The sequence below is a fragment of the Elaeis guineensis genome, chromosome 7 (assembly GCF_000442705.2).
Source record: "Elaeis guineensis isolate ETL-2024a chromosome 7, EG11, whole genome shotgun sequence".
In the NCBI taxonomy this organism is placed as follows: Eukaryota; Viridiplantae; Streptophyta; class Magnoliopsida; order Arecales; family Arecaceae; genus Elaeis; species Elaeis guineensis.
Genome location: NC_025999.2, coordinates 11,624,173 through 11,696,261, shown reverse-complemented (window position 1 = coordinate 11,696,261; position 72,089 = coordinate 11,624,173). Strand labels below are relative to the sequence as shown.

At 35.2% G+C, this 72,089-nt stretch overlaps 3 protein-coding genes and 1 pseudogene across 4 annotated transcripts; 2 read left to right on the top strand and 2 right to left on the bottom strand.

Annotated features, from left to right (window-relative positions):
- The first annotated feature begins 22,944 nt into the window (after positions 1-22,944).
- Positions 22,945-52,029, top strand: LOC105049131 (protein transport protein SEC31 homolog B). The gene is given in 23 exon segments (XM_010928693.4): positions 22,945-23,121; positions 23,124-23,394; positions 23,606-23,660; positions 23,749-23,871; positions 26,291-26,387; positions 26,493-26,529; positions 26,643-26,748; positions 27,088-27,145; positions 28,800-28,897; positions 29,012-29,131; positions 29,975-30,020; positions 34,352-34,473; positions 34,547-34,674; positions 34,756-35,278; positions 35,463-35,555; positions 38,777-38,962; positions 39,045-39,255; positions 44,690-44,805; positions 44,906-45,109; positions 48,692-48,817; positions 48,909-49,194; positions 50,660-50,898; positions 51,720-52,029. Coding segments are annotated over 23 exon segments (3,381 nt in total). The 5' UTR covers positions 22,945-23,078; the 3' UTR covers positions 51,813-52,029.
- A 2,506-nt stretch (positions 52,030-54,535) lies between these two features.
- Positions 54,536-55,610, top strand: LOC105049128 (glyoxylase I 4). 2 transcript variants are annotated; one of them, XM_010928691.4, is made up of 3 exons: positions 54,542-54,844; positions 54,929-55,040; positions 55,134-55,610. In XM_010928691.4, the coding sequence occupies exons 1-3, from the start codon at positions 54,612-54,614 to the stop codon at positions 55,416-55,418; spliced, it is 630 nt and encodes a 209-aa protein (XP_010926993.1). In that variant the 5' UTR covers positions 54,542-54,611; the 3' UTR covers positions 55,419-55,610. The 2 variants fall into 2 exon arrangements, with proteins under 2 accessions (XP_010926992.1, XP_010926993.1); XM_010928690.4 differs by having other exon boundaries at positions 54,536-55,040.
- A 144-nt stretch (positions 55,611-55,754) lies between these two features.
- LOC105049130 (uncharacterized) lies at positions 55,755-62,227 on the bottom strand. The gene is made up of 4 exons (XM_010928692.2): positions 62,197-62,227; positions 60,591-60,714; positions 57,688-57,760; positions 55,755-56,073 (listed from the first exon to the last, which is right to left on the bottom strand). The coding sequence occupies exons 1-4, from the start codon at positions 62,225-62,227 to the stop codon at positions 55,822-55,824; spliced, it is 480 nt and encodes a 159-aa protein (XP_010926994.1). The 3' UTR covers positions 55,755-55,821.
- On the bottom strand, positions 56,311-56,402 carry LOC114914396 (U6 spliceosomal RNA; annotated as a pseudogene).
- Positions 62,228-72,089: the final 9,862 nt, after the last annotated feature.

Sequence of the window (72,089 nt, the reverse complement as noted above, 5' to 3'; positions counted from 1 at the left end):
AGCCATTGGATCTTAATCTAATAGCTAAATGATGAGCAGTTGATTCAACCATTTGAATAAAATTTAGAGTATACAAAAATTCCCGAAGATTAGGTCGAAATTATAGTTACCCCAATAGTTTATAAAACCTACACCAATACCCTTCACATTTATTTCAAACCTATAATTTAATCCATGCCATTAGACTGTCCGTTAGGCTTAACTTGGACTCAAATGCCATGTCATTAAAATTTTTAGAAATGACCGTGATAGCCTCAACAATGTATGATAAAAAAAAAAAAAAAAAAGTGGGAACCCCTCCTCCTTCTCTAACATTTGACCTCCTCTCTTCTATCGTCCTAAAATTCGGTGTCCTCTCTGATATGCCTCAACCTTTCAACTCTCATATACTATTGATATTCTCCTAAGCCACCTTCTATGTTTTCCTCTCCCACTTGAAACCACAATGGCACCCGAACCCTAAGCCTCCTTTTGACAAGCAAATTATTAGATATTTATCAAAATTCTCTTATTTAAAATTAATGTTATTGCATGTAGTATCTTTTAATAAAGTTTATTAGATTTTTAATTGAATATAATGGATGTCCAATGAGCCTACTACTTTTGGTCATATGAATGTAGATTTGAATGTAAATTATTTGAATGTAAATTATTTGAATGTACATTGAAGATATGCTATTATGTGAGTTGAAATAATTATTTAATAGTTGTTTTTATCTTTGTAACTATTTGAATATAACTGAATGTAAAAGCAGGTATAGTTAGACAAGATATCCTAGTTTAGAAACTCAAAATGTATCAATAGTCAAGTTAGTAGATTATATTGCCTTGATATGAATTTAATATCACTTCATCTACTTATTGTTTTCTCTTATTAACTTATGTTGTTTGTTTTTTTTCTTAGCAGGCGACCTAAGGTCTCAACTCAGTGTATCTTCTTAGAGTAGCTCATCCTAGTTAGATTATTCCAACAAGTGGTGCCATTGTGGTTATATAGTATCAACAAAAGTTTTGCATTCTCAAAAAAATCCTAACAAGCTATATTATAGTTGTGAAGAACATCGCTTTATGGATGGGCATCTACCTACAAATGATCAATGCAAGAGTTAGGAGATGATTCACTCCAAGATATTAGAAGAGAAATTAGTGATTTAAGGTTAGAGTCAAAAAGATTATACTATAAGATGAAAGAATTATCTAAGAGTAGAGATATGACAAATCAATTTTTAGCTGGAATAATAGCACTACTTATTTTTATAATTATATTTATATTTTAGTAAAATTAATTAGATTAAACTTTTAAAAATCTTGCTAGTGTAATGAAAGTTAAATTTAAATTAGTGTGGTCTTATTTTACATGTACCCAACTTACATTAAAGATAATTTTTTAAATAGAGATATGTTCAAATCATAACAAGTAAAAAATGTACCCAACTTGCATTCGATTTCTGTGATTTTTTTAGACAACAAAAATCTGAGTAGTAGGAAATTTTGTTCCCCTCTTTTTTTGGAAAGCAGCATGTAAAATGAACTAGGTGGTTTCCTACTCATACCCACACATATGGTTAGCTAAATGAAAAGTGTTGAGCTAATATTGCTATGGCTTAGAGAGGTCTAAAAGCTTATTAAAAGAATATCTTCTAGAGATGCACATTCAAAATGATGTCAACATCATGCAAAGCAGTAGAGCATTTCAGGATTAAAATAATTTTTACAAAGCAGTAGAGCAATAGAACATTCAGTGAGATCATTCATAATTAAAGCAGTTGGTCTACATGGATTAATGCAACATGCTCTAGTTAGCAACTGATCTACTTTGAGAAAATATACACTACATGTAATATGCTCTGAATAACGTAGACATAGCTATTATACATGTTACATGCTCTTAACAAATATATATTAGGCTGCTGCATTGTATTCTGGGGACCAAATCAAAGCCTTACAAGATAGAACCTTAGATTAAAAGTATATACTCTGAACATGTATACCTTATAAAGTATATGCTTTGAACATGAATTAGGCTACTACACAAACAGAAGATAGCTCCAGTAAATAATCAACATGTTCAGAAGAATAAGAGGCTGCTGCATAAACAAAAAATGCTAAAGAGACTGAGAAGAATAAGACTTAAACTATACCCTTTCTAACCTAAAATAATACTATGCATATAAACTTAAACCACATGATAGAAATAATAGGTTGTACCCTTTCTAACATGAAACAGTAGTAAAAGATCTTGAATGTAAAGTGTTTGATTATTAAAATTACATGTTACCATGCTTTGATTAATTAATGCATCAAAAAGAGTAAAATATTCTTCTTCCCTTAATCACCAAACAAAATACCACAGATAAAGTTCTGACTGCCCTCATGGCATCAAAGGCACCAATTTTTTTTTGACATCTTAAAAAGACAAAACAAATACTAATCCAAATTGATCATTACTAATCAAAAGCACCAAACACTGATCATCACTAACATCTCCTAATGGTGCTTTGTTGGCTTTCGATTAAATCTATATTTCTCTCTGTTAAAATAGATCCGTCACTCTCTCTTCCACCTCCTCATAGCCTCCCCCTTATGCCAGATCCATTCTTTGAAGAAGATGCACCCTTTGAAGTAGTTCTCCTCTTTAAGCAAGTCTAATTTTAGGTGTTCCATCATTAATTTGAGACTGCTGGAATACATCAGCTTCGCTTGAGGGATGCTCATGTGTTTTTTTCTGCAAAAATTAAAATAAAATATTGTAAGTATTCTGATGTAATAAAGTTAAGAAAAAAATATGGTAATTCAAATCTTTTTTGCTATAAGATCACACTGCCAAGTCCTCTGATTATGGCCAAATACCTAGTAATTATCACATCTTATAGTGGCGGACCTCTTCCTCCTAATAGTTTTATCTTCTTCCTTTTTTCTATTTTTTTCTGGCCTCTCAAGTAATCTGTTGAGAGGTGGATGCCATAAATTCTCATCATTGTTCCTTGAGTCAAGATTAGTATTAGGTAATGGATGAAGCACAAAACTATATACTTTTAAGTATTTGGGTATTGTATAGTATCAATCACATAATTTCTCTAAATTTTCTCTGGTATAACCAACACATAGCACAACATATTTACATAATAGTCCAGTGATCTCCCACTCACCATAGGTATAACTTCTTCTACTCAAATCAACAACAAATTTCCTAGCCCCTTCCATCACTTGAAATTCTTGGTTGTTTGCTGGAACCAACTTACACACCCTTGAGGCTTGTATAGTTTTATCCAACCTAAACTTAGCAAATGGAGTTAATTTACTCTCCCAAGCATATCCCTTTGTATATCTCTTCTACAGTCCACTTATCACCTTTAGCCTCATATTCTCAAGCAAATCAAGAATGGGCTTGCTCCTAAACTTTTCCACCCATTGATTAAAAAACTCACACATATTATTTGTGATGCAGTCACTTCAAGCTTCTGAACAAAAAGTATATCTTGCCTACATTAATAAAGGTATTTCCATCATATGTTGATAAGCCTCGGCATCATGCTCCTTTATTCTCTTCATTACATGACTGTCAATGTGAACAATGTGGCTTATCATTCTCTTTATTGCATCATATGATTAGCTTCTATTTCTTCATTCTATTTTCATCATTACCTTGATCACATGACTGTCTTCATTCTCTCCATGAGATTTTTATTTCAAAGCAAGGAATGCTACTTGCAGAGAGAAACTCTTGAAATATATGGAATATCTTAAACAACCAATAGGACACCACCTATATTTAAGTAAGAGAATGGAAAAAAAGTAACACTTGAAACGTTCAAGGAAAGGGACCACTACAAGTACTTATACTTCATTTAGAATACTATATGAGAAAGGAGACTATCTATGACTATTTTTAAGAAAACCCACTGCATTTCTACCACTAAGCAACAAAATTGAAGATAAAATATAAAATCTACTGTCAAGATGTTAAGATTCCATGCATGTAGTTGGGGAAAGATGCATACATCGTGAAAAAAAAAATATATTAAAAAAATAAAAGAAAACATACCGTACCTCCAAGAACAAGCAATAGGCTTACTTTTGCTTGCAAAAGCTTCCTTGATCAAGGCATGTTCTTCGATTTGGTGAGAATAATCAAATGAGATGGGCCGATTTTCTAATCTCCCAAACCCTAATCTTAGGGGACAGAGGAACATGGGATGGGTAAAAGGGAAAAAAGATGGTGAAAAGGGGTTGGCTTTGACAAGCTTCTTTTCATCAAAAATTAACAAATGAAAATATTGTCATTTCATAGTTCTAAAAATGGTTTGAGTAACACCATTATAAGAGGAGGTGTAAGTGTAGGTTTTACAACCTAATGGGTACAAGTGTAATAAATGAAAATCTCAGAAAGATTTTTTTAATTTACTCCAAAATTTGGTGACTGAAAACCTCTTTAATATATAAATCTTGCAATAGATTATTTATTTAAATTATATAATATTTTTAATATATATGAAATTGAAATCAACTTATATTAAGCTAGAATGGAATGAGCTATACTTATCTAAAATCGAAGTTTAAAAATTCAGCTTGAGCTCAGCTTATCCATTAAATGAGCGAGTCAAGCTCTAGCTAAATATCTAGTTGAACATGAGATAACTTGCAAATAGTCAATCATTTAAGAACCCTAATATCTAGTCAATATAATTTTAATAGATAATAAAAATCTAAGTCCCTCTTATTAGGATAAAACAACAAGCATTCTAAGCTTTGGATGAACCTTAAAAATCCCATAAACATGAATATCAAAGCCCTATAAGCCCTACCCTATCGATGGATTCTAATTTAGATTGTAATTATTCTTGAATAGACTATTATTCATTCCTTAGGACTTGAGATACATCTTATTTCATTATGGAGCCCCTTGTCTCAAAAAGAAGAAGAGGAAAATGACAAGAACCAGAAGAAGAAGAAGAAGAAAAGAAATGAGTTGAATAAAAAAGTCTTATATGATTAGTGGTTTAGATCCATATGTTGCCTGCAAGCTCAAGATTGGAGGAAGAGGCAAAGGCTTTGTTAGTGAGAACAAGACCTTACCAGTCTAGCCAAAACCTAAAATGCATGAGAGGTGTAACAAAAATTTTATAAAAAAAATTTAAGGAATATATTTTTTGTAATATTAAAATATTAGATCATTATAAATTTATTTTTTATTTTATTTTGAGATATAATAGCATTAAAAATTTATTGAAGTCATGGAGATCCTTTTGACAAATAGAGTCTAGCTAAATAGGGGGCTTAATGCTATCCTAGTGAACTTTACTTATTAGTAACAACCCTTGTAGTCATGCCTGCTAAGAAGGGCTTGTTAACTCTATTTAGAATTAAAAAATCACCTCAAATTTGTTCAAAAGTAATGTCATAAGGTAAGATTAATTTCTAATGGTGCATCAAAAATCAGCATTAATAACTTGCTTCTCTTCAAATAAATATGTTCAAGTAAAGGACTTGGTTTGATAACCTAAAATGGCACTCACATGGTTTAATCCACTTAATCTATGAGGGTATCATTCACCAGCATGCACTACCATTGAAATAGCATAATATACTTAGTTAAAGGTGCAAAGTGACTTTGAAAATTATATTAAGGAAGATCTCCCCGCTCCTCTTGTCCTACTCTTGTCTTTGAATTTCAGTATTTTCATCATTTTTTATGATTTTTTTTGATTGGTGAAAGGTTATTGCAACCAATCAACCACCAGTAATGGTTTTTCAGGAATAAATTCATAAAAATATATTAGCTTCATCATTATATGCATCAAATTACAAATAACACTATATTATCATATGGGAAATCATAGCATCAATGTCTCCTCTCATAAGATCAAATTTGATTAGATCATGTAAACATTATTCTATTAAATATATATATATATATATAAACTAAAATAATACACGGTTATTAGAGATGGCATTCCGTGTTGACACATAAAATTATAGGATAATCTCTTATAATACCACATGTCAAGTTTTATTTTTTTTTATTTTTTAAATAAAAAATAAAAACATAAATACTATGATCAAAAAAAATTTATCTATCTATATAATCTATATAATAATAGTAAATCAATATACGGCTATTAGGAGTGGCACATTTCGTATTGATACATAAGATTATAAGATAATCTTCTAGAATAAAGTAATACATGGGTATTAAGGATGGCATTCTGTATTGATAAATAAGATTTTAAGATAATTTTTCACAATACTACGTCTCAAGTTTTATTTTTTATCTTTTTTAAAATAAAAAATAGAAGTATAAATAGTACAATCAAAAAAATTTATCTATCTATATAATCTATATAATAATAGTAAAGCAATACATGGATATTAAGAGTGATATTCTATATTGACACGTAAGATTATAGAATAATCTCTCATAATACCATATGTCAAATTTTATTTTTTTATTTTTTATATTTTTTAAATAAAAAATAAAAGCATAAATAATATGATAAAAAAAATCTATCTATCTATATAATTTATATAACAATAGCAAAGTAATATATGGATATTAGGGGTGGTATTCTATATTGATACGTAAGATTATAGGATAATCTCCCGTAATGTCATGTATCAAGTTTTATTTTTTTATATTATTTAAATAAAAAATAAAAAATAAAAGTATAAATAGTATAATAAAAAAAATCTATCTATATAATAAAAGTAAATCAATACACGGGTATTAGGGGTGACATTCTATATTGACACATAAGATTATAGGATAAGCTTCCATAATGCCAAGTGTCAAATTTTATTTTATTTTATTTTTTATATTTTTTAAATAAAAAATAAAAATATTAAATAGTATGATAAAAAAATAATATCAAATACAACAACTTTCACCAATTTGAGAAGCCATATTTGGAAAGAAGAACTTCCAAAGACCCTTTTGATCTTATCATGAGATTAATTAATCAGAGCAATATTTTAATATAAAATATTATCATTATTATCAATTAAATCTCTGCACAGGGTTCAGTGCTAGCATGTGTGTAGATTATGAGCCATATGATGACTTATCCTAATCTTGAGATATTTTGACATTTAACAGTATCATAGCCATCCATCAGAAAATACGTGTGAATGATGAAGCCCATTTACTACAGACTTGAAATGTGCCCAACTTTTGTGATGCAACAGAAGCTAAAATAAGGCTGGAAGTGGGCCAAGCCGGATCGGGCTATACCCCAACTCGAGCCTAGCACAAAATTTTTTATCGAACTTCGGTTCAGGCTTAGGCCCAAAAATTTTTGAAAGATCCAGGCCCGAGCCCAATCTGAGCCCAGGCCCAAGCCCAACCTGAATAGATTGGGCTAGCCCATCGCCAACATCACTCCTGATTCTCTCTTAAAAAATTAAAAAAAAAATCTAAAGCTGTTGCCCAGCTATGCAACCCAAGAGGGGGGGGGTGAATTGGGTTTTCAAAATTTTAACATTAATTTAGAACTATGAGGACTAAATAACAATGAGCAGGATATATGTAGTGAGTGATTTAAGCAAAGTGTATAAGTTAGATGCAAGAATGCAAGAAGATAAGAAAATTTAGAAAGAGAGCAAGTAAGCACAACACAAACAAACAAGATTTATAGTGGTTCGATGCCAACCTTGCACCTACATCCACTCTCCAAGCTCCTACTTGAAAAATCAAATTCACTAAATCATATTCAACAAGAATACAACGTCAGTACCTTCGACTCTAGCTATCTCACGCTAGAACACTTATTTTTCGGGTACAAGCCAACCCAATACAATCCGATTCAAGGTACGGTCCAATCTTTTCAAGTTTTGAAACCCTTCCAAAATTAAAGATCAAGACAATACAGAGTATGTGAGTTAATCACATAAAAATACAAATTTAGCTCCTTTGATGAGCAAATAAAACTTTAAATGCACTTTACACAATAAGAAGGAAGCTTTTTTGATTTCTCTCAAGATGGTTGAAGACTTGAATGAGCTCTAGAGGGGTTGGTCAACTTGAATTGAAGACTTCTTTTTTTTGAAGAGATCTTTTTGCTTAGGGCTGAAATGATTGCTTGAGTCTCTTTAATTTTGCTTCTTTTTTCCTCCTTTAAGTGCCTTTATAGCTTCAATAGATGGTAGAGAAACATCTGGACTGAAATAGAGTTATTAGAGATCATTAAAAGAGCATTAAATGCTACCAAAAAGAGCTGAAAACTAGCCGTTACGGAAGTTTTTGTCACAGGGGGTCGACTCATGGGGTCGACCTCTGCACAGCGGTCGACTCATGGGGTCGACCTCTGTGGCACAGAACAGAAAATCACTGTTCTGTATCTTTAGCCTGCACAGTAACAGAGGTCAACTCATGGGGTCGACCCCTTTGGGTGTGCCAGCCAAAAATAGCATGCCGTTCAGTCTCTTTTGACAGGAGTCGACTTATAGGATCGATCCAATTCTTTAAATATGAATTTCTCTCAACATATCTATCCAAAAAATATAAAATTACCTCTAATAGATCATAAATCTTCTGTTCTTGCTCTTGAGACTTTCGAATCAGAACTTGATAAAATTATGATTTTGCCCCTAAAATATAATAAATCTTTTTTCATGCCAAAATCATTAGTAACCTCCTCAAATGTGTTGTAATCATCAAAATCAATTCATGGAGTAACAATATCCTCCTTTTTGATGATGATAAAATACTTGAGCAAAAGCAAAACATAACATATATAAAGCATTAATCAAGAATTTTAAATTTATGAAGATGCATCACTTAAATATTATAACCAATTATTTGAATAAAATGCATCATGAGTAGATTGAAGGTTAGTGTTAAGATAGCTTATAAGATTATTTTTTTGATAAATTTGCTTTGATAATTTTGCTTATTGCTCGATTTTAGATAATTTTGCTTATTGCTTGATTTTAGATAATTTTGCTTATTGCTCGATTTTGTTCATCTACTCTCCTTTTTGACAACATCAATTAAGATTATTACTTCTGCTTTTTAAGAAAAAAATGAAAGAAACTCTCCTTTCTTATAGCAATCATAAAGGATATTTCAATTTGCTCATATAGAAGATATTGCCATTCATAATATTTCATAATACATATATAAGGTATTTTTTATATCATATTAAGATATTTCAATTAATGTCATTCATAAAAATTAATCCAAAAATATTCATAAAAGTTAAAAGCATATATATGTATATATCCAAAATGTGACATAAGTGTCACAATACATATGAGTCAAGTCAAAGTACATAGGCCATACAAAAATCATAGATAAAAATATAACTATCCACGAGTCAATCAGCCAACAATTATAAAGTCCATAAGCTAGAACCTAGACAAAAAAAGACTAACTATGCTAGATCTAATAGATATTATGGCTTGAGGGATCAGAATCTGAAGAGTCAGAGATATGATGAGGAGTCTCAGGATCAAGGCCACGGGCACATCCTCGACCACATCTACCTCGTTCACGGGTAGAAGATCTTGGAGCCTGGGAAGCTATGAACTGTGCAAGGAGAGAAAGTCTGATGGTGTCCAATTGTTCCAAAGCTCTCATCATGGACTGCATCAAGGCACCAATCTGAGTAGAGACAGTCTCACTGGAGTCACTGAACTATCTCTTCAAGAAGTCAAATCATCCTCCAAAACTCTTCAAAGTCTAGCTGCCTCTGTAGACAGGTTGGAGACCTCTGTAATGTCCTCATGCGGTTGGGGATGGGCTAAGGCTAATCCTGCCTTTGCAAATCTAGAACTCTGCCCGTCAGTTTCAGAACACATCCCTCAGACTCCTCAAGTCGTACAGACTGAGCTGTGACCATTTGAAAGACAGTAGAGATATGAGGGATCAAAGTCTGATCTGAGTCAGTATGTGTCATGCCCTCAATCCGAGATTATGAATCGAGGATCATGGCAACCGCCGCATACTCATAAAAAATTCTTCCCATAAGCATGCAAGGCATCTTATCATGTTATCTTAAAACAACAGCGGAATAATTAGTCAATAATTCAAATCTAAAATATAACGATCTAAATTTTTTCTTTAATATCTCAATAAATTCAATAATGATTCATAGACCTTACATCAAATTCAATAAGACTTTCAATTTAAAATAAAAAATATGAAGATTCTGCTTCTGATCACTTTTCCATTCATATCTTGTATCATCTTAATTCCTCAATATCTATAAAAACAGTAAAATAAGAGGTAATGAACTTGACAGCCCAGTAAGTAATGATCACTTTTCAACAGATTTCATCAGGCATTTAAGTAAATAATCATTTATAGAAAATAAGCATATAGAGTTCATCAATTCGAAATCAATTTCAATTATGCAACATAATTCATGCCAAATTCATTTTTTTTTTCAAAAATTCAAGTTTCTTTTCGGATTTCAATTTCTTTCGTTCTTAAATTCTTTTCGTCAACCATGAGCTATGACCATATTTTTTCTGTGGTAGGGTCATAACACCGTGTATCTTCTTGCGGTGAACTGCGAATCATCTGGCAGCAAAGTCCTTCGGAACCGCTAGTCTCTCTGACGATTTGTCGCTGGTCTCTCTGGTGACGTAAACCCTCAGGACAAATCAATTACCAACGTATATGCCTCCATTGGCGTGGTTCTTTACATAGTCAGATTGTCAATTCATATTGTTCTTATATCAGAATTCTTCATAAATCATGTTTCATATTTTAATTTCGATAATAAAATATATAATCATGTAGTATCGAAATCAATCAATATAATGCATCATGGAATCAATATGTTCAATCATGCTTCATCATAACATTTCAAATAAGATATTTTCATAACAAAATACCATTCATCCAATTCATGCATCGTTTCACAAATCATGTTAAAAAAATATATTATAATTTATCGATAAATCTAGAAAAAGTGAAAGATTACTTACCTCGAACGCATTCCAATAAATCTACATAATTCTATAAATTTTCTTTCAAAAATTCTGTTCATAGATCATATCACGATATCCCATGATCAAACATCCACAATTCTATACAGAATCAATTTCAATAATTAGAAAGAATACAAATACCATATTTCAACGGTTTAGATTAGGTCCGATCATCTAATTTCATCTAATCAAAATCTAATTAGGACCTAAACGATTCAAAGTTTGACTATCAGATCAAATCGGATTCGAAGTGATAGGACCGAGGTTTCTTCATCGATTTCATAAAAATAAGTAGAGAGAGAATTAGAGGAGAAAGAATTCATGAGGTACAATTTGAATTGATCAGGTAACACAATCCAATATTATGATTGGTTCAATATCTCGATTGGTGAAATCAACATGATCAAATCAAGTCATGACTAGATCGGGATCATGGATGATCAAATCTAAGGATTCTTGGTCTGATCAAGGTGAGTGCCAATACACGGCCCAACAATCATGGATCAAGATTCTTCATCAGATCAGAAATATTAAAAAAAAATTCTTCATTGATAAATCGATCAAGAAAGAAAAATCGATAGAGAGAGAAATAGCTTTAGAGAGAGAAAATTCTAGAGAGAGAAAATTTTAGAGAGAAAAAATTTATCTTGGACTCCTCAGATGATATGATTCAACAAATCTGATCGATCAGATCAAATCATGCTGAAATTATCATATGGATAATTTAATAAAATTATAAAAATTAAAATCTAAAAATATCTAATTTGATCAAAGTGGGTGCCGGTGTACCGTCCGACGATCGCAGATCAAAAAAAAAAATCCATCACTAAGATCATTTAAATTCATCATCATTCTTCTCAAAATTCTAAAAAATATTAGGAGAGAAAAATAATTTAGAGAGAGAAAATAGAGAGAAAAAGTTCAATTCTAGAGAGAGAAAATACTAGTTCAGGCTGAAGGAAGAGAGGAAAGAGAGAGAAATACTCTTTCTCATATTTTATTATTTATATCATTATTTATTAATTAATTAATTTTATTTTTTCTTTCATCTTTTCTTTCTTTCTTCTTTTCTTTCTTCTTTTTTTTTTTCTTTTTCTTCATGGAAGGGAGAGGAGAGAAAATCCTATTTATTATTATTATATTATTATTATATTATTTTTTTCTTCTTTTTTTCTTTTTTCTTTTTCTTTTCTTTTTCTTTTTTCTTTTTTTTTTCTTTTCTTTTTTCTTTTTCTTTTCTTTTTCTTTTCTTTTTCTTTTCTTTTTCTTTTCTTTTCCTTCTTCTTCTTCTCTTTCTTTTCTTCTTCTCGGGCTTCCTTTGGGCCGAAACAGGGGATCTCACAATCCCCTGTTGGCTGGCCGATCGGCGGTGCGACCGGTATGGGGCGATCGTCGGCAGGAGGAGGGGCGACCCAGCGATAAGAGGAGGGCTAAGCTGGTGGCCGGCGGTGACCATCGGTACTCAAACATTCAAAAGGGACCGAATCCCTTTCTCAAAAAAATCCGGCGACTCCAGTCGCCAGTGATCGTGCACACGGGCACGAGGAGAAAGGAGGAGAAGAGAGGAAGAGGAGGAGGCTCACCTTCGATGCCGGCGAGGCTTTTTCGGTGAGCAAGATGGACGGCATAACTATGGGGCTCCGCGGTGGTTTTTCGGCGATTGCCACCGATTGGATCTCGAATCTTCGATGAGAGGGAGAGAGGAAGATTCTCCTCCTTAAATAGAGCCGAAGGGGGGGCTCTTTCCGACTCTGATTGGAAGCCGGTGAGAGGAGGAAGAAGACTCCCTTTGGGAGTCTTCTCCCCTGTTTTTTTTTTTTTTTGGGCTTTGGTGGGCTGGGATTCGTTACTCGGGCCGGACCATCACAGTATGAGATGTCGACCTCTGAGCAAAGATTGAGGTGCCAAACTGCTGAGATAAAATGAAGGCAACATGCTGGGACAACAGCTCAATCTGATCATCTGTAAGTCTGAACTCAGAAGGATGTACCTTGCTTTCTGACTGTGGAACTGAAGCATGCCTCACTGACTCTGAGAGACCAGCCTCGTGATCGATATAAACTGAATATCAGGAGATGCTCTGTGATCACGAGGAGGTGAAGACGGTCCCTCCTCCTCTGCTCTCTCCTCAACATCCTTCGACCAACTGCCATCAGTCTTTGAGAAACTCATACTGTGTAGTGTGTGGCAGTTGATAGTGTCAGAGTGTGATAATTTAGTGACTGCCTCTCCCTCAAAACAAACTCCAAACTTCCTAAAGATCAGGATGAGTGCCATACCATAAGGCAAGTGAGCCTTAAACCTGTTCAGGATCTCCCTCATGGCCTCAAACATCAAAGCAAGAAGGTTCAAGGGGGTTTGGGTGATCATATGGTACATGATACAAATATCCCTACCAGATAAGAGGTTATGTCTGCCACTCCTAGGGACAAAAAGTTTGGTAACCATGTGATGCATGATACGATCGCGATGCTGTCGTTAGAACACCGTGATTATCAATCAAATTCTGACTTCAATAAAAATTAAAAATATATAGAAAGTAGTGAGTCGAGTCGAATCCATAGAGAAAGTAGGATTTTAATTTAAAATTTTTAATTTTATAAAAAAAATAAAATTTTGGAGAAAGCAATTTAAGTCAGAAAATAAAAATTAAAAGTACAAAAAATAAATCGGATACTAAGATCTACTAACTAGATCCTAGCATCTACTTGCAATAAAAATAAATAATAAAAATTTAAAAAAAGTATAAAAATAAATTGGTACTAAGATCTACTAATTAGATCCTAGCATCTACGTGCAAAAAAAAATAAAAGACAGGAATTTAAAGTGTAGAAAATAAATTTTGTATTAATTAAAATTGAAATTTAAGTACAAAGAATTTTAAAAAAATAATAAAATAAAATAAAAATAAAACTATAATAAAGATCTAAAATTGATCAGCCAAGCCTCGTCGGAAAGATGGTTGATGACCTCTCCATCTTCCGTCGTACTCCGTAGAGCGAACCAGCTTTTCTCCTTCTTTTTCTTGGATCCCTAAAGCTATTTTATTTTTTTTCTAATTTTTTTTATATTTTTTACTCAATTTTTCTACTCTAAAAGCTTATTCCCAGACTCCTTATTTATAGATGAATTTTTCATAATTTTTTGATAGGAAAAGGAGTCCTAAAACCTTTAGAAATCATATAAAAATCTTTAGAAATATTCCTAACCGTCGGATCAGCTTCGGACTGTCCAGATCTGCTCAAAAATCAGAGTTATAATCCTTATCAGGGTCGGATCAAATGTCAGCCGTTGGATCTGGGTTCTGATTAAGTTCTGATCGTCGGTTCGTGCAAAAGAGTCCTATTCAAAGTCGGAAACGATAACAGCCGTTGGATCGCATGATGGATTACTTCTGGACCGTCGGATCATGCAAAAGAATCCTATTCAAAGTCGGCAACGAGTCTGAACCGTCGGATCTGAGTCAGATTGAATCTCAGTCATTGGATCGTGCCCAGACCTTTCTCTCGCTGTGAGCCGCACCTGTGGACCACGTAACTATTCCTGTGGACCACGCCCTGGCTCTGTGGACCGACTGACCGGTCCATCGTGCACCGAAGATAATATTTTTTATTTTTTTAAGATATTTTAGCTCCGTTTTCACTTCGATTTTCACCTAAAAAATTGAAAAAAAATATGCATTAAATTCTTTAAAAATTTCTCTTCATTTTGGTGCTTAAATTACTCAATTAAATTAACATCTATTTTTTTATAAATATATCTAATTTCATATTTTTTTCAAAATCACTTATTTTTTAAGAAAATTCAATAAATTCATGAAATTAGAGTTTTTAAGAAGATGTTAGCACCATAAATTATCAAAAATATCTTCAATAAATGCAAAAATATACCACTTATCAATGCAAAATCCTCATTTCAACTGAAAAAATTTTTGTTTCTAATTTATTCAAGTTTCTAGTAAATGCTCTCCCTAAAATAGCACTTAATCCTTCTTCTTTGATTGGAAGTTTCATATTGGTATAGCCTTCACAAGACAAGTGTAAGATTTGTCCCAAGTACAATGGATCAAGAACTATGTTAACCCCTTTCACTAAGGATTTTACTGTTTCATTGTAATAATTCAAATTTAAGTAAAATTCTCTGACCAAATCAACATAAGTATTTTCCTTTAATAAACAGTAAAACTTCCATCCTTGATTTTTAATCTTTGATCCAATAGAGAACCCTTCTTTTTCAAAAAACTTGAAATCTATATTCTTCCCGGATTTCACTTTTCGATTGGAGAGAGGTACCTTGCTGGACTAAGTAGAGACTGTGAAGAAGCTGGAGCAGGACCTAAAACTAGAGTTGGAGCAGAAGAGGACTGGGCAGCCATTCTTTTTTTGCACACATCTTTCTCTAACCCTCGAACAGATTTTCTTCTCTACGGTAGCTTTGACTTGGGAGCCATTTTGGACAGAAGAGACTTGCAAATAGCGTAGGAGAGTTGATGAGTGGTAGAGTGGAAGGAATTTTTAGAGAAAAAATAAAGATTTTGGGGAGACAGACCGTCGGTTTGGATAAAAGAATTTGAAGCTAGGGTAAGCTTGAACCACCCAAACGAAGAAGAAAGAGAAGAGAGATTTAAATCCTAAAGGGGCGATTTAAAGGAGAAAACCTGGTGAGAAGAGGGATTTTGAGATGAGAGTGGAGAGGGAGGTGATTTTGTTTGGTGGAATGGGAAAGACGAACGGCAAGGGGTCGGCTCTTTGCAATCGGTGAAATTCCAATAAAATAGAGCCCGATTGATTTTTTAAAAAAATTACAAGTTTACCCTAGGGGTCGACTCATGGTAAGAAAAGAAAAAAAATGATGGAGAAATTTTGAAAAAGCTTGAAACTTGAAAGAAGGGTGTCTATTTGAGAGATTGATTATTTGAAGGATAGCTTTGAGCTTTTAAGAAAGGAGAGATGTAAAATTAGCTCAAAAATTAAATTAATTCAATGAATTTTTGATAAATTATACTTAGAATTAGAAAGATACTCAAGCTGAAGGATCAAGGATTCCTAATTCTCTCCTAATTTTACAAAATCTGACTTCACTTAAGGCCTTGGTAAAGATATCAGCCAATTGTTTTTCCGTACAAACATAATCAAGAATTATATCTTTATTTTGGACATGTTCTCTTATGAAATGATGTCTAATTTTAATATGTTTCGATCTAGAATGCTGAATTAGATTTTTAGTTAGATTAGTAGCATTAGTGTTATCACATCTTATGGGAGTTTCATTGAGTTTGATGCCAAAGTCCTCAAGTTGTTGCTTAATCCACAGGATTTGAGCACAGCAATTTTCGATTGCAATGTATTCGACCTCGATCGTAGACAGTACTATCGAATTTTGCTTCTTGCTAAACCAAGAGATTAAGTTAACTCCATAAAATTGGCAAGTTCCACTAGTACTTTTTCTATCTAATTTATATCCAGCAAAATCGGCATCTAAATATCCTATTAAGTCAATTGATGAGTCTTTAGAATACCATAATCCTAGAGTTTATGTATCTTTTAAATATTTAAGAATTTTTTTAACTATATTTAAGTGTGATTCTTTTAGATTTGATTGAAAGTGAGCATATAAATAAACACTAAACATAATATCTGGTCTACTAGCAGTTAAATACAATAAAGAATCAATCATCCCTCTATAAAGTTTTAAGTCTACACTTTTACCTCCTTCATCCTTGTCAAGCTTACATGATGGGCTCATGGGTGTACCTATTGCTTTGGAGCTCTCCATTCCAAATCTTTTGAGTAGTTCTCTAGTGTACTTGCTTTGGTGATGGAGATCTCTTTTTTTGTTTGTTTGATTTGAAGTCCAAGAAAAAATGTAAGTTCTCCCATCATGCTCATCTCGAACTTTTCCTGCATGAGCTTAGCAAAATTTTGACAAAGAGTTTCATTAGTAGACCCAAAAATAATGTCATCAACGTATATTTGTATAACTAAGATATCATTATGATTTTTTTTAATGAAAAGGGTTGTATCTATATTTCCTCTTAAAAAATTATTGTTAAGCAAGAATTTACTTAACCTTTTATACCAAGCCCTAGGTGCTTGCTTTAGACCATATAGAGCTTTATTTAATTTAAAAATATGATTAGAAAAAGCATGATTTTCAAAATCGGAAGGTTGTTCTACAAAAACTTTTTCAGTAATATAACCATTTAGAAAAGTATTTTTGACATCCATTTGGAATAATTTAAAATTCATAAAGCATGCATATGCGAGTAAAAGCCTAATTGCTTCTAATCTAGCAACAGGTGCAAAGATCTCATCAAAATTAATTTTCTCTTCTTGATTATAATCCTTTGCAACCAATCTTGTTTTATTCCTAATTACATTTCTATATTCATCTAGTTTATTTCTATATACCCATTTTGTGTCAATTACTGGATAATTTTTAGGTCTTGATACTAAAGTCCATACATTATTTCTTTCAAATTAATTAAGTTCTTCTTGCATTGTATTTATCCAATTATAATCTTTTCAGCTTTATCTATGGTTTTAGGTTCAAGATGAGAAATAAATGCAAGATGATTATATGCATCTCTAAGTGAAGAACGAGTTCTTACTCCATGTGTAAGATCACCAATGATTAGTTTCTTGGGGTGATTGTGATCATACCTTCATTCTTTAGGTAGATCATTTATATCTTGAGGTTGTTCTTGTTGTTCTTCACCTTCATCATCTTGTTTATTTTCATGTTCTTCTTCATTTTGAATTGTTGAGTCTTTTAGGGTGAGCTCCTTCATCCCTTCTATAAGAAGATCTGTATCATCAATATCTTCATTCTTCCTTGAGGGAAGATCATTAGTCTCATCAAAAATAATATGTATTGACTCCTCTACTACTAAAATTTTTTTGTTGAAAACTCTGAAAGCTTTGCTAAAAGAGGAATAACCAAAAAAAATAGCTTCATAGAATTTTGCATCAAATTTTCCTAATCTTTCTTTACCATTGTTCAAAACAAAACGTCGACAACCAAAAACGTGTAAATATACAATATTTGATTTTCTTTCTTCCCAAAGTTCATAAGGTGTTTTCTTTAGAATTGGTCTAATTAAAGTATGATTTAATATGTAACATACCGTGTTAATTACTTCTGCCCAAAAGTATCTTGGGAGGTTATTTTCATATAGCATGGTATGTGCCATTTTTTCAAGGGTTCTATTTTTTTTTCTACTATCCCATTTTGTTGGGGTGTCCTAGGTGCTAAAAAGTTATGGTCAATACCTTTTTCATCACAAAACTTTTCAAAATCTTGATTTTCAAATTCGGTTCTATGATCACTTCGAATATGTTGAATTGAAAAACCTTTTTCATTAGTAACTTTTCGATAAAATTTTGAGAACACATGAAAAGTTTCATCCTTATGTGCCAAAAAGAAACCCATGTAAAATGAGAAAAATCATTAATAATTATAAAGCCATATCATTTTTCACCCAAACTAGTAGTTCTAGTGGGTCCAAATAAATCCATGTACAATAATTCTAATGGCCTACAAGTTGAAACAATGTTTTTAGATTTGAATGATACTTTTGCTTGTTTACGTAGTTGACATGCATCACAAATTCTATCCTTTTCAAAATTCAATTTAGGTAAACCGGTAACCAATTTCTTTTTAATAAGTTTTGAAAGTGAATGCATACTAATATGTGCAAGCCTACGGTGTCAAAGCCAACTAGTCTCATTAATTTTGACATTTAAGGCTACTAGGCATTACAAGTTTATCTTGAAAAGATCATTCAAATCTACCATACAAACATTACTATGTCTATACCCAACAAATTTAATGCATTCTTCATTGGGACTAGTTACTATGCATAATAAAGATTCAAAAATAATTTTGTACCCTTTGTCACAAAATTGACTAATGCTCAAAAGATTATGTTTCAAACCATCTACTAATAAAATATTTTCAATATACTTGGAGGGAGTGATACCAATGTTACCTATACTGATGATCTTTTCTTTGCTATTGCCTCTAAAGGTGACCATCCATCCATCTTTTATATTAAGTGTGATGAATTGGGATTTATCATCGGTCATGTGTCTTGAGCACCCACTATCAAGATATCATTTTCGATTTGTTCCTTGGGATGCAAGACATACCTGTATTCAAAAATCAAATTTTTACTTTAGGTATCTAAGCTTTCTTGGATCCTTTTTGGTTAGTCACAGTGGTTCCTTTTGGAACCCATATTTTCTTTACATTAGAATTTTCAGATTTGTTAGAGAAACAAGTATACGATTTGTGTCCTTCTTTACCACATTTAAAGCAAGTAATATTTGAAAACTTATTGCTTGATGAGTTTGCATAGATGTTTTTCCAAAATTTTTATTTCTTTAAAGGGTTGTAGCCAAGACCGGCTTTATCATAAACGGCTTTTTGATTATCAAGTATCATTTGAAGTTTAGTTGAACTAAGAGTGAACTTTTCTACCATAGGTTTTAACTTAGCAATTTCATTTTTCAAGTTTAAATTTTTTTGTATCAAGACCAATTTTTTATTTAAAAAAAAATTATTTTTTTAGTAAAGATTGATTCTTTGATTTTAATTCTTTATTTTTTACCCCTAACTTCAATTAGATTATAAAATACTTCTTGAAGTTCTTCGAAAGTAAAGTCATCAGGAGTTTCAGTGTTTATCTCATTTTCATGTGCCATTAGGCACAAGTTGACTTGCTCATGTGAATCTTCTTCTTCGGAGCTTGACTCATCACTATCACTTCATGTAGTCACTATAGCCTTTTTCTTGTACTTCTTGGGACCCTTCTTAAGTTGTAGACATTCGGACCTGAAGTATCCCGACTTCTTACATTCATAACAAATAAGGGGTTGCTCCTTATCCTTCTTCTTGCTATGCTCTCCTTTGGTAGGTGGCCTCTTCCTCATTCTTTATTTTTTTTTCTTCAAAAATCTTTTAAACTTTCTAGTGATGAGGGCTATTTCTTTATCTTGCTCTTCATTTTCTTTTTCTTCGGATTTCTCATCGAGTTGAGTAGTGGACTTGAGGGCGATTGTCCTCTTCTTCTTGACATCTTCTTTTTGATGTTGTTTCATACTTAGCTCATGTGTCATTAGCGATCCTAGAAGCTCCTCCAAGGATAAAATATTCAGATCTTTGGCTTTTTGAATTGTGGTCACTTTGGCCTCCCACGTCCTTGGTAAAGATCTAACAATCTTTCTCACAAGATTGCTGTTAGAGTAAGACTTACCAAGATTTTTTAGACCATTAATAATATCTGTAAAATGAGTAAACATTTCAGTTATTGATTCATCATGCTCCATTTTAAAGAGTTCATATTTGTGCACAAGCATGTTAATTTTTGATTCCTTAACTTGATTAGTGTCTTCATGTGTTACTTCTAATCTATCCCATATTTTTTTAGCTGACATGCATGTTGAAATGCGATTAAACTCATTAGCATCTAAAGCACAATATAAAGCATTCATTGCTTTAGCATTGAGTTGAGTCATTTTCTTGTCAACCTCATCCCATTCTCTTTCAGATTTGGTTGATTCTACACCATCAATTATCTTAGTGGATGTGTGTGGTCCATTAACTATGATACTCCACATATCATAGTCAAGTGCCTGAATAAAAATTTTCATCCGAGCTTTTCAATAGGTGTAGTTTGATCCATTGAAAAGTGGAGGTCGGTTTGTGGACTGCCCCTCGGCTAATGAAGCACAAACTTGAGTTGTCATAGATCTTTAGCTCTTTGATGGTTAAATCAAAGTAAGGCTAGAGCATCGAGCTCTGATACCACTTGTTGCCCAGCTATGCAACTCAAGAGGAGGGGTAAATTGGGTTTTTAAAATTTTAACGTTAATTTAGAACTATGAGGATTAAATAACAATGAGCAGGATATATGTAGTGAGTGATTTAACCAAGGTGTAGAAGTTAGATGCAAGAATACAAGAAGATAAGAAAATTTAAAAAGAGAGCAAGTAAGCACAATACAAACAAACAAGATTTATATTGGTTCGGTGCCAACCTTGTACCTACATCCACTCTCCAAGCTCCTACTTGAAAAATCAAATCCATTAAACTGTATTCAACAAGAATATAATGTCGGTACCTCCGACTCTAGCTATCTCAAGCTAGAACACTTATTTTTCGGATACAAGCCAACTCAATACAATCCGATTCAAGGTTCGAACTAACCTTTTTAAGTTTTGGAACCCTTCCAAAACTAATGATCAAGACAATACAGAGTATGTGAGCTAATCATATGAAAATACAAATTTAGCTCCTTTGATGAGTAAATAAAACTTTAAATACACTTTACACAATAAGAAGGAAGCTTTTCTAATTTTTCTCAAGGTGGTTGAAGACTCGAATGAGCTCTAGAGGGGTTGGTCAACTTGAATTGAAGGATTCTTTTTCTTGAAGAGGTCTTTTTGCTTAGGATTGAAATAAATGCTTGAGTCTCTTCAATTTTGCTTCTTTTTTTCTCCTTTAAGTACCTTTATAGCTTCAATAGATGGTAGAGAGACATCTGAGCTAAAATAGAGCCGTTGGAGATCATTAAAAGAGCATTAAATACTGCCAAAAAGAGCTGAAAACTAGCCGTTACGGAAGTTTCCGTCACAGGGGGTCGACTCATGGGGTCGACCTCTGTGGCACAGAATAGAAAATCATTGTTTTGTATCTTTGACTTGCACAGCAATAGAGGTCGACTCATGGGGTCAATCTCTTTGGATGTGCCAGTCAAAAATAGCATGCCGTTCCGCCCCTTTTGACAGGAGTCGACTCATAGGGTCGATCCAATTATTTAAACTCGAATTTTTCTCAACATATCCATCCAAAAAGTATGAAATTGCCTCCAATAGATCACAAATCTTTTGTTCTTGCTCTTGAGGCTTTCGAATCAGAACTTGATAAAATTATGATTTTACTCCTGAAATACAATAAATCTTTTTTCAAGCCAAAATCATTAGTAACCCCCTCAAATGTGTTGTAATCATCAAAATCAATTTATGGAGTAACAAAAGCCCTATAAGCCCTAACCCATTTCGGTGGCTAGCCACGACGATGACAATGCCTGCTAGGTCTCTGATGACGACCTCCTGGCTCTTGGAGCTCGAGCTTGGCCTGATCGGTGCCATCGATTTCGGTGAAGATGATGCTAGTCTCAAGGGCGTGGGCGTGGGTGGTGAGGAGTTAGGCGACAGTAGTTGCGGTCGAGACTGGTGTGGGCGGTGAGGCCGATCGCGGGCCTCGCCGACACCATTGAAAAGCTTGTCGAATTCTTTAAGAGAGGTCGAGGCAGTCGAGGGAGACTGGTCAGTGGGGCTTAGGAGCGGGGAGACGGAGGCTTGGGAACGACAGTCGAGGCCCGAGAGAGCGACGGTCGAAGGGAATGGGGGCTTGGAAGCAGTGATCGGAGAGAAACAAGGGCTTGGGAGCGACAGTCGAGGCCCAAGAGAGCGGCAGTCTGGGGGAGAACGGGCACGATGGAGATGGACCTATGGAAAAGAAAGCACCTGTGGGAGATTGGAGGGGAGAGCCCGACACCGCTGAAGACTGAGAGGAGAGCGATGGTGGAGACCGACGGCTGACGGGAGAGCAGAAAGGATCGGGAGTGAGGACGGCTATAGTCGAAAGACGGGGCTAGGGCTCTTCGAGACGAGACCTTCATGGAAAAAATTGGGATTCGGAAGGAAGACTGAAGGATAGAATATCGGATGGAAGTCTTAAAATTTGGGCTTATGATTGGGTTAAAATTTGGGCTCGGATCCGGATCGGATCAAAAGTAGGTCCGAGTCTGATCGAAAAATAAAATGAATCTTATTTTTTTGATCCAATCTGATCTGAATGATTTCAGATTGAATTCGAAACTCAATTTAAAATCGATCCGACTCGATGAGCTTCGGACCAGCTCGAGTCCACTTCTGGCCCTAAGTTAGAATGGCAATCCTTCCCCATTTCCCACAAAATCCCCCAGCCCAGAGCAAATTCCCAGCAAACGCAAAAAGCTTTAGTAGCGGAAAATTAATAAAGTGACGCTCTCCTCGCCATCTCCAATTCCTCTCTTCTTTATCTCAGACCCTAGATCTGAGGCGAACTAGGGTTTCCCCGGCGAGATCTCCGGCCCTACCATGGCCTGCATCAAAAGCGCGCCGCGATCGGCCCTCGCCGCCTTCGCCCCGACGCGCCATACCTGGCGGCGGGGACCATGGCCGGTGCCGTCGATCTGTCCTTCAGCTCCTCCGCCAACCTTGAGATCTTCAAGTTGGATTTCCAATCCGACGCTCACGAGCTCCCCATCGTCGGCGCCTGCCCCAGCGCCGAGCGTTTCAATCGCCTCTCCTGGGGACGGCCGGGATCCGCCTCCGAGGACTATCCCCTGGGCCTCATTGCTGGTGGCCTCGGGGATGGCAGCATCAGCGTGTGGAATCCCCTGAAGCTGATGGGGTATTTCGGAAGAGAATTCACTAGTTCAATTCGCTGCTCTTCATATTTAATTGAGAATGGATTTGATTTCACAACTCTACAACATGACGATACTAAGGATCTCACTTCTAATGATAAATTTTGAATCTTTTTGAAATTTCTTAGATGTTTGTCAATCTTGGCAGCGCTTTTTGATTTGTTATCTTATGAGAAAGATACAATTGAATTGCAGCTCGGAGAATCCAGATGGTGCTTTTGTTGCACGGCTTGAGAAGCACACAGGGCCGGTAAAATCATATTTTTATTTCCGCAGATGGGTAATTTTAAGTTTTTTCGGATTATATTCGTATTGTTCATGGGTCTTTTTAACTGCAGGTTCGTGGTTTGGAGTTCAACACACATTCACCAAACCTGCTTGCTTCTGGGGCTGATGAAGGGGAGCTCTGCATCTGGGATCTGGCAAACCCACCAGAACCTAATCTCTTCCCACCTCTCAAGGTATGTCAGAGAGTAGTTTATGTAATCTAGTACTTGAAGCAGTCATTGAGAAAGCAGTTTACACACACACAGACACATGTAACTGTATGAGAAACAATTCAAACAGACTACTTGTACAATTTGGAGTTCTAAGATGTCCAAAACCAGACAATTAGTGTTGTTGTCCAAAAGGTGGCGCTTGGGTTTGGTGTTAAGCAAGAATTGAGTTAAATCAGAGAGAAATGTTCCTCACAATTTTTGTTTAGCATGCATGTAAAAAATGAACTAGTGTTATCCCTGATGACAAGTCTTCATCTTCTGAAATAAAGAAATAAAAAACGTAGGCAGGCAGGAAAATCACCTACTACATATTGTTACTTCTTCTTTTCCTCCTCTTTTTCCTACGATTTAATATTATAAGGTCGGATATTAAGATATGAACTACACAGACCTTAAAAAGAAAATAAAAGAAAAGAAATAAAAAATATTTGCATAACTGAAAAGCAAGATATTTTGAATAATGTCCCACCATTCTTATCCTTCTCCAATTGAAATAGGAAAGTGATAAGACAGAGAAAAGGGAGATAGATACTATTAGGGACTCGTTTGGTTCAGGGGAAGTGGAGGAGGAAAGTGTGGTCAGCAGGAAGTCGAAAAAATCCCTTTTGTTTGGTTAGAATTTTCAAAGGAAAGAGATTGGAAAAAGGTGTTCCCATGGGAATACAATTCTCATATTTCATGAGAAAGGAAAACCCATGTAGGACATAGATTTTTGGAATTCCCCAATGGGATGGGAATTGGAGGTTCTTTTTTCCCCCAAAAATATCCTTTTAAACCATCAAAAGATCTATGGTTGAAATGATCATTTTCTCCATCATAACACCTCAAACCCTCCTCTACCACAATTTATGGCCAAAAGTACCCTTAACCACTTTTCTAGGCATCATATTTCTAGGAATCAGCTTCCCAAGACTAATATTTTGGGGGGAAAAAAATTGTTCTCATGAATCAAATGAGTCCTAGGAAATGGATGGGAAAAAGTTACCAAACTTCAGCTTGAAATTTATCATATCTGCAAATGCACCAGACTTGATCAAGTTTGCATGCGCCCGGATGCATATCAGATAATCCATTAAATGGTGTAGTCCTCTTTTCAAATATGATTTTCTTTGTGGGCCAGTCTTCTAGTTGTTGATATTTGAATGCAGGCTGCACTAGGCATCAGCATCTTACTCTTTGCACTTCTAGCACAATTCTGCTTTATAATATCTGCACCAGATTGATGCATTGAAGCTATATTCTATGGAGTTGTTTGCATAATAGTAATTTGATTTAGAGGAAGGGTGGCCCTAGGAAATTTGCAAAACTATTTCAGGGTTTCTCTAATAAATGATCTATCATGTCCTTGCTGAGGTAGTGGATTGTTCCTGCTCTGAATGGTACCTTCAATTGTTTGTGAATCACTAGAAACATCCTTATTGCCAGTCAAGTATATGGGCGCATGCTTGCGAATGTGCATGTTCATATACATGCTTTTTTTCCAGCTCTTGGATTCATGTAGATTGTTTAAAGACTTGGTTAAGCTTTTGTATACATTGATGGCAACGGGGTAACACCATTGTCTTGTGTCTCTGCATGTCCATTATTTTTATGTGCATTTCTAATTTCGGAGTAGCTTTTGGACACATGTAACATGCTTAATTTGGTCAACACTATTTCTGTTGAGGGGTTCAAGTTATGCACCTCAGCAAAATACTGGGAAGTGTGAAATTCATGTCAAGGGTCAGGTTCATAAAATTGAATGAATTAAGGGAATCCTGAACCCAGAGACTTTCTCCAGATATAGAGATGCCATTGGGAAGCTATGACACATCAATATCGATAAAAAAAAGGTACATCAAAATAAAATAAATTATGGGCATGTGTCATCCATTGGTATTAAATGCTGATTTCTTGAAGATTGCCTTTATGCAGGAAAAAAAAAAAGTTCATCTAAATGTTTGGCTAGAAATGTAATCTCAATTCCAAGCATGTGACTAGGAGCCTTACCACACGGTCACAATGCATTAAAGGCACATCCTTGTTACCTCACCATATGTCTTCACAAACTACGGTAGTTATTCATTACTGCTCTGCTGTACCACCCTATATCGTACCATATTGGTCTCTACCAATATGCTATCTTGTACCATACCGACATGTGGTATGTTGTCTTGTACCATACTAAACCGCATACGGACACTGTAATGGGATGATATCTGTACTGGGTTCTGATACCAAGATGGCAAACCTTGCTCTTTTCTTAAGGTGGCACTTTATTAATGTGTAAACTCTTTTTAATAGTTAAAACTACAAGTTCATTTTTGGCTTAACAACTGTAGCTCTGCATGTTGTGTTAAAATGTTAGACTTAGTCTGTCATGTTTTTTTTTGTTTTACAGAGTGTTGGTTCTGCTTCTCAAACTGAAGTTTCTTTTGTGTCATGGAATCCCAAATTTCAACATATATTGGCATCCACTTCATATAATGGGATGACGGGTATGGGAAGTATCTATTTTCTTTGTTGTTTTCATTGCTTTTATCCTTTTGGGTACATAAGCATCTCATAAGGTTTTATTCCCTCTCATGTACACATATTTTCAGTTGTTTGGGATTTAAGACAGCAGAAACCAGTGACAAGGCAAGTTCTCTGTGCCTAAGTTAGATATATTCTGGTCTTATTCAATATTTTCAAGGAAGGTCCTAGTGCTTCATGCCACTATTAAGTAACCACTGTTTTTATGCTTTTAACAGCTTTTCAGATTCGAATAGAAGGAGATGTTCTGTTTTGCAGTGGAATCCTGATATTTCTACCCAACTAATTATTGCATCAGATGATGACAGTTCACCATCTCTTAGAGTAATGTTTTTCATTACTGGTCACCGCAATGGTTTCGACATTTTAATTGAGTTTAAGCTTGAAATTTTGGTTCATTGCATGACTTTTGAAATGTTTTAGCCTAAATCTGCTGAAATCAGCTGGTTTATTAGGTGTCTATTACTGGTTTATCCTAGAATTTTTCAAATTCACTTCTGGTTTTGGACAACTGCTGCTTTTTGTAGAAAAATGGCTGAAACAAGTTTGAGACAAAATCAAACGTGCTCTTTTGTCCTTTTCTTTTCAGTAGACATCCTAGATGCTGAACATTTCAACCGATCATACGTGCATTTAATTTGATTTTTCATTTTTTTTCAACAGGTTTGGGATGTGAGGAAAACAATATCTCCATTAAGAGAGTTTGTAGGCCATACAAAAGGTTTAGTTGCTTATCTTTATAACTTGCAACATTTTGTTTGTCTGTCTGTATTTTTTGTTTTTGTCAATTTAGTATGTATGTCAGTTTGATGTTTTCTTGCATTCCTGTTTGCATATTTTCTCATTAGATATTTGAATCTTACATTTTATGCAACATCTCGAGTCTTGAAATTCAAGTGTACTGTGTGTTTCCTTTTCTAGGTACCTTACCAATACTTCAGTCTTAGAAAAACAATTATTACATCTGAATATTTTACAGATTTTTGAACTTAGATCTGGAGTATGACTAACAATTTTTAGGTGACCTTTGAACTAAAATAGCCAACTAATTTCAATTTATTTATTTGATTTATTTTTAGATTTTTGAAGTGTCAATACACAAAAAATCAATTTTGTTCTGGTGGGAATGTGCAAAGTTAGGTGTCCCATATAAGTGATGTATGCTATAACTTAGCCTGTATGTTGAGAAATGTGTTGGCTAGGATATGACTTTCTCAAGTAGCAAAATGTTGCGTTATCGCCCAATTGTAGCAACGAGAAGAAGGACATCTGCACTAAATGAAGCAGCAACAAGTGAAAATGTAACCCTACAAAAGAAGATTCCTTTAGCTACTTCGAACGATAGAGTGATGAATAAAATGAGTAGGATTTGAAAGTAGGTGATAAATATCTACACTTGGTATGGGGGTGTTTCAATGTCGATAGGCCAAACTGATCCATACCTACACTGCACCAACATGTTACCTATATGTGTATGGAAATTGGTATTGCGAACTTAGCATTTACATCATACGGTGGAGCTCCATATTAGATATATAGATCAAATGTTGCATAATGAAGTATGGGTAATATGATTTTGGTGATTGATGGAAGATTATTGAAAGATCAGAATGTTAATTCATGAAACTATTGAATGGGGACTTGATCAAATTAACTTGTATAGAATGGTCACATCTAAAATTTGCCATGGAACACTAATATCAAGTGATCATTGAAAGGGATGCTAAATCTTAATGGCTTTGAGCAAGATAAATTTATGTTGACATTTAGAAAATATTAGAAGAAATTCTTTAAGTTTGGTCAGATAGCTTGCTTAGTAATAAGTCCTGATTTTATCATCAAGCCTTGTAGCTGCTATTTATATTTGTCTTTATGGATCCTCCTTTGCTGAGGAAAACACCCTAATATTTATGAATATAGAATTCATATCTGTTTCATATTTTGACATGCTTTTTACAACTGGCTGCCAACCTAATGTAAACCCTCCACCTTTGTTTACTTGGGCCTGGGAACAAAGGAGGTGTACCAAAATGCATTAAATATAGTTGAAGTAAACTTACAAGCCATATTATGCAAGCACTGTAGGTTTGTAGTGCTTGTTAGTATCTTAGAATGTTCATGTTATGTCCATGCATATAAGTTATCAGCAAGGCTGAATGGTGTTAGACTTTGTACCGTTGGTGCCAACTTGTGTTGTTACTTGTTGGCTGTTATTGCTTTTCCTTTATTTTTTAGATCTTTCCTGCCAATTATCTTGGTTTGTTTCATTTAGTTTTTTCTTTTAATATTACCTAGAACATGCATAAAACCAGACATCTGTAGAAGGCAATTAAACTTGTTTCCTTTTTTCATTTTGACTTTCTTGTGCGGACCAGGTGTGATCGCCATGTCATGGTGTCCTTATGACAGCTCATTTTTGCTTACTTGTGCCAAAGATAATAGAACTATTTGCTGGGATACAGTTACTGGAGAGGTATCCAAGCAATTTAATGCATCAAGTGCTTCTCTAGAAAGACACTATTGTGAACACTGAAGTGACTGTTTGAGTCACCTTTTACTCATTTTTTTTTCTCTTTATGTTATGCAGATAGTGTGTGAATTACCAGCTAGCACGAATTGGAATTTTGATATTCACTGGTACCCTAAAATACCAGGGGTCATATCAGCTTCTTCATTTGATGTAAAAATTGGAATATACAACATTGAGGTAAAACCACATTACACCTCGTAGTAATTCATAATCTGCTCGAAGTTACAATGCTCAAGCACTTGGAGTCTAAATTGTAGTCCTAAACTAGGATGATTTTATTTTTCTAACATCTGGTTGTGTCATTGTCATCGATAACTTTATGTACAAGAGTAGAAAATTACATGAATGGTAGAGTGAGATATGACCAACAAATTGGGAGTCCCACATGTAGATGTTTTTGTTGTTAGCATTATAGCTGACGCTGTTTCTTATAAATTTGTTCTCTGGACAATTTATCAGGATTTTGAAAGAGATTGTTCTGCTTTCTAGGAAGATGTAGTCTGAGTAATGCAAGATATATTCCTTTTTTGGTGGAATGCCAGAGATGCTCGTTGTGTTACCATTCCAAGTTTCTAACTGTAAATTAAAATTGGAGATAGTAATGTGTCATGTTTTCAGTAAGTGTGCCAGTTGGGTGTCTTGGATACTTAAATAACTTCATCACATTCAGTTATTCTTTTGGTTCAGCCTCTTCAGAATTTATAGTGACCTTTGGTTAGCCCAGGTATCATCTTAAGTTTGCTCTCTATGAAACCCATTATGCTTTTAAGTTGTCTTCATATGAGAATAGACTGATACTGATTCCTTGTTTTCCAAAGCTGCTTGGTGAAGCAGTGTATTCAGATTTCACTTTAAAGCTTAGGTTTATTTTTCATGCAGAGTCAAATTTCATATATGCAAAAGGAATGAGATGTCATGTGTCTGACCACTAGGAGATACCAATGTGTATGGTATCAAGATTTTTGGTTCTCCTTCAATTTAGGTTATTATAAGAATCCTAAATTTTTGCTCTTGATGCAGGCTTGCAGTAGGTATGGTGCTGGTGAGGGTGAATTTGGTGCTCCAGGTAGATAATTTCGCCCATTTGTATTGTAGTTCATTTCTAATGCATATTCCAACACCTGGACAGTTTTGTATAGATAATATATTTCAGATGATTGCTTTTGTGACTGCATCTTACCCATATCTAACTGGAACATCACCATCCACCACCCCCAATACAGGACCAACAATGTAGAGTTTCCTAGGACATGCTATCTGGAAACAGATTTGATTTGGTTTTCTGAAACAGCAAAATGAATGGGCAATGTGAACGTGTCAGAAGGGAAACTCATGCCAGTGAAATTAGTGGGATACCATTATAGATTAGCTTGTCAGCTGTTCTGTGTATTTCTCAGCAGTTTCCTGGTTTGTTTTTTTAAAAGGTCACCTGTTTTCTACATTTCGGCCTTGGAACTTTTTCTTGGTCTAACTTTTTACTCTGTTTACGTATTTTTCCCCACCTCTATTTGCCATAGGAACAACTTTGTCTTCTGTATTTTCACGTGCATTTCACTTCAAGAAGAACCAAATCAATGGTTGTGTTCTAGACTTCTAGCATCCTTGGCATGCATGGACTTATTATATCTAGTATTTATTAATTATGAAAGTATTGCAATAAAAAAGCAATATTTCAGTTTTGTTTTTCTTCCCCTATTTATAAGCTTGATAAATGAACTATTCTCAACTCAGCATCATTAACTTTCCTTGATTCTGTAGTTTAATTTGGTCGACTTAGTATTTACTAACCATTATGTTTGGCTAGTTCTCAGAGTCAAACAGAATTTTAGAACACTGATTTCAGTAGTTTTGGTAGGCCTTCTAAACTTTGCTTTCTGTTTCTTCAGTTGATATGAAACCTCTATGTTGCAAATCTAAACAGATCAAATCAAGGTAGGTGCTTTTTTCAGTCTTGGTGTGTTGCTATATGTTGAAGCTCTGGTAACGCCCTTGTTTGTAAATGACAGCCATATGTCACTGGTTTAGTTATTTGTCTATGTTAATACCTATGCTACACGTATACTAGCTCACTTATGCACTGGTGGATCTTTCCCTTTCACTTTAGAGCAAATTCCTTTTCCCCAGGTACAGGAGAATATAAAGCTTCCTGGTCAAGTGCACTTCTTTGGATCTAGATGCTTTTAAATAACAAATGAGGACCTCTGCCCTTTTACTTGCCTCCTACTTGCCTCCTAAAGGGGTCTGATATTGTTCTAAGTCCCATGAATCTATCTGCAAAACTTTAAGATATATTTTGCACTGTATTGTTTCACTGTTGTTATTTGCAACATGTTGATGAGGGCTGGAGAATTCTGCCATTGGACAAAGTCTCAGGAATTCTGTAACCTTCTATTCTTCTTCAGACAATCATGTGAAGTCTTTGCCTTGCCATTTTCTTGTCTAATCTTCTTGGTTTTCTTTGTTTGCTTGCCTTTGGGAAATCCTCACACTGCTTCATCGTGGTGCATGTGATTGACACACCCATGGTACAAGCCAACACTATCACTTTGTCAGGCGGGGCACAAAACTGATTGGATCATAGTAACAATTTGTCGTGAAGCTTTAAATTTTGATAAAATTCATTTCTAAGAATATTTACATCTAAGTTGTACTGTCTTGTTGACACGAATGTGGCTCAATTAATTCGAAATGATGCTGAAATTCAAAACTAACAAATCATTTATGGTCGTTGTTTCACACACAAACATGTTGAACTATAATGTTTTGAGATTGGGAATGAGTGATAAATCATAAAGGGGGTTAGATCAGACTAGATCACAGATTTGGTTGTATATTGTAAATCTTTTTCTAGTTTCTTCCAAAACCTTTCCAAATATAAGAGAAATGTAAAAATTGAAATATGAGTCAGTTATAAAGTAGATGAATAGATAATCAAAGGCCTATATATAGGAATTCTATTTTCCACCAACATAAGCCTTTATTTGGCTCCTCTAGTAAACATTTTATTTGGCTATTAGTTACCAAAAAAAATTGTATTTGGGTATTGAAGACATTTAATACTACATATCAATATATTATCCTCTTATTTAGGATGCTTAAAAAAAAAAAGCAAGGCTAAGACTTCAAAGTATGGTTATATAAATCCTCTTAACTCCATGAACTCCAATAATAGTCTCACTAATTTCAGTACTTTACCAATTTATATCCATATTGTTAAATATATTATAGAGATGGATTTATTCATGATTTAATTAGTTGCATCTTATGATTTTATTAGTACTGTGTAATCCATTTTATAGAGTCTAGATCCTATGATCCTAATTGATCTTGATCCAAGGATGAGATCCATGTAGTTTGGGGCCACTTTGATCTGGTTCATAATCCTAAGATTTTAACAACAATAGTAAGTTCACTGTGCACTTGTGAGGCTTGAGGGTTTAAAATGTTTCGTTTTCTTTCATTTAATATCCTGTTGGATGGATTTTGATAAATGCACAAGTGCATTTATTTGTCTTGCTCTAGCTTATGCTTTGTAAAAACTTATGAATGGTTCAGATCATCCAGTGACCCGACCCAGTTCTGACATGGATACGCTTGGCTTGACTTGATTATGCAGCACTGCTGTTAGGCCTGGGTATGAAGTCACACATTTTATATATTGGGTTTGGTCTGGATCGCATTATTTTTATAAAACTGACCTTATATTTTGTCGTATTATTTGGGTCTACAGCAGGTCAGTTATTGGCTGGCCCAATCCAGTGCTCTTCCTTTCATTTCTGGCATCCCTTCCCCAGTAACTGATCAACTTTACTGAATGCTCTTCCGATTTTTTTACTTACTGTTACGGCCTGAATAAAAGGAAGGCATATGAAAAAGATTTTTAGACCTCTACTGTTTTCAAATTGTTTTTATAACCAGCAAACGGTAACAGAAAAAAGAGGCAGTTGGAGAGGTTAAAGAGAAGGTCAGAGGGTTAGCCAATTTATTCAAAATTGCCCATAAATCATGCATAATTCATCAGTCCTCTTGGACACTGCACCTTCTTTTAGACACTTGACTCCAAAACTTTTGTTTTTTTAATCCCAAAAGAGATTCCCAACGTACCTGTAAATAGAGTTGGGCATGGCTGGTGCTGGTGCCTGTGTAGTTTGAGGTTCACTCAGGTAGGACTATATAAGAAATACAAAGGTATTTTGAGGGTAGTCTGAGAATACATAATGGTGGTGCCACACTTGGCGGTAAAGTCATACAGCAAGCATTATTATTATTCATAGAAAACATGAACTTAGGACTGATAATATTTGGGTCCATAAACTCCTAAGTAAAGAGAACTCCATGGTAAAACTCTTTTCTTTCCTAGCATAAGATAAGCAAAAAATTTTCAAGTTTAAGATGTCTTATTTCCTTGGGACCTTTGATAGATAGATATTTTAAAGCAAGGTTTTATATCCTTTGGGACGGAGGTGTCCCGGTATCTTCATGGAATGGGACATCCTACTGTTCTGTCCCGTTTCGATCATGCATCTCGGAAGATATTCTCAATCTTTTTCCTCTTCTTCTTTCCTTTCTTTTTTTCTTTTTTTCTTTTCTTCCTTCTTTTCTTTTTTTTCTTTTACCTTCCTTTCTTTTCTTTTTTCTTTCTTTTTCTTATTCCTTCGTTTCTTTCCTTTTTCCTTTTTCTTCTCCCTTCCTTTCTTTCTTTTATTTTTTTCTTCTTCTTTTCTTTCACTTTTTCCCTCTTTTCTCATCTTCCTTTCTTTCCTCTTTCTTCTTATTTCCCTGCATGGAAGGATTTTGGAGTCCCGACCTTGTCCTAGTCCCATTTTCTCATAGGAACGAAACGGAATGGCCGGGACGCCCCTCATCCTGCCGGGACGTAAAACTATGTTTTAAAGCACAATTGCAATGACTTAAAACCTTTCCTTAATCAATCCAAATCTTAAGTAAAGATTTGAGACAATAATTTTGTGCATAATAGGACTCAAAACCCAGTACTTGCCTGGTGGGATTACGTATGAGAATTTTTAGAATAAAAATACACAACCTACTCCCAGGAGATTTAAATGGAAAACAGTTAGGACACAATAAAAGAACATATTAACTGAAAATAAAAAAAAGCCTAACTCATTGGCTCTCCTCCTGCAGCTGCACTGTGGCTTCTTCCTCTTCTTCTTCATAGTTGTAATAATCTCAAAATAATTATTACACTGTCTTCTTTTGAATGCATGAGATTGTATTCTTTTTCTATTTCCATGACAACCATGCAAATCAGCAACATGGATGCATGCTTAGGTTGCTTAGTCAGCTGCTTCAGTATCTTTCCTTTTATGTGGCTAATGATTTTGCTAATTTACTGAATGAATCTTCTTCTGGGTTTCACAACTCCTGTTTTTTCAGTACGCTTGAGAGCTCCAAAGTGGTTGAAATGTCCAACTGGTGTATCTTTTGGTTTTGGAGGCAAGTTTGTTTCATTTCAACCAAGCCCATCGGCAGCAGGAACTCCATCTAGTGGTTCTGAGGTGAAGTAACACTTCTGCCATTTCTTTTTTTCTGTTTTCTATCTTCTGTATTATAATCTACCTTTTGCTTCAGGTGCATGTGCATAGTTTGGTAACTGAACATAGTTTGGTGAGCCGCTCAACTGAATTTGAAGCTGCGATTCAGAATGGGGAAAAAACTTCATTACGAACTTTATGTGATAAGAAATCACAGGAATCTGTGTATGTGATATCTGTAAAGTAATACTCTTCTGGGGACATATTAGACTTTCGTTCATCAATTGATTTTTAATTTTTCAACAGATCTGAAGATGACAAAGAAACTTGGGGCTTCTTGAAAGTAATGTTTGAGGAAGAGGGAACAGCTAGGACAAAGTTACTCGCTCATCTTGGTTTCAATGTACCAGATGACAGAAGTGAAAATGCACCTGATGATCTTGGTAAAAGATTAACAAATGCACTTAGTTTTGATAATGATGCATTGGCTGAAGGTGGAGAAGGCAGTGCATTCCCTATTGACAATGGAGAAGAGTTCTTTAACAATCTTCAACTTTCCAATGATAGCTTGATCTCTGAAGATCACAATGTGTCTAATGGAAAGCAAATACAGAAAGAACCTGAAGAACACATGGAGACTACTGATCCATCAATTGATGACAATATTCAACGTGCTTTGGTTGTTGGAGACTATAAGGGAGCAGTTTTACAATGCATTGCAGCAAATAGGATGGCTGATGCACTGGTTATTGCACATGTTGGTGGTCCTTCATTGTGGGAAAGCACCCGTGATCAGTATCTTAAGAACAGCCTCTCACCTTATTTAAAGGTTTGCCTGATTATGTTTTATTTACTTATATTTCTAATGTTATCTTTAATCCAGTTTAAGTTTCTATGTGGCATTAAAATGGGATCCTTATGGGCTAAATTCCGAAGATCTGCTTTGTCTGGAAGTGTAGTAGCATTTTATGAATAAAGTTTACATCCTGATGTTGATTTTATTGACAACTCAGGTTGTCTTGGCAATGGTGAGTAATGATCTCATGGGCCTCGTTAATACCAGACCGCTGAATTCATGGAAGGAAACACTAGCTCTTCTTTGCACAGTAAGTTTTCTGATTTTCATTTAATGTACGAAATAAACTAACGCAATCTTTTGGAATTCTGGGTAGTACCTTTTTGGTGTGAACAGAAATATAGAATTTTGTATATAATGACTCTTGTTATTCAGAAAATGGAAGATCAAGAATATAATGATATTGTCTTTGCTAATAAGAAATCTAAGCCCTCAAAGACACACAATTCAAGCTACAAAAGGTAATATCTAGTTGTTCTGCCTGTATTTTCGGACCCTTAGTAGCTGGAATCTTCTACCTAAGGTAGTGCACCGGCTTTGGAATCTTCCTGGAATCTTGAATTTATGCCCATTTTCTAAGTGCTTCCTTACTAAAAATGTTTCTGAAATATCCACTTCTCACACCTGCACTTGTACCTGCTCCTCGACCTGAACCCAGTTCTGGAAACTAAGTTCTAACCAGTGTAGGGTTTTGTTTGCATGAGTAATATTTGTTAGTCAGGTACTCTAAACACCTATCATCATTTACTTGATATTCTTATCAATATTGCTAGACCTCCCTGGCCTGGTAGCTTGGCTTCTGCTATTGGCTAAATTAGAAAATCAATCTGCACTGCTGAGCATGATGATTTTTTTCCTTGCCAACAGCCAAATTTTTGAAGTGTTCCTGAGCTTCTGCCTTCTGTTGATCCTTCACATATTTGACTTCTGAAAAATGCAAAAAAGTACTTCAATGTTGCTTGTTCGGGATATTCCAGTAATACCTGCATTAAATTTTAGGAAAGTATGATTATCAAATTGCGGCTTCATAACTTATTCTCTGATGGATCCCATAAAATTGGCTGAGTGCAAATCACGAAGCGTGATAATGCCAATGATTTAAGTGCTGCTGCACAAGGCTTACCGGTCCATGGCCAGCAAGTGTCAAAGCGAAAAGAAAGGAGAAAAAGAATAAGAAGACTTCTTGGCTTGGTGCCCAGCTGTATTGACCTATACCAAATAGGCACAAGTCGCAGTATGTAGGTTTTGGTTCTGAGTTTTATTGACCATACACAACAGGCATTGGTCGTGATGCATAGGGTACTGCAGCACATATATGTGCCCTTTTCCAGCACAATCTGGCAAGTTCTAGCATTTAAATCCTTGCATCAAGCTAATTTCATAGTTCAAAAAAGGCCCATCTTATGGGGACAATTTACTTTTTCTTTCCTATATGGCATCCTTGTTTATCAATATCTTTAGTCTTTCTTGCTCAAGGCTAAGTCCAGCTGGTCATTGCTTGCTTTAGGCTGCAAATGAACCAAACTGTTCATGAATGGTACCTGCCTGGTTTGATAATGGCCTTGCCTGAGCTCATTTGAGTAAGAAACAGTCCAAGCTTGAACATCATTTAAAGCTCAACTCATATATAGCGAAGCCTAAATGCTCTGGGCTCATAAAAATATATATAGAAGCTGGGGCTTGGCTCAAAATTAGGTTCATGCAAGATTGTTCAGTTATGAGTTGAACCAAGCTTAAATATTTGTAGAACCTTCATTTGAGCTCCTTTGAAGTTCAATTCCTGCTTTCATATAAAAACCAAAACCGGAGCTGCCCAAAAGATTGGCTTGGATTGGCTTGTTTGTTGCCCTAGTTTATTTCTCTTAATCTTAGGAAAGGCGAGTCTTTTAGTTTCTTTGGTGCTATGTGCAAACTCCTCCAGTAATGCCTTTTCAATTGCATTCTTACACGTGTTTGTGTGCATGTGTACGCTTCACTATTTTTTTGCTATCTGTATCATTTGACATGCCTAAATCAATAAATAAGATCAAGCCTTACTAAGAAATTGTAATGTATCTTGTTCTCACAAGATATGTATCATCTGTTTTGATCTGTGGTTGGGAAGTGTATCCAAACCACTTATATCTTGGTTCACATGTTTTAGGCGTGTAGAACTTGATGCCACTATGTCTAGTAGATAGTCATTGGACTGACTAGAATATATGGATAACATTTCAGATCAGCTTGCATTTTGATTCACTTCTGCTAATTGGAGCAATCAAAGAATGCGAAATCTAAGAAGAAAAAGAATTGAACCATGAAAATTGTGGCGAATAAGGGTAGAAGGCTCCAGTTAGGTAACAGAAGTAGAGGATGACAATACAAGAAAAACAAAGGAAAATGTTTTGGGACCACAGTGTGAATGCTTTTAAGATAAATAAAGAAAATGAGTAATGAAGCATAGGAGAAGAAGAAGAAGAGGGTAGGGGGAGGAGGGGATCTGAGTGAGAGATGAAAAGAGAAAGGAAAGAGGGAAAAAGGAAAAGGAAACACTGTAGTATGTGTCCTGAATATGAAACAAATAACAAAGAGATTAACAGGGTTAAATGAATTAGAATCAGAAAGAAGACCCATAAGTGGATGAAGAGGAAAATTCAGAAATGAGAATGAAAGTACTCAGCTTGTTTTTGTAAGTGTAGCTGCAGGTATCAGATGGCTTTCTTTCTTCCTACTATTTGTTTGAAGTTTCTAATTTGTGGGCACATGAGAACATGAAAGTTACAAGGTGAAACACTGCAAGTTATAGTAAATTAACTGATATATTAAAACTATCTCGTGAAAATACCATACTTTACTATAAGAATGTAGCTTAGGCTTGTCTTAAGTTATACATGACTATTTATTTAGTGATTATTACAAAAGTATAACCTATTATTGACCAAGGTTTCAAGGTGGGATGATGGGACTTCCCATCATCCTGAGTGTTGGGATGGGATGAGTTGGGAAATGGACAGGGACAAGTCCGAACATTTGTAGTCCTGAGTGTTGAGATGCAGGGTATCCCATTCCATGGAAAATTCAGGACTGCACAATCCCTCAATGTGTAAATCCTTGTTATTTACTGCTTTTATCTTATGGGTTGGTGGCTGGCTGGCTGCCTACGCCCAAGGTAGTGTTTAAGTGGCCAAGCACCTCTATGACCTTTTGGCCATACATACTAATGTTTTTGTTTTATCTTCCTGGATGGTGTGCGAACGGATTGTCAATTGACCTTAAGGACTTCATATGACAAACTGAATGATAGATCATGTTTCCATAAAATTCCCTTATTGGGTTACACATGTCGCATGTAATTGTGGTGAAGTTTACTCCAGCCAAGGCTGGATGCCTTACATAATTTTATTCTTGGTACTCATTAAATCTGAATCATATATGTGTGTGTGTGATTAATTGGCTGATCACGAGCTGTTGTATGTGTTGATTGTGCACCAGTTTGCACAGAAGGAGGAATGGACTGTCCTGTGTGATGCTTTGGCTTCAAGACTTATGACTGTTGGCAACACACTTGCTGCAACTCTATGCTACATTTGTGCTGGAAATATTGACAAAACTGTGGAAATTTGGTCACGCAGCTTGAAGTCCGGATCTGAAGGGAGGGCTTATGTCGACCTTCTTCAGGTGATCTTCTATCATCATAACCTGTGTCATCTATGATCATGAATAAGAAAGCAGAAAAATAATTCTTTTTGCTTCAATATAGGATCTAATGGAAAAGACTATAGTCCTTGCCTTTGCAACTGGGCATAAGCAATTTAGTGCATCTTTGTCTAAGCTGGTGGGAAACTATGCTGAACTACTAGCCAGCCAAGGGCTTCTTACAACTGCAATGGAGTATCTAAAACTATTGGGATCAGAGGAATCTTCACATGAACTTGCCATCTTACGGGACCGAATTGCTCTCTCAGCTGAAGGTACTAAAACATTAAATTAGGAACTTTTTTCTACTGTATGATTTTGGGTGTTGATTCTATGGGTTTTGGTTTGCTAGAGTTTTTTGTATTGAACAAACTTTTCACAAATCTATATATCTATCTGATGAAAATTTATGAATAATTATAGTTGCGGTATTTTGTTGATAATAGAATATGTTGCCTGTGATATCGTTTTACTGTTCTAATGGGGCAATACATTGCCAAAGTTTGTGGAATGAATGATTGGTCTCTTCCTCTTGCATGCATCTTCATAATATATAAATTGGCAAGCAAAATGCTGTGTCTGTGACCACTAAGGCAGCTACCATACAGTAGGCAGTGGATGATGTTGGCAGTTGCCCTCATACAGCTGCCTCATCAAGGATGAGTTTGCTAGTTTAGTACTTCTGTCATCTATTTTTCTTTTTGTTTGATATGTTTTCTCCTTTTATATGCTTTCTTCTTTCCATGGAGATATAATGGCAACAGGGAGACTCTTTTGTACATCAACGTCCACCCAAACTGCCATCCAAGTGCTCTTTACTAATCACCTTTCAATTTGTCTATTCATTATTAATATTGTACCTTAACTAATTTCCACTTTTTCTTCTTTGTTATTTATAGTTGGTATTATGAGCCCTTCATCAATCTTCCTATATGGGGTGTCTTATTTTAATATTTTCTAATCAGTAGCATGACCCCACCAACTACCCTGTCTTCTTCACTTCCCTCTGAGAATAGATCTTTGGCCCAGTCATACTATGACCTATTTAGCTATTCATTGTACATTCCTATACCATTTCAATTGCTTCTTGTTTACTTTGCAGTAAATTAGCCTGACTCCTGTATTCTTTGCCGTACTCTATTCTTCCTAGTTTTACCTCATTTCCATCTTTGCATTCATTTTTTAACCATGTGAATCTTGTTTTCTTGGTATATTCTTTATTGTCTATTTTTTCAAACATATGGTTTTTACCTTGTACTATGCTTTTATTCTTTTGTTATACATGTTTCTTAAATTACCAAGGCTTTGTAGAACTGTTCCTTTAGCTGCCATGGTATCATGTAGTCAGATGATATCTGGAAAGACCACTTCTTTAATTAAAATCTGTGATATTATATTTATCCTTTTTGATCTCTTTGTTCTTCTGTATAACGTATCAAAGAACATGAAAATAATCATACTGTATATGCCCTTATCTACAAAGGTTTTCCTCCCATATTCCCTGTTTTTTTTGGTCCTTAAATCATTAATCATCATATTTCATCTGAAAATAGTATACACCTTGGTGTTTCTTTTTCATTATCAGTGTTGAGTTCATCATGATCAGGCAAAGAAATATGGATTTGTGCCTATCATTGGTTTAAGCACATCATGACTGTAAACTCAATAGTGTTGCCACAACTACTTATGATGTTGGTCACTGCCTCAATGTACTTATCTTTAAAAAGGTCACTTACTCATTTTGGAGAGAGGTATCATTGTTTAAAATTGCCTTACTAAATAAAATAAGAATACTTAAATATTTATTTATAGTTGCAATCTTCTACCTAGGTCTTGTACAGTTGTACTTGCCAAGGATATATTGTCTCAGTGGGATGTCCCACAAGATGTTGACAAGGGCCACCATCCCAAGTGTCGAGATGGGGCACTATGGTGGTGCATCCCACTCTATGGAGAAACGGGGATAGCCCTATCCAACGGGATTTGAATCATTGATACTTGCTTCAAAATCTTACTCACCCCATGCCTGCTTCTGACAGTGTAAGTTTTAGGATTTGATTATTAAATCTAAGGCCTTGGAATCCTGGGTGACAAAGAAAGTCTGAGAATACGAGTGTAACAAACTTAAGCTTGCTAATATTGAATATTTGGTAAAGCTAAGAGATATGAGGCAAAAAACAGCTGCATTAGAAGATGAGTGATTTGTGTGAACATTAAATCTCATGAGACAACAACAATGCCTACCTATATATAATGTTAAAAAACTTAAACCATGGATAAACTCCATGCTCATCTAACAAGTGCAACAAGCCCTAGAAATTAGAACAATGGTGGATTGGGAGGAGTTATTATCCCCCATAATTTAGTGTTATAAGAAATTGCTCTAGTATTTCCTTTACTTTTTTGAAAAGTACTGAGTAAGCATGTGTCTTTTGTTAAAATCTGATATTTAGCAGGTGAATGTGTGATAAAATTGATAGGGATATGGTATTGAACTGTTGCACAAAAGGAAGCATAAAAGTTCTACTAATTAAGGACAAAGTGGGGGATTACAGATTAATATAGTATAAATATATGTGTCATTGATATTTGATGGGGCCCAAAAATGGGTGGCCCTTTAGTATGTCTTTTTCTTGATTTGTTTCAGTGGGTCAGGAAAGGGAAAGGAAGACCTCAAGTAACACTGTTTGAAGTTGTAAAGATATGCAAAACTGTCAAGTGAAATTGGCTGTGGTAGTGGATTGAAATGATTGGTGAAAAAGCATCTTTAAAGCAAAACCTGAATATTGTGAGAAGGCATCAGGATAAAGGTTGGGTAGTGATATTCTTACTATTATCCATGGTATTCCGTACTGGCCCGAATCGATCGGTACACCTCGTACTGTACTGTACTGATGGGAAACTGATTCAGTTTAGGCTAGTTTTTCGGAAAATGATATGAATGGAACCGAACCGTACAGTATGGGCCGGTACGGTGTGGTACTTTTTTTTGGACTGTTTGATGGAATTTTTTTTTTTTGAATTTTTTATTGTCAGTACGGACCGATATGGTACAGACCGGTATGGTACGGTATCGTACCGTACCGATCGGCAACCGATATGGGGTTTTGGTACTGGTATTTAAAACTTTGCTGTTATCTCTTAATTTTTTATTCCTTTTCAGTCTAAAAGAAGGCTGAAAAGAGTTTTCTTTTCTTTTCTTTTTTTTTTTTTAAAACTCGGGGTGGGGGGGGGGGGTGCAAATAACTGGCTTTCAAGACAGGCCTCTATATATTTCAAAGTATATGGTTTTGCATTTAGCATACCTATTTTATGTAGATTGACTGGAACAAATTGGGTCAGGAAAGGAAAGGTAAGGCCTGAAATAAAATTGTTCAAAGTTTTAAGATGCGTGCAATGAAATTGGCTGTGGTTTTGGTTTGAAATGATTGGGGAAAAAGCATCTCTAAAACCAATGCTATTTAATTTTTTAAGGTTTCCCCTCATGTCACTTTCAGCATTTAAGTATTTGAAGATTGTTGATAAACTTGTTTCCATAAAAAAGGTATTTAATTAACCCAAAGAAAGGTTAGAAACTTTTTCCAACCTGCATGCATGAATGTTGCTTCCATGAGGTGGAGTCTTTAGGCAAGATAGTCTAAACAGCAATATAAGCTATGCTGCCTATGAATCCACTAGGATCTAATGAATCTTCTCTCTCTCAAAAGTGCGTGAGAAAGGAATCATGTAGACTTGGCAAGAATGTTGTCAGAGCCAACTTTATAGGTCTATGATATCTAATCGACCCATTTTATAGAAATTCCAGAAAGTATAGGAGCATTGGAAGCACAGCTACTGAGTGAAAGTAATGGAACCAATTAAAATTATAGTTAGTTGCATATTAGCAGCATTTTTGTTTATGCATTTGCGATTTTTTCCCCTCTAACTTTTAAATTGACTGGGATTCGGTATAAATATCTATTTGGCAGTTACAATTTAAGTTTAGTAGAAGAAATAAAGTTCATTATCTAGTGGTTCAATCTAGGGAAGTTATTTAATATGTAACATTAGGGCAAAATATAGCTGATTTTGAATTGTATATGATTCAAGAACTTATTGCTTTTATTTTTTAAATTTGTTTCTGTCATAACCTAATTTCGAGTCTGCTTTTATCATTTTAGTTTTTGTAATAACCTAGTTTCGAGTCTAAATAGGTTTTCTTGTGCTTCAGGTAAAGCCCATCAGTCTTTGTTTAATTTCTAGATTCATAAAAGGATTCTTGAGATCAAAAGCTTGTGTTAGTTTCATTATAATAGTCATGAAAATGCATGTGGATACCCAAGTATCTATTAGTTGGGTGTTTGCAAATAATTAGTTGCATGTTTGGAATGCAGCATTACATAAGTGGACACCCAAGCACAGCATTGCATATTTGTTGGGTGTTTACAATGCAGCATTATTTATCAACCGAAGTATCTAGCTTCGGCTAGGAGGGAAAAGCAAATAATGATGAGTTACTTTCAACTATCTACCTTTGATAGGTATTTTTATAAGGATCTAGTCTTTAAAAATATGTTAATTGATCTGATCGGCTTAGGCATTTGTCTAGCATAAAGTTCTACATAGGATCATGTCCTATGAACTATTGACCAGTTTGTAGGTTTGTATATCGTACTTACTATATTGGAATATATTGCTTCCCCATACATGCAATTTTGCATAAAGAAGTGTGAAAATATCATAATATGTTTTTTCCCTAGGATATTAAGCAATGCTTATGCTACTATTCATAATTTAAAATATATGCTTATGCTACATTTTGATTTCTAAAGTTTACATGGCACATGTAGAGCATTCTGCAGCAGCATTGTCATCTGTTGTTTTCACCAGATTTGTGAGCTAAATTTAGTGGACCATGTCATTCCAAATAAATGGAGCAAATTATTTTTGTCTAGCAAAACTAAAAATTATAATATAATGATACAAGACATGGAATGAATGGTCACATGCCTTTGTGATGCTGCGACTGAAAATTTTGTTGGCAGGAACCCCATCGGTAAATCATTTAAACATGCTTTTGTGATGGGCCTCTCCAAGGCAAATTTTGTTAGCAGAGTGTATAGAGAAGGGGAATTCTGTAGGTGGGTGTGGTTGCAGCAACTTTCAAATTAGTGAAAAATTTAAGGAAACTGATATTCATGCATATACAATGTTTATGATCATGATTTAGATGTGAAGGATTATCATAATTACTGTGATGCTGCTTCGTTCTCTAATTAAAATATATATATATTTTTATATATATTATGTAAGCGCGATCAATTTGTTTTCTTGTTATCAGTTCATTCTGTTTTCATCATTTCAAAAATAATATATTTTCTCTGTTTTGTTCCAATTATTCTAATAGTAGAGTGTGTGTATGTATTTTTTGGAAACTTCACCACTTATCCAGTATGAATTCTTTCATTCTTTGAACACTTTTATCTTCCCTTTAGTGCTATCTCTTATGTGCTTGATATACATGCTGTCTGTGTATCATGATGGATCGTCTTCATATGAAAATTGTAAAGTTGCTGATTTTCTTTGCAATATACACATTTTAATTTTCCCATGTATTAAAACTTGCTGAAGTATGATAAGTTCTAAAGAAGGTTGCACATTTTTCCTGTTATAATAAACAGACATGGTGAAGTATTTTGAGTTTGATGCCTTTTTTTTTTTTTTTTGCAGAGAGAGAAGCACCCAAGAGTTCACCTTACGAATCCAGTGTACCACATGCTGGGTCTGTATATGGTGCAGATCAGTCTAGCTTTAATGTTGTTGACCACTCTCAGCAATATTATCAGGTTTTTCTTTATACCTTTTTTTTAATTTTTAATTAAATTGTCATTCAGTTAAAGTCCAATTTCATCTTTTAGGTTGCGTCTTTCTTTTATTCTAAATTAGGATAAAGCACATTCCCAACCACTGCAGAGTGTTCCTGCCAGTTCATATGGTGATGGCTATCAACCATCATTGGGCTCTTCTTATGGAGGATATCAACCTGTGCAACTGAAAACACAGTTTCAGGAGTACAGCAATCCTGTGCCATTTCAGCCAGCACAGCCAACCCAGATGTTTTTTCCATCACAGACACCCCAGGTTCCACAGGTATTTTTTTAAAAATTATTTTAATTGATTTTTTCTTCTTTTCCAGGATGAATTGTGCCAGTAGTAGTTCTCCTTTGGTGCTTTTATAATTAGTTTACTATGCACACTAAGTAACTGAGATGGGATCCTAAGGGATAAGGGTTCATGTTTGTGATATTTCACAAAGAAGGTAGGAAAACACTATAAGAAATTTCTTTGCTTGCTGTTGTGAACTTAAAGAATAGATTTCAAGTTCCATCAAAAAGAAGAGATTATAGGAAACTGCAATGGTTTGTTATTGAGAGTTGCTTTTTGAGTTAAGAAGCAATAAGGAAACTAAATGCTCACTTAGTAATTTTAAATAAGAAATATTTTGGATTAAATTTTTAAGATTGCTCTTAAGGTAATCGATGCAAAAGGCTTTAAAAGAAGGATTTAAAGAATCAGTTGATTTTAGAATTAAGCTGGGTTTATAGGCATCATAGCAAATTATTAGACAGATAATGTGGGCTACCTGTTGAAATCAGATCAGGTTTGGCTTGGATATGATTTACAGTGTAATAGACCAATAATGAAAGAGGAAAACAGCTGATGAGAGCAATGCAATAGGGATGAGGAGAAGTAAGAATGAATAAAAGAGGAGAGATAAATATCACATTCCACTTGATCTTTGTCTCTGAATTACTTACAAGGATTCAAGTTCTAACAGGATGTCACATGGGATGTTGGGATGGGGCGCCGTCCTACCATCATCCCAACATCCCATTCAACATGTCCTAGTACATCTCTTGTTCCAACCAGTGGGACGGGTTGAAATGGTGGTGCATCCTGTCCACAGAAAAATTGAGACAGCCTTGACCCATGGAATTTGAGTCATTGATTATTCAGAATGCTGAAATTCATTGATCTATGTGAATCCTATTGAATGAGCACCAAAACAAGCAGAAAGTAGTATGTCATAGCCAAGGTTCACCATGTTGGTACCAAACCTCATATACCGATAGCATCCTATTATATGTTAGTACGCAATATGGTACGAGACGACGAGACGTACCAAGTGTTGGTATGATACGAGACTTCATACCGGTGTAGTATGGTACCGACCGGTATGGCAAACCTTGATCCCGACAAACTTTAGGACTTTGAACTTACCTATTATAATCATAAGACTTCAATAGGCATAGTTTGACTTTAAAAAAACCGCTTAACCAACCCAAAATCCTATTACAAGAAAGAATATTTATTACTTTCTTACATGGATATTTGAATCCTAAGTGACTAGAAAGAACAATCCCAGGATTTGTTCAGCTATCCAAATTTTACTTGAAAGTAAATGCCAAAGTATAATTAAAAGTAATACTAAACTTGTTTTCTCCATTCCTGTCACTAATATAAGTATCTTTTGTTGCTACTCTCTAAATTTGTGCTTTTGGTTTAAATTTGCTTTTTCCATACTATTTAGTACATTTTTCTTTCTTTTATTCCAAAATTGTGTTGAAGCAGCTTTATTCCACTAGATTTGATTGATTGATGATAGGTCTTGTTCAGATGTAACATATCATGTAAGTCTCTTGGGGAGCCCATGCTGTTGTATTGGTTGTGCGCCAGTAGTAAACCTGTCCCATTGTCTGACATCTTGAACCACACTTAATTTGTCCTTTCTCTTCGAGTCTTCTTAGGGCCTGGTTGGAAAGGATAGGATTGGCCCAAATCCTATAGGATTTAGGAATCCTATGGATAAAAATCTCATTTCCTTTCCTAAGCATTGTTTGGATGATTTAATTGTGGGATAAATGAACAATAGGAAGTGGTTAATCCCATAGTGGGAAAAAAAAGACCTCCGGAGGTCCTTCTTTTGTTTTCCCATGGTTGTCTGGCTCGCACCCCTATGGTCTTCGACCCCTCTTTGCCCACACCATCTCCTCCCCCTCCCATGCTGCCGCACTCCCCCTCTCTAACTGCCCCTTCTAGTAGCCTCCTCACCCCCTTGGAACCTATGAAACACCTTCAATCTTCCTCAGGTGCTCTCCTTCACCACAAATCTCTAAAAAAGAGAATGAAATGGAAAGAAAAAGAAGCAAAAAGAAAAAAAAATGACCAATCCATGTGGGAAATGGTCTTATCTCATAATTTTTTCCGTCTTTTCCTTTGTTGTTGTTGATTTTTCCTAAGTTTTTCCCCCGATTTTTCCTCTATTTTTTACGTCCTCGGAAGCCTCAATTGAGTGGTCCGCTTGGAGCGGCCAAATAGGGAAAGCTTGGATGATGGCCAGGGTTTTGTGTTGGGTATTATGTATAACAGTTTAAACGGTATAAATATATTATCAATCAATTTAAGAGCAGATGTTAATTGTGGCTTATTGGTTAAGGTAGTGGTTTGGTTATCTACAGATTTAGAGTTCAATCCCTATATCTTCCTATTATATACTTTTTTGTAAAAAATTATAAAATATACATAATCGAATTCGAGTAGTAGGTATCCGAGGGGCAAGTTCCAAATCCATCCCAATCCTGAATGAATTTAAATTTTAAATTTGAGAGATGCAAAAAGATATGTTAGCTTTTTCTAATGATTAATATGATATTTTTTATAATGATAAGTTTGTTCTTTTGATAGGTACCCAAGTGGCAAAGTCCAAATCCATCCCAAACCCGAATGGATTTTAATTTTAAATTCCAAAGATGTACAAATATATGTTATCTTTTTCTTGATATGAGTTATTTTGTAATTATAATGATTAATATGATATTTCGATAATAGTAAGTTTATTATTTTGGTAAAAGAAAGGTTAGAGAGAGGAAGGAAACAAGAAAAAGGGAGGGGGAGGAAATCCTAATTTATCATCCAAATATAGGATAGGATTAGCTACATGGGATTTTTCCCCTAATAGGATTTTATATATAATCCTATAGGATCAAAACCTACTTTCCATCATGAATTTTATCCTAAGGTTATAAATCCTAGATATCCAAACAGGCTCGAAAAGAAGATTTTTATATGGTTGGGCTAGAGGGCATGACTTTTTCTTGTTAGAATCTTTGGAGCGTGAGAAAGAGGGCGTTTTGATGATCTCTGAATGGCCCTTTCCTTTCAAAGATTTGATGATTGTTAGCTTAGACTAACTTCCAAAATCTCTTTCAGTAAATATTGAACCATAAATCCTGTCCATGTGGAGGGTAACTCAATTATAAGCAAGCTCTATACATTCAATCTTTTTTCCCTTTCTTTCCCATAAATCCTGTCCAGTTGATTGCTTGTATAATTTCAGTACAGATGTCTGTAACTTTGAGGGTTCTTTCCCTAATCAAGTACAGAGACAAAAACATCCAAGAGTTCAGAGCAGCGGTAGAAAAATTCTCGACGAATGAAATGAATGAATCCTAATTCAGTATGTAGCATTTAGAACTTAGAAGCTTTCCAAACTTGCTACCGTACCAGTGCTTGCTACCTAACGTTCACTTGGATCCTTTTGAAATATCTTTTGGTTTGGGAAAAAAAGTTTAAAAATTTTGTTCACTATTACTTATTTAAATACTCTGCTATTGTAGTTATAACTATCTGTTATACCAGTTTATCTGCCATTAACAATTTTGTCTGTAACAGCCAACTTTTGCTCCACCTCCTGCTGCACCTCAGCCTGCAGTGAGGCCCTTTGTTCCTGCAACCCCACCTACCCTTAAAAATGTGGAACAATATCAGCAGCCCAGCTTGGCTTCTCAGCTCTACCCGGTCTGCACACTATAAATTCTTGGAACTTTAGCATGAGAAGATATTTACTGTTTTCTAATTAATTAACTTTTCCTCTTCATGTTTGGGACAGGGAGTCGCTAATCCTGCTTATCAACCTGGACAAGCTTTACCCACTTCTTATGGTGTTAGTGCATCTCAGCCTGGATCTGTTACCGGTCACAAGTTTCCGCCAGCTGTAGCACCGACCCCTGCACCTAGAGGTTTTATGCCAGTTACCAATCCAAGTTTTGTCCGGAGTAGTAGTGTCAGCCCTGTGCAACCATCTAGTCCAACTCACTTATCACAAGTGCAACCAGTTGCTGCTCCTCCAGCTCCTCCTCCTACAGTGCAAACAGTGGATACTTCGAATGTGCCTGGTAATTTCAATTCATATTGCCCAATATCAGTGACACTACTGATCATCTAAAAATTTATCTTTGGAGCATCTCTGACACCCCCAGGTTCATACATATACTGGCCTGAAGACAGCATATCTATTTGTACAAATCTCATATTCACCTGTATCTGGCTCACCTAACTTTTCTTTGCTGTACCTATGTAGCCTGGCCTGCCAAAACAAGATGTAGAAAATGATGTTGATATTATTTTGTTTATCAGTGAAGTTACAGTTGGAGCTATATTTACTCATCAATCTATGTTGTAGGGACTCTGGAGCATGTCAGGCCAATGCTTCTACTTCCTTTCCATGTCCTACCTAAATCTAAACCATGCACATAACTCTGTTAAGTCTAAATATCCTGACCAGATGTGGATCTTCTCATGCTTATCAAAGAAACAGTATGAGAAAACTTGTATTACCTTTATATGCCAAAAATTTGAATCCAAGTTTAAAGTTCATTGGAATCTATATTTTGGCCGGCTGCAAGTCAGTTCACTTTGGCTGAAACTGTTGAAGAATAAAGCATGTAGGCTGTTTTACTTGAAACAGCGACATTTGGATGAAACAGCACCGTCTTGAGAAACATGTTACTTTTTTTTCTGCCCCACGTGCCTGAACCACCCTAAGATGGTCCATTCCTGTTTCCCTGATTCGATGATTTCAGGCACTCGTTTGAAACATTTTTTTATTAGCTATGCATACATCACAATCATTGATTACTTGAACTAAAAAATGGATTTATCTCAATATATTTAAATATTGATATTTGTTTATCATTCAAGGATGAATAAACTGTGTTTCTAGTTTGCTTGTAATAGATCAAATTCGAAGAACTAATAATTCACAAATGCATTATGCACAAAAATATATGTATACATGTATATTTTTGTACATATACATATACATGTATATTTTTGTATACATGTATTAAATATTTTTTAAATTACATTTGAATATTACAATTTCTTTATAGGCATGAATGGTTAATTTTTAGATTCTGCTGACTATTAGGGTTTTCCTTGTGATGTATTTTCGGTCTCTGTAAGCTTCAAATTTGAATGCAAGTGAGTAGGAACCAGCATTACAACGTTTTTTTTGAATACTGTTGTAATTGATTATTCTATTGTTCACATCCAGAACCTATTATCATTGAGCAGCATAGGAGTGAGTAATAATTCCAATAGAAATTAATGAAAATTTATTGTGACCAGTATCAAATTGTTTGCACATGATAATATCGGTCCCCTTTTTTATTGTCTTCATTCTTGCTCTTGTTGTACCAATTCTTGTGGGTGTTTCTGTATCTCCAGGGCAAGGTAATTGTGGAGATTTGTGTCAGTATCTGTCCATAGATGTGGGCCACTAATTCTAACTCTATGTTGCATCTTAGTATGTATGGACTTCTATATCCAGTGCTAACATGCATTTGCTTGGACTTGCAGCTGAGCTGAGGCCTGTTATCACAACATTGACCCGACTCTACCATGAGACATCAGAAGCTCTTGGAGGATCTCGTGCAAATCCATCTAAGAAACGAGAAATTGAGGATAACTCAAGGAAAATTGGATCCTTGTTTGCGAAGCTTAATAGTGGGGATATATCTCCAAATGCTGCATCTAAGCTTGGTCAACTCTGCCAAGCTTTGGATGCTGGGGACTATGCTAGCGCATTGCACATCCAGGTACACTGATTAGTTACAGTAATTATCACTGTGACATGAATCACAAAGAACCAGTTATTTTTAGAACATATAATTACAAAAGAGAAATCTTAAGTGGATGATGTGGTAATTAGAGTTATATACCTTTTTCTTTGTTATTATTTTGCATATGCTGCTTGCAGTCTTCTGCAGCTATGAGAGCTTTTGGTCACTGTGCCACCACCTGACATGATTGTATATGAAAGCTTATACTGAAAAATAATAGTGAAGTTTCATTGCTTTAAATAGATCCAATTTTGTTTGAAGTCATCAGCAACTGGCATTATAGTCTTCATGACTTTTCAGAACTAATTTGTGGACTGCAAATCTGGCTTCTCTGATCAAGCATTTAAGATTCCTGTCTCATAACAAGATGGGCTACCTAAACATTTTTTTTCCTGTTTTCTTATGTCTGGTGGTTTAGAGGGCTGAGCCTTGTTGCGATGGTGGTGTTGCTCTTTGCTAACATGGGTGTCATGGGTTCAAAATATAGAAGCAGCCTCTCCATACATGGGGGTAAGGCTGCATGCATCTGATCGTCACAAGACCCAGCAAGTGATGGGAGCCTCGTGTTCGGACATCCTTTTTTTCTTTTTATATCTGGCAATTTGGTCTAGATCTTCTGTCACATGTTTAATTTTTAGCTTTGCTTTAGAGATTTTAAAATTCCAAAAATCACTGTTGTTGAAACTAGATTGCCTTCTGATAACCCTTTTTTCCTGTGTTTGCTGGTAGACTTGCTAGTCCTTGCAGCTCATTATCTTTGCTGCTTGCTTCAGTCAGCTAATATTTGAACGTGACAGGTTCTCCTAACAACGAGTGATTGGGATGAATGCAACTTCTGGCTTGCAGCACTCAAGCGGATGATTAAGACAAGGCAGAGCATGAGATTGTAAGGTATTACCTTGAAGGGCATTCTTTGGCCAGAGCTAGTCCATGTACACATTACATCCTTTTTTTTTGTTTTTTTTAATCATAATTTTTTTAGTGTTGGTTTCATTTATAGATCTTTAATAACCTATCCTCCCGTATGCTCCTTCATCTGAGTATTTGAAGCCTCTTGACATAAAAGACTAGCTATTTTGAGTGAATCAGGTTCTTGGATTGCTGATAGTTGGTTCTTTTGGTTTCCATCTATTGCGTTGCTTTGTGATCTCTCAAGCGTTGACACTATAGCTGTTGTTATTTTAGGTTACAGACACAAAAATGATTATTAGGACCTCAGCTGTCTGAATATTTGGAAAGATAATGCAGCAAGGTCATTCAAACTTGTCCTATTAGTGTATAATCAAATCTATGGTGGCGGTTTACTTATCATTTTTATTGAAGTTTATGATGTTTCATTGTTTCCATTTTTATTGCTGCTCTGGAGATAAAGATGGGGAAGGGTGGTTATGTGGGTATTGAGTAGTTTTGCACTCGTGCAATAAAAAAAGATTCTGGTCAACTTCTTGTGCTTCGGTTTCAAGGCAAAGTGTGGTCAGCCATGGGCTGATTCTATTCTAAATGCCCATTCTTCTAGCAAATGCACTTTTATATTCAGTCTTAGATAATTTTTAAAAAATATTAATTAAAGTTGATAGTAAATGAGGGGTGGCAACAGTCAGCTGGGGCAAAGCATGCAAAATCTTAATCCATGATGCGCCATTTTGTTAAGACCTCTAGACTGTAGCATAATATGTTCTGCATGACAGCCCCTAAATATTTGACATATCAAATCCAATTCTTTAATTTATGCTATTTTTTGAAGTGATTCAAATGAATTGTATTTAGAAAGAGAATCATTCAAAAATTCTTGTTCAAGATGGTGATCTAACCTGATTTAAATTGTTTTGATCCAAATAAAGCGTTACCATCATCAAAGCTCTTAAACTCCTCGGCTCATTTTAATTTCGAGTCAAAAAATTTTGGGTTAATAAAATTCCTACCCTTCCTACATTTGGTTGGGTCCTCGTTCGAGTAGGATTGGCTTCAAGTTATGTTTGGGTTACACTTTGGATTTGAGACGGGTGGGTTACACTTTGGATTTGACCGAAGATGTTCAAGATCAGGTATTGGTCTCGAGCAGTCACTATTTTGGGAAGCTTAATATCCTCTATGCTCAGAACTATTTACTAATAACTCAGTCTCAGGTACCATTAATAAGCTTCATGGGAAATGTGAGGGACATAAAGAGTAAAACTATATGTTATATATCAGCTAAAATAATTGGATCGGAATTGGGGCTAGCTCTTAGCTAATTTGGGCTAGTAGGATTTAAAACTCATATCCTGGCATGACAAATGATCAAGTCCAGCTAGATCCTCATTGGGTGAAGTAGGGATTTCGAGCCCTTCATGGGGCAGTGCAGTTGGAATGGGCCATGTGTTCTAACCGTGCGATCAAGGTTTGAGGCTCGCGTGCGGCTGATTAAATGCAAGTGTGAAATGATTTTGTAGAGGATCGGTGTTTGCGGTCTTGATACGAGGTGTGGAAACAATTTTTGGTCCTTTTGGCTCTTGAGGGATGCTGGAGATGACGTACTCATTCGATTCGAGATCTTCTCTCGAACGTGATGGAGAGAGGATTGCGTTTATTGCTTCTCTAATTGAACATTCACTCAATGGGATGGGGGCTTTCATAGTCACGTCTATAGATTTACGAGCCCTCCCAAGTTTATCATAGAGTTTCGGAATTGTACGGTCCGACTTTATATGGTTGACCTCCAAAAATTTGGAGATTTCCCCTGCTAGGCAATTCGGTTACATAAATGACTGATACCTCACCTAAAAAGTCTAGCTGTAAGTTGTTTTTGGCACCTGCACGGGATCTCGCCTACTTCATTGGTTCTCAAATAGAATCAGACAATATGATTGACTTGTGATCAATCCGAAAGGGCCTCAGCAACAGTATCCTTAGCCCACATGGGCCATAAGTTGGGCACATTTGAATATCACATGCAGTGATTTAGGATTTCATCTTGTTATTACACCTTGTCCATGTTAATCCCAACTACTGAAAGCAAGGATAGATGTGACCAAGATAATTTGTTAATGTTTTTTCAAAGATCACATGCATCATATTTGTCAAGATCCACCAAATCACATCCTAGCCTATAGTATTTGTATGGATAATCACAGAGGCAAACAATTAATTTAGAGTGAATGTGATTCACGACGAACTGAAATCAAAATTAGAATAGATTAGAATGCAAATTGGAATAGCCATTTATTACGATGTGCTTGGTTCATCATTAGGATCGAAATTAGAATAAAATTTGGATTCTAGTAGAATGGACTGGATTTGGAGAATTGAACTATTTTGTATTCCGGAGAGGTTGGAACGAAAAAGCTGCTCTCTCCAACGAAACCATTGGAACTAAAGTAACTCATCGCCATTTTCGCTCCAAAGTCCAAATGCAGTGGCACGCGAATACCAAGCTTACCCAAAAACAGTCCTTGAACACCGCGTCCATCCCTCTTCGGATATGCATTCAAAAGCCACACTCAAAATTGTCTCTTTGTATAATTCCCCACCTCCCAAGGCCAAAAAACAAAGAGCGGTGCCATTCCTTCATGGTGGACAAGTAACCCATTGCAACCATCTCCGTGGCAAGCTCGCCTTCAACCACGCATCCACACTCAACACAACAACTAAAGAATCAACTGCATCAGTAGTAGCAGTAGGATGGTCTGGTTAAGGAAAGCTACCGAGACATGGACCAGCTCAAGGAGGAAGAGCAGCAGCAGCAACAACAAGAGCAGAACTTTCTGGAAGAAGAAACGAAACAACTCAAAGAGTATGATACCATCCCTCCTACACCCCTCATTGCACTAAACCATGTCTCCAGGCTCTGCAAGTCGGTGCAGGCCTCCATCGACTTCTACGTCAAAGTCCTCGGCTTCGTCCTCATCCATCGGCCCCCCACCTTCGACTTCGACGGCGCCTGGTCTCAGCTCACGTCTCTTCAACCAAACTTCCTTTCCATTCCTCTCTTCAACCGTACAACTTTCTCTTCCTTCTGGGGTTGCAGGTTGTTCAACTACGGCGTCGGAATCCACTTAATCCAGAAGAAGGATGGTGGCAGCCTTATGGACGCTCGCCCCGACAAGCTCGACCCCTTGGACAACCACGTCTCCTTTCAGGTGGGATGGTCATATCCATCATTTGAATCAGCTAACAGTTTCCCTATCTACATCTATACCTATGTCTATGTTTTTTGACAACGAATTTGGCAGTGCGAGGACATGGAGGTGATGGAGAAGAGGCTGAAGGAGACGAACATAAAGTATCTGAAGAGGACTGTTGGTGGTGAGGAGGAAGAGGAGGAGGAGGCGTCACCCATTGACCAACTCTTCTTCAATGATCCTGATGGGTTTATGATTGAGATCTGCAACTGCGAGAACCTGGAGCTTGTCCCCGCAGGATCCCTCGGCCGGATACGGCTGCCGCGCCACCACCACAATCCACCACTTCACATCAATGGCTCTCAAAATCAAACCCAGCGGCAGGACCAGGCATAGATGATCAAATAAAGAACGGCACTAGAAACCCAGTCAAATGCAGCTAGGCTGTCTAGCTCTCATGTCACCTTGGTTACATCTACTTACGTAAAATTTTTCAGAAGCATCATGACATATAAGAGGGACTGGCAATGTGTTTTCCATAATTAGTAATGGTGGTAGTGAAATAATAAATATCTTGTTCCGATTGAAGGTACGTTGCACCATACATAGATATCTTGAGAGCTTGCATAGCATTACAAAGCTGGAATTAATGGTAAGGAAAATGATGGCCAACTATACAATGCTCTTATTAATTAGCTAGCTTACCAGGAACTCCAGCACAAGATAGCCGTTGTTTCATCATAGAATAAGCAGTATTGTGATTATTTATTTAAAGAGTGATTGGTGCAATCATTGGCACCTACAGCCTATGGGTCTTGGTGAGAAAGACGACAGTGCCGGAAGTGGCGACGGGAATTAGGATATCTTCCGGGATAGACTCGGCGCCGGGGATTACCCGCTTAGCAAGGAGGGAGACGACGGGAACCCCAAACAGGAACAGTAGCACGTCCACTGCTCTCTTACCAACGTGAAAGCTCTCCAATTGGATCACTTCTCCCATAATTTTCTTGAACTCTTCCTTCGTTAAGGTTCCTTTCCCTGGATGATATCTCTGCATGCAAGAAATGAACAGTTAATTGCAGCATACGCTTCAAAAGAAGCTGATAACATCACGCAATTAATTTCTTCTCGTCCATAGAAACAGGGAAAAAGAAAAGAAGACGTGAAATCTCTCCAGATTTTCTATGACCGTATTAGTCATCTCCAAATGACGTGAAATTGAACATTATGTGGTCACAATGTTTTAGTTTACCTCATTTACAGTTGCTTCTGCCCTCGCAGCACTAGCAAGTAAATGCTGGTTTGCGCATGTCATTCTTGTGCATGGGCCATGCTAATCTGCTCTATATCGTTCCGATTTTATCGGATGTCCAAAGAGACACTCATCCTGATAGGGCTAATCTGATTTCCTTTGAAGCTGCACATATTCATAGGAAAGCCAACAATGCAGCTTACCAGGTGGCTTACTATGTTGCAAATTACTTGGGCAGTTTTATTTGGTATTTTCTTACCTTTACTCCCAGACAACTTTGTGAGCTTTTGTAGATACTAATGGATGTGTCTGCAGGAGGATTGTGTGAATTATCTGCCTCACTATTAAAAAAAATAAAAGATGATCCGGCTTCGATTCTCAAGTCACTCTGAAACTATGTTGTAGTTTTTCCCTCGCCCTCAAGAAATAGTTGCATATTTTGTTAATTTGCACTAGTATACTTAATTGCAATGTATTACTAGACATTTTTGCTATGGCCTTTATATATTCTAGTGATGCGCTTGATGCGTCTAGGTTTACATATGAGTCTACTTGTCAATATATATATTGGTCGAGTTGATGAACTAATCACCTGAAGGTTAAATTTATATTATTTAGGATCTGTTCTTTTGCAAATCTTTGTCTCAGAATCCATATTTTTCTAGATAAATATTTTTCAGACAATATTTAGATAGAAAAATAATTTATCTATGTCCTTTTATATAGGAAAGTGGCTTCAGAATTTATTACCCATGTTCTTTTACATTACTACTTTCCTTAATAAGTTGGTAAAATTTATCCATATTTTTCATGATATCCCTTATGCTTTTTAGATTTGACTAAGTTATTAAGTATTGAATGATGGAGATATTGGAAATGAGGATCGGCATTTTAGGTATAGTATTAAATACCTACTTTACTGGTTGATGGGAAAATGATTTAGCCACCCCTTGGATGGGTAAAACTTTTTACTATTTTATAGGTAAATATTTTTCATGGTAAAGTAACTTATCTATCTTGAAAAGTACGAAAATATGGATAAGTTGGTCAATAAAAAAATTGACCAACTTTTTCATGATATTTATCTTTTCATTGACCAACTTTTTCATGATATTTATCCATAAAAAAATGATCCTTTAAGACAAAGTCATCATGCCAAATCTACTCAAAATTCTATGTATATCTTGCCAAGCTTAGGCTTGTCATTTCTTTGATTTTTTGCTGTGTTTGAGAAATGAGGTGGGAATTGCCAGCCAGAAGAACCAAATCCGATTGGCAACACATGGTCACAATTTTGCATGCTAACAAAGTTATAATGTCAGCATATGCGGTTGGTATATATGAGGGAAAAATGTAAAGATTATCCCAAAAAAAGAGGAAAAAAAAAGGACAAAGATTTTTAAACTTCCTCACCTCGAACGCCTTTTTGAGATCGTCTTTCTTAGGTAACTTAAATTGCATCGCTCCGCCTTTCTCATTCAGTTTTCTGCCAATAGAGCCAACATCGAGTTAGTGCTTTTGAATTCATAAAAAAGATAAATCATAATTTTGATCAGCAACCATTCCTAATTTAAAAGTGTATCAATGCTGAATTCATATTTTTAATTTTATTATTCATGTGTATCTTCTAAGAGCATGAAGATATATTATGCATGTTTTTAGTGCGTATTCTTTTATGCAATAGTATCTTTTTGAACATAAGTAGCCAAGCCTGTTGCTTGACCACTAATTGCATAACTCATCTTTTTTTTTAAAACATAATTTTTCTGTGCATTTTCAATATTCATTGTACACAAATTGTTACATGCGAACATATATACATACATGCACTTTCTCAATTAGCATCTCTAGATTATGGGTTTTCTGCACTCACACAACTTGCTTGAGTCCACAAGGGGACCCAGGCAACCTCTATTACCTTATTAGATGTGAGTCCTTCATCTTCCAAATTAGGCCTTGGGGGCCAACATATAGTATTTCCATTCCCTATTAGATAACTTCAATGATGCTAGCTCTATTTTTAACCTCATAATGGTACTATTAGCTCTGTGGAATGTAAAAAATTGGTTGTCAACAACAACAATACTAAGGATGTAATTTCTGTGGCTGGTACTCTGAGTAATCTGCTGTTATATATCATGCTTGTATTAAGCTATCCTCTCAAGACTTTGGTGTAATTTAGAGAATTTGTTTCTATTAATTCTACCGTACTAGAATATGGCATATGTGATGCACATAATAAAGACTGGAAGAAGGACTCGAACTTTTAACCTTACGATCAAAAGGTTGGAGAGGATAGGGATAGGAGAGGAAACAAGCACCATGGAAAAATTTGAGTGGAGAAACATGCGTGCTTTTGGAAAAAAAAAAATGGAGCGGAAAAATACGGATGGTAGGGACCTGGGAAAACATCATCCAAGGACACCTAAATATGTACCATCTTGCAAAATAAAAAAAATAAAGTTGATACTTTTGTACAAAATCAATAATTTATAAAAAGATTTTTCTATGCCAAATTCCCTTCCGATTCTAGCAACAATATGTTGAAATGAGAGTGTCTATAATAGTGTTTCGCATTGAGAAGGTCTTTGATGACATGAAGCAAGCTAATTTTCTTGGAGGAAAATAGTACTATTCTCACTAGAGTATTTATTGGCATTGAGTAGGACTTTGATGGCATGAAGCAAGATGATTTTCTTGGAGGAAAATAATAGTAGTCTCGCGCATTGTAACCATAATATTTAACACCAAGAGAAGGGGTCATTTCCACATAAACAAGGATTTTTTGCAAGTGGTGTATTATTGCAAAGGATTTATTTGTTCTTGTTTTATAGTGGATTAATCTCTCACATTGTTATTACAATAATTACCACCAGGGAGAAGGGGTCTTTTCCACATAAACAAGGATTTGTTGTAAGTGGTTTATTATTGTAAATGATTTCTTTTTCCTGTTTCATAGTGGATTGATGTCTTTGAATCATAAACATAGATCGATTCTGGATAAACCAAGTTAACTATCGACGTTTACATGTTCTTGTTATATTTCTTTGCTGGCATACTTTTGGTAGTCAACCCTAAATAATTGATGCAAGGATCAATGGTTACAGCCAAGGTTTGGCTGGTACTTAATTTTTTTTCCTTTTTCCATGTTTAATTTGTAGTACCATATCATATAATAATGGGGGCTAATTCCATACTGTAGTCTATAGTGGGGGTGTTGTTGGTTTGCCAAGGGATGAAAATGTAATGAACTGAAAATATATTTGACTATTTTGTGTTTAACTATTGACAAATTGACATAGGAATCAAACGCTTGAAATTAAGAAGCCCGTTAAAAAGAACAAAACTTTTCATAATAAAGAGTGTGTTGGTCGTGTCAATCTCTGGCCTCAATTTCTAAGGATGCTGCCCAACTCCGTTGAGCAAACTTCTGATTTAATTTCCCATCAACTATCCTAGCTTAAAATAGAAGAAAATCTGATGACTGTTGAAATGAAAAACCAGCATGTTAAATTAAATTTGGACTGAACTGACTGCCAAAATCCTTCATATTAGTTGCTTATGTAAGAATAAAGGATAGACTTTTTTCCAACTAATAGTCAACTTTATTTCTCAAGCGAGAATGACCGAATTTTCAAGTACTTAGATGGTCTTATAGGACTGGATTTTTTTTGTTGAAAGATAAAAATACCTAACATATTGTGATATGTTTCAGGTTAATCCACCAAAATGATATCTGTGGGCTTCACCATGTGAGGTCTTGTGGAAGTGAAGGAACTGTTGGGAAGTTAAATAGAGTGTCTTGCAGTGTTCTTGAACCTTTCAAGTTCCTAATTTGTTATAAACCTCTCCTCACATGGATATTATGTAAAGCAAGCAAAAGCCTTTTGAGCAATTTGTTCCTCTATGACTGAGGGTGCCAACTAGCGGAGTTGGTGAAGTCTTGTGTTGATACAAGAAACCTAGGTCTGATTTCCACCTTGTCAAATTAAATAGGTGGGGCTCCTATCACTTCCATTTAAGCTCTAAGTTAAGAAAACTTGGGAGACGAATGTAAAATTTGGGATCAACTATATAGTAATTTCACTAAAATATAATTCGTAGAATTTATTATGCATTCATGACATTTCATGCATAACATGGCAATGCATCCAAAGTTTTAGATGTCAAAACAGATATCTTTTCACAAGCAAGATTCTATATTTATTTCCTTGATATCTATGCAAAATTAGCATACTCGTTTTACCTATGAGAAGAAGGAAATCAAGAGTGAGTGTGTATAGTTATTATCGAGATTCAAACTATAGAAAACTTACTCGATAATGGAATAAAACTGATGGTAGAATTCATCAAACTTCTCTAACGTGAATTTGTTATATTCTTCTTCCCATATAGCAGAAAGGTCTGGAGGTTTTGTGGAGGTTTGCTCCTTCCCGTCTCCTATGCTTGGCCAATCAATTAAGTTATTATTTGAAACACAAAAGCAAAAAACTCAGTGCAATGGAAAAGAATAGACGTGCTAATTTAATGGGTAAGTTTAATATGTACGCCATGCATGGAATGAACCTTATTTGACTCATTTGATATGAAAATTTCTCTTTTAACTAATATCAAGTACAAAAAATTCACAATATCTATACTGGAACCCCGTAAAGGTACCATGTTGTATGGGATTAGTATGCCCGATGTGGGATGGGTATGTGCAAGTATTGCAAATTTTGATGTAGGAATACTTGATTAATGAACTTATTAATCAAGCCATCATCACATTTTTTGACCAAACTGATGAACCAAATTGGCCCCTCCCCCCACCTCTCTCTCTCTCTCTAGCACATTTAAATAACATTTACAAGCTAAAATTTGCTCGCACAATATGCATCACTAGTATTGACTGAATTCACACCATTCCTAGTGTTGACATTCTTATGGATCATATCACCCCCTAACAAGTTTAATCCAAACAAAAGTTGATTTAGGCCATGTAGATCAAGATCATCTATACCCATGATTTTGCAAAAAGGGACACCAATTATTTTTTGACATGCATCTCTTCACCCTCTTAGTACTTGTGATATGATTCAATGCTTGAACATATGTTCTACCAAAAAAAAATGCTTGAATATATGTAGATGGGCAGATGCTTAAGTTTTGCATCATATGTTTGTAGTTTAAAATTGTTGACAATGAAAATAATAATAATAAAAAAAAGCTATTCTACTTAAAAACGTATGAGATAGATTGGAACACATTCAATTAGAGAGCTCAAAATTCTCAATCTCACACTTGCCAAGAAGACCTGAACATAATTTTCACTTGGTATCTATAATACGGTCTGTGTCAATTGCTCATGGTGAATGCTGTTATTATATATTACACTTTGTGAAATCTTGTGTATTGATTAATTTGAACATTTTCCAGCAAAAGCTGTGGAAAATTACCACAACCTGGATACCCGGGTTGGATTGTCCGTGTTAGTTCATAATTCCTAGCATCCATCCAATTCGGCTAAGAATGGGCGGTTTAAGAGGGACAAAATGTTAGGTTAGTATTGGCTCTATAACATATTAGCAGCATTCCCTGTACCACTCTATATCAGGTGGTACGAGGCATACAGTATCGTATTGATATACCGAACCATCCCGTACCAATACAGCTATACCATATTATATTGCATATCGATATTATAGTAGGATTTTATCGGAATGGGATCCAATATCGAGATAGCAAAACTCACATATTAGCCAACTAAAACTTGTCATTCACCCTATACAATTTGATCTGAAGGTGATCTGTTGCCAAAAATTATAGCAAGCATTAACTAGCTTAAGTTTTTGACGTGTAGGGTGTTCTTTATTTGACTGCTTACAAACACAAATTATACAAACAAAAAAACTTCAAAGAGGCCTGGAAGAGTTTTCATACCTTTTCTAAACTTGGGTATGGCCTGCCCCATTTTGCCAATTTGTTGAGATGTGGCTGCAGGGGTTGTCCCTTTATATAGGAAGCCAGATGTTCTTTGGGTGCACCAATAACCATGGCATTGCCCTCAGGGGAAGCAAAGATAGCAGCCATAAAGAATGCGGAAACACATTTGGCAGGCTGTCTCCAAGCAATGAAAGGAAGCAAGGATTGCTTCTGCAATGCATCCTCGGCAGCTTGTAGGAGAATACTGATGAGAATCAATTTTCATGCACTCAATCATTGGAGGCTTCATTTTGGATTTAGGTTGAGGCTATGGTCTCAACCCAAAATCGTATAGGTCTACATAGTTAAGGTCTGTTTCAATGATTAGGCCCAAAATATTATGAGATTTATGGGTTGATGCAATACAACCACCAAATGCATTGGACGGCAGGTTGAGCTAAACATATATTCAAAAATATCCAGGATTACCTTTTGAGTAAGCCTGCCTGAATTCCATGTGGAGGAAAAAAAAAAAAACTAAATCTTTTTTTGGGCAATTAGGATTTAGCTAAGGAAGGATGCAAAACTAATATCAGCTCCATCATTGATTGAGATTTTCAAGAGAAGAGGGAGACTTAACCACATTACAATTGTCTCAGTCGGATAGTAAAATTTTTTGTGCACCACGGACAACGTAGAAAATTCGACATGGAGTGCACCGCTTTATATGATTGATCCACGTAGCTACCATTTGCCAACACATATTTAATGCCTGCATTTCGCTTTTTCGTTTAAAAATTTTGAATGACGAAAATATTCCTATTCTTTAAAAAAAATTATGACATCCTATGGTATATTATGACTTTCTGCATGTAGGATGTCATGATACAACACAGAAAATTATGATATCTTACATCAAATTATAATATCCTACATACAGAATGTCATAATATGGTCCAAAATATTATAATATGGTCCAAAATATCATAATATAGAGGAGGTATTTTTATCCAACCATTTTTTAATGTACATTTAATGCCTGCAGTTACACTTTTTTATTTGAAAATTTTGAATGATGATCCCGCTCTTTGAAAAAAATTAAGATATTTTATAGCATATTATGACATTCTGTATCGCAATTATGATTTTTTACATATAGGATGTCAGAATATGGACATAAGATGTCATAATTTTTTTAAAGAGCAGGAGTATTTTCGTCATTCAAAATTTTTTAATAAAAAAGTAGAACTATAGATATTAAATACGCGTTGGAAAATGATGGCTACGTAGATCAATCACATAAAATGGTGTGCTCCATGTCAGATTTTTTACACCGCCCATGATGCACAAAAAATTCCTTTGGTTGGATATTTGGAGATACACTATCCAAGATTTAAACCTAGAGCCTATGATTATTATGCTGAGGGTGAAACAAGCCCAACTTCGTCTTTCATAATCTATAACTTCAATACAAACAAAAGTTATTATCTATCTGCATGACCCTCGTAGTTAGCTCAACGAGTTGACATTTTAACACTTGGGAAAGGTCCACCTACATGGTGGCATCCCCATTTTTCTTGAATTAGTGCCATGAGGAAATTAACGGATGTAGGGCAAGCACCCACACATGTAGTGACTGCCTGTAAGCCATCCAATGTAAGAGTTAAATGATAGTCATGTAAATTTTATCTATTTTCTTAAAGAGTCATCATCTACTCATTATCATATTATGTAATAATTTAATATAAAATGAGAATGGGTACTACCCAAAATAAATGGTATTTTAAATTCAAATCTCCATACAGATTTAACAGTGTTTGTTGTGAGTTGGTGTATGGTGGTAGAATTTAGCAATCTATATGTTCCATTGCTATGGCTATAAATCGATATTGTGGCAGTTTTTTTTCCTTTTTTCTTTCTAAAGAACATCGATCAAAGACTCCAGGACAATCTTATGTCAGAATGATGTTAAAAGAAATTATTAATTAGATCTAATCTAATCAAGCATGCATAGAGATCATATCTCAACATAAAGTCAGGCATCACCATATGTATAAGATTAAGATCTATGCAGAAATAAAAAATCAGATTTTTATCTTTGTGCGGATAGATCTTTACCGCGATCCGATGATCTATGGATATCTTCAAAGTCCGTTGAAGCCGTGATTCGCATAAATGTCTTCAAAGTCCGTTGAAACCGCATAAGTATCCGACCTCTACAGGTATCTACACGAGGCTGATCCGATAAAATTTTTTTGATCTCATCGGAGTGCTAGTTTCCTTATAAAGATCGCTCCTTGGATCATCGAATTTTTTATCTCTTTTGATTCTCTTCTCAAGGAAATCAAAGAGATCTATAGGAGGATCAAGAAATCAAATCAAATCTGATTTTTTTCTTTTTTCTTCTCAAAAGAAAGAAGAAGATTTAAAGAAGAAGAACAAGAGATCAAATCTCTTTTTTTTTTCTCTCCAATTTTTGGACTGATTATGGAGGAGAAGGAGAGAGATAAGGCGTCCAACTTTTGGATCAAGAAAGAGAGAAAGCCGTCCATCACATAGACGTAAGAAGAGAGAAAGGGAGAAGAATCACCTCCATATGGAAAGGGTGAGTCTTTCATCTGCATGGAGTGCCCTCTTTTTCTTCTTAATTTTGTGCGCTCCAAAAATCTCTTCACGCCGCCTCCTATCTCTTATTAACATTAACCTCATGTAAAATTTCTCGACATTGAAAATCCATTTTAAATAAGAGTTAGGACTCTTTAGGAATAAGAGTCCTAGGTCCCGCCTTTTCTTTTTAGGTCTAAGTTTTCTTAGTGCATGAACTTCCTTCACATGGAAAGCTAGCATGGTCCCCATATGAGGGGATAACTTTTTTTGGGTGTGAAGATTTCCTTAGACCAAGTCAAAGCTCGGCAAAAGTTTGGTTAAGCATTGACTAAACTAGGTTTTCTTAATAAGTCAAATACCAATTGATTTAGTCTAAACCTTTTAAACCAATGAAATCTAATCTGATTCAAACTCAAATCAAGTCCAATAAAATTAAATACAAATTTAATTTGACTCAGACTTAACCTCAATTATTTGATCAAATCAAATAATTAGCAATAATTATAATTAAATCCTCCTTAAACTTATTAACTTTTAGCAAGTCCTCCATATAACTTTTACATATTAGTCTAATTATCAATCTTATTGATAACTAGATTCTATAACGACTTGAAATCATGATTCAATAATTGGATTAGTCAGGACCTCTTTTGTGTATAACTCTATAGATTTTATTCTATCTGATAGTGAGATATATTTTGATCTCTATCAAAATATTATTGAAACTTCTTTCAACGGATTGAAATAATTCTAACTCACCAACTGAGAATTATTTATCATCAAACTAATTCTCATTGGTCCCACAATCTACCAGTGATGTTTAGCAGTATGTAGTGACAACCTAGTAGAATGAAAGAAATGAACCTCTAGGTGTAGTTATCGTGTGATTCAATTCTTCTATCATGAGTTCCGACAAGACGAAGATTATAAAAAACTCATCAAATTCCATCGTCTGTCATATATAAGATTTATTTGATTTGAGTTCTTATCTGAAATCTATGAAAATATTTTTCCATCATTCACTCTATCCTGATCAAGGTCTTCTGAACTCAATCTCCTAAATCATATAGGACTTTTCCTTTTCTGCTAAGATCTATAGTTTCCATTTAGGTGCACACTTAATTCCTATAATGAACCTACTGCAGCCAACATACACCTCAAGGCTCCGTATAGCTAGGAGATCGAGTTATGGTGTAGTCAAACTATATCAATCTCACTATGAATATTCGAGGCATCGTAGGTCAAAGAACCATTCACACTACTACAGTATCGAGAATGTCACTGATGAGTAAAAGAATAATATCTTACAAGCCAATCATGTGTATGATGAGATGGGATATTTTTTATATTTTATCTTTCAAACTCATGTATTTGACATTAATTATTAATAATATTAGATATTTTATTTTATTATATGCTGTATTTTAATACTTGTATAAGATTATAATGAACCCCATAGATTAGGATAATGGTTTAGGATCACGATGAGATTATGCCAGTGGGATCAAAATCTTTGATCGTCTTAATCTAAAATATTTTATCGTAGGATCATTGAGTCAGATATCAATGATACCGATAAGACTGACATATCCTCTGTATGTTTGATGAAGAAGATAGTTGATCTTACAATTACTTGTGTGGTGATACTAATATAAGGATGTGGGTGCTCATTGAAGAATGAATTCACTGAATTAATCTAACGAGAGAATATCTGATGGAGCCTTATATGCATGTCAGCTGATTGTTCTCTAATGCGAGTTGTGCAAGTGATCTTTAGACCTGAGATCATCATGGTGCTTGTGTATATAAATCTATATTTTGGTTCATTCTCTAACTTGGCCCTTTGAGCCTTGTGTGGAGTGTTCTGGATATGATGAAGTATGTATAGAGATTATGAGTGATCAACAAAAAATCGATCACTCCTTATAAGGAGAGAGAACATCTTATATGATCTCATAGATTGATGATTCAAAAAATCTTTGGCCAAAGTAGGATGATAATCAGAAAAAAATTTTAATATATCATCAACTGAATCATCACCTTCTGATCAAGATACATATAGATTGTTGGGGATGATCACAGATCGTGTGCAGTAATCTAATGATTAAATCATGGATTAGCCTCTTAAGACCTCTCTAACCAAAGCCCTAAGTCACCAAGGGATGAGTGCATAGCAAGATATGGGTGTACATAGGCTTGGGGAGTGCATCATATTGGGTTAGCTATTTGAGAGTTTTGTTGAGCTTTCAGCTTGACCCTTTTGTATATATATATATATATATATATATGTAACTAGATCAAGGATTGATTATATGCTGAAAATAAAAAAAAAATAAAAGCTCTTTCTCCCAAGAACACTCTTCTTCTTCTCTTTCTCTCTTTCTTTCGAAGCTAGGGCATCGTTGATCGCCCTTGCTCTTAATTGTTTGCGCTTCCGCATCTTGGTGTTTTCTCTTCGGTTGCTAGCTAATCACCAGGTTCTCATGCATGGTTTGCGATCATCTCCAATATAGATAAATATTTGGGCTTGATATGATTCGATGCCCATAGCTCATCTGAGATGTTGTGCGATTGAATGATTGAATTACATGATAACTACTACTGAAAGATATTTTTGATATTTTCATTATTTTTATATTTTCTAGATAGTCATGATATGTTGCTAGACATCAATCTTGACTTGTAGACTCATAAAAATTAAAAAAGTTTAATTAAAAAATTAAGTAGAAAGTGTTTGATTAATTGATGCATTTGGGCTGACCTAATCTAATCAGATTGGTTTAGGTCATGAGGCTGAGTCTACTGCTGGCTAGATATAGAATTCAATGGATCATACACTTTAGGATTTGATCATAGTCTGATCTAATTAGGATTTATTGTAAATTCTATGGGTTAAATTAACATGCTAGCACATGAATTAACCCAAGTTTTCAATTAGGTTTAGTTCAAAATTGTTTGATCTAACCCTATCCTGATGCTTTGAACCTAATTGGATTAGGCTTGAATTTTTGGATATTAAAATGGCTTGATCAATTAGTTTGAAAGAGTTTCATCCTAATCCAACCACCTCCTCACTTCTCCATGTCATTTATTCCATACCATTTAATGTTGTCACCCATAATAAGTAGCACCCAGAAGGAAGAGTCCTTCTGGGCTACTCTTCTTAACTCCCTGACTTACATTCCCATGCTTTCTTTTCCTCTACATGCCATCAGATGATTTTTAGAAATAAGTGGGTGCAGAAGAGGAGGTGTCTTTCTGTATGAAGGTTCTTCCATTCCATAAGTTTTCACACGGTGAATTAAATCACCGCATGAATAAACCAAGCATCAAAGGAAGTTTCTCATGCCCTTTGATTTCCTATTTAAAGGGGGTGCTACATGGGATGTGGCATGCCATTCCTTGAGTCTTTGGGTGTGAATTTGAGAGGAGAAAAAGATAGAAGAATTTGAGAAAAAGATAAGAGAAAAAAGAAGAGAAAAATAGAAAGAAAAGATAAGAGAAAAAAAAGAAAGGCAAAGGTTGCTAATCCTAGAGTTTAGATCATCCAAAAGTTAAATTTTTGAATCAGTTCTAGGTGGTGAGATCTTTTGAGTAAAGATTTTAGGTGCGACTCTAGTGGAGATTCGAAGGTAATTAGGTGGTGATGCATTTCATCCTTGAAAAAAAAATTGACAGTGAACTTATAAAGAAGGCTGCAGCACTACATTGAGTTGGGAAGGACCTTGATCAATCCTATGTAGATTATAATTAGAGGACATCTACTTTAGTATCTTATGGAGACCATTCTTGCATCAGATCATCATCTTCAAGAAGGTATATATTTCTATCTTATATGCTTGCTTGATTTGTTTGATTGAAATCTACAAGGTAGTCTTCGGATTTGTGTTGCGGTTAGCATGTTTTAAGTGCTAAAACTTGATAAAAATTTTTGAAAATCATATTTCACTATACAATCAGAATCCAATAGTGGTATCAGAGCCATTCTTATTAGATTTAATCAAACAACATGCTATGGTGGTAATATAGATTAGATCTGATTCATTTAATGCCATATTATTTAATCGATTACTTACATCAATCTTTAAATTAAAATTATTTTGACCATGATTGTAGTTAGGCTTTAAATTTTTAGCTGATAAATTTAAAATTTATGATAATCTAAAATTTTTATGATTCATGGTAGATTGATGTTTTAATCGATTTAATTAGGATGCATTGGACTAAGGTCTTATTGACTTGGTCAAGCTTAATTGGATTAGGGTTTGAATTAGTTGTAATTCAAATTGGATTATGATTTAAAATATTGGTCCCAATCAAATTTAACATATGAATCGAACCAAAGACTGAGTCCAAATCATAGTCAGATGAAAGAGCTGGACCAAAATCATAAATACACCCTGTATGATCCTAGCGATCATGATTTTGGTATCGGTAGTAAATGATATTATAATTTGAATAACATATTTTAAATGCTTAATCCATGTGATATGCATATTCTATATGATGTTATAGTTAGGATGTGCCTGAGATCAAGTAGTCCCTCAATTAAAATTATATTAAGTTAATGACGAAGTATTAAGAACACTATCTATGCCTTCTTTCATACTAAGTTAATAGTGTATGTCAAAATCTGTAGTGAATTTATTGTGCTATCTACAAGACTCACTGTAAAAATTGATATGATGTTGACTCAGTACATAAATAATGTTTATGATATATTTGAATAGTATTACTTTGTTATGCTATCCACAAGGACAGCATTGTTTACGTATGACTATATAAGAATGAAGGATTTAACTAAACTAGAATACTATAGTTTGCTGTGCTATCCATAAGACTAGGTATTTTAGAGGCAAAAAAAATATTAAAAATTATATAAGATGTAAGTAGTAAGAGTTACCTATCTTTAAACTCATGAATGTTTGTTATGCTATCCACAAGATATTTATCTAAAATTAGAATCTCAACCTCACTTAGAAATAAGATAAAGTTTCTCGTTTTCATACTTGAGGACTATAAAATTTGCTAAATAAGTGAGAGACACAATTAGATAAAAGACCTAGTCTAGTTATGAATGTTATCATGAGTGATCTGCTTATCTTTTGTTCTTGTAATTATAGATTAACTTCTTAATGGTATCCTCACTTTTACTGCATGGCATTCTTGATGCTAACAAATTGATCAAACCCAATTATATGGATTGGTTGAGAAATCTAAGAATTATTCTCACTCAGAAGAAAATCTTCTACATTTTGGATACACCTACTCCCGATTCGATTAGAGAAGATGTTAGAAAATGTGTCCCAAAATCAATTATCAGCCTGTTGACGGTTGTGCTATTTGATGTAATTGTATATGAATTAATTAATAAAATATTTATTTGATAATTTTCATCATAAGCTTGTACATCTTCTATATCAAACTTCTGTATTATGATGAAAGTCTTTAGGACTATTTGAAATCGATAAAGGAGGATTTATTGTTGAGTCCTTAAATGAGTTTGCGATCAAATGATATGCTATTACTAGGATGATAGACATATCAAGTGTAGGTCCTTGTGTGCTATATATGTTGATTGTCCTCTTAACCAAAGAGCGTGGAGACATTGGTATGGTATACAAGTAAAATATAGGAGTATATTTTACTAAACGTGACCAACTACAGAGCACTCTGCTGTCAAGAGTTACTCTGAAAAATATAGGTATAAGTGTCTCTCCGACTTGAGATCACCACGGTGACTTGCAAGCAACTAACTATGCTTTGATACCTGACCATCTGAATTTCTAATTCAGGATCGAAAAGTTTTTGAGTATAGTCAAGTATTTGTGAAGTCGGTGCGTGAGTCAAGATGGAATTGACCACTCTAAGAGATTGGAGAGAATACTTTGTGTTTCAATTAAATAAGATCTTGGCCAGGGCAATCCTTGTGAAGAGTCACAGAATTTATTAGATTAAGACACATAATAGATGTACTGTTAAGAGTTGACAGTTTAAACTTTAAGTCATCCTAGCATCAAGGGTCAAAGAGATAAATTATACGATAACTATATCCAAATAGGTTCTTGAGTATTGCTTTGCATACATTTGACCTATCTGAATATCGGGTACTATTACTAGATGGTTACTCTGATTGGTACAAAAATCTATTCCTATACTACTAGATTAGGTTTGAACCTATGGGGTCACACACATTAGAAGTTTCTCTCCAACCACATGGTTAATCAAAGAGTTTCAGTTGATGGGGACTCTGCTGAAGAGTCCCACTGGATAGAGACTCTGGTGAAGAGTCCCACTGGACTTAGACTCTATCATTAATAAAAGATTAATTAGTAATTAGATCAATAATTTGCTCAATTTGATTGAGCATTAAAGTCTAGATCAAGTCTGATTGAATTGAATTCAATCAGGTCAGGTCTGATTAGGTTATGAAATGACCTAATTGGTAAGGGAGAAATGATCCTGATTTGATCGGGTCTATAGCTCAATTAATTTATTAATTTGATCAAATTTAATTAAGATGATTAGAGCCTAATTAGATTAGATTCATCATATTTTATTCGAGTCTAATTGGATTGAGTTTGAAAGAAATTCAATTGGTTAAATCCTAGAATCCCAGATGAATAGGACTCTCTCCCTTGCGCCCCCCAAAAGATCTCACACCTTTTCTCACTGCACAAAATCAATTGTGTGTGACAAAATTAGAAGCTAACCCTTCTTTTGTTGCCCATTAGGGATAAGATTTGGTTGATTTTGAATTGAATTCAAAATGGTTTGAATTTCAAGCTAAAACCCTATCCCTATCCTTCCACACGTTTACTTCTTTTGAAGGTGCCCATTGTATGAGAGAAAAGGAAGTGTTCTTGATTATTTTTTAAGCCTAAATTTCTTTGATAAGTCTCTCTTTAAGTTTGATAAGGGTGAGAAAAAGTTGGGGTCAAATTGAAAGTTAAAATGATTTGGATTGCAACAAAATCCAGCTCTTATCTTATCTTACCTGGTTTGTGCGACGACCATAAAAAGGCTATAATTTTGTGCACCAACAAGAGAGAACTTTTCACCATGAGATACCAGAGAGAAAGAAGAGCCAAAATCCTTCTTTGAAGCATGAGGTTTGGGTGGGTTTCTTTCTTTTTTGACGTGAACAAAAGGGGAGACCGATCTCCTCTCAAGTGAGAGACCTAGAACTGTTCTAAGATTTTTGATGAGGAAAAAATTAAAGAGAAGAGAGTCTTCATCAAATTTTTCTCCATCATTCAATATCCTCCTCTGATCCTTCTTTGATATCGAAAAGGTCTGAGGTG

What these genes read in the sequence shown, in the direction of transcription:
- LOC105049130 (XM_010928692.2), bottom strand. Translation starts at nt 62,227, where the DNA reads ATGGGGCAGGCCATACCCAAGTTTAGAAAAG. An exon ending in CATACCCAAGTTTAGAAAAG is followed by an intron (nt 60,715 to 62,196) that starts GTATGAAAACTC and finishes GGCCAAGCATAG; the next exon opens with GAGACGGGAAGGAGCAAACC. An exon ending in CAGTTTTATTCCATTATCGA is followed by an intron (nt 57,761 to 60,590) that starts GTAAGTTTTCTA and finishes CTCTATTGGCAG; the next exon opens with AAAACTGAATGAGAAAGGCG.
- LOC105049128 (XM_010928690.4), top strand. Translation starts at nt 54,612, where the DNA reads ATGGACCAGCTCAAGGAGGAAGAGCAGCAGCAGCAACAACAAGAGCAG. An exon ending in ACAACCACGTCTCCTTTCAG is followed by an intron (nt 55,041 to 55,133) that starts GTGGGATGGTCA and finishes CGAATTTGGCAG; the next exon opens with TGCGAGGACATGGAGGTGAT.